This window comes from Taudactylus pleione, unplaced genomic scaffold (genome assembly GCF_031769625.1).
Source record: "Taudactylus pleione unplaced genomic scaffold, aTauple2 ptg000229l, whole genome shotgun sequence".
In the NCBI taxonomy this organism is placed as follows: Eukaryota; Metazoa; Chordata; class Amphibia; order Anura; family Myobatrachidae; genus Taudactylus; species Taudactylus pleione.
The window spans coordinates 4,675,484-4,747,572 of record NW_028284631.1 but is presented as its reverse complement, the minus strand read 5'-3'; the positions used below and the strand labels follow the sequence as shown (position 1 = coordinate 4,747,572).

The 72,089-nt window shown below is 45.6% G+C and overlaps 1 protein-coding gene across 1 annotated transcript; it reads right to left on the bottom strand.

Annotated features, from left to right (window-relative positions):
- Positions 1–36,754: 36,754 nt before the first annotated feature.
- Positions 36,755–56,349, bottom strand: EFHD1 (EF-hand domain family member D1). The gene is made up of 4 exons (XM_088479249.1): positions 55,824–56,349; positions 49,354–49,501; positions 40,289–40,423; positions 36,755–38,340 (listed from the first exon to the last, which is right to left on the bottom strand). Exons 1-4 carry the CDS (start codon positions 56,108–56,110, stop codon positions 38,209–38,211), a joined length of 702 nt encoding a protein of 233 aa, XP_088335375.1. The 5' UTR covers positions 56,111–56,349; the 3' UTR covers positions 36,755–38,208.
- Between the last annotated feature and the right edge of the window lie 15,740 nt (positions 56,350–72,089).

Here is a 72,089-nt window from a genome sequence, read left to right as displayed (position 1 = left end):
ACAGAAGTTTCGAGGTATTTGTGTTGTACACATGAAACATTTTCTGTGTGCATGTGCTGCATATGAGAATTTTCTGTGTGGAGTTTGTATGTGCTCGTCTGTGTAGAGTTTGTACGTACTTATGTAAAAACCTTGCAATACAGCAGTTTATAGATTTTATTTCAGTTTAAGAAATTCAGTTCTGAGAAAATTATGACATGTGGTGTGTTATACTGTATTATCTGTGTAGTGGATCGCATGTAAACCACATATAACCTTGAAGTTATAACTGAGTATGAAGATGATGCATTTAGAGACATGGTAAGAACTTTGAGCAGAAGCACGCACTAAGAACCAGAAGGGCATAAATTAGCTATTCTCGCTGGGGGATCTCAGATCTGTAGGATAAATTCTCCAATCTTGTAAGGATTGAGGACTTAACTTCCACCAAAACAGACAGGAAAAAGTAATACACCAGCAGTGTCAGACTGGAACAGTCTCTATGGCCCAGTCTGACCCTGTATAGTAGTCATAACTCGGATAGATATGGATTTCTGTAAATAGATTAAGGAACTCGCAAAGGGAGGCATTTGTGTTTAACCCATTTATTCAATTCTGTAACAGTTATATGGGTAACACCGGTGTGAAGCTTAGAATCAGGTGATGTATTGCTAAGCAGGGTATGATTAATTGGATCATATGGCAGGTTTGCAATGAGTCCTGTAATAATTGTTCTATATATATATATTGGTAAGCAGAATGGAATCGAAAGAGACTGAATAGCAGGTCGACAAATTCTGTAATAAAGGTAAACAGGTCATATGGTAAGTATATATATGACTGCAGTAAACAAGGAGACATCCTTAGGGTACTGAATACAGGTGATAATGGGTTTAACTTTTATGCTTATAACAATGTTTATGGTATATGCAATTGTTCTTAAGACTGTATATGGTATAGTATGGGTTTAAAACAGATGGGTGGTATAAAATCCTGCTCATTTTAAAATCCCAGGTGTATACAGGTAAAGTATAATAGTATATAAATATGTATATAGGAGTAAAGGATTCTAAAATCCTCTAGTGGTAATAAGTATGTATTGCAACCCCTGACCAAATTCATAGGAATTGTAAGATGGGTGTACAAGGTTTTTTAAAAATTTTTTTAAGGATCTTGGAAATATATTAATAGCTGAAAATACTATATACAGTCAGGTCCATAAATATTGGGACATTGACAGAATTTTCAGATTTTGGCCTCTATTCACCACCACAATGGTTTTGAAATGAAACAAACAAGATGTGCTTTAACTGCAGACTTTCAGATTTAATTTGAGGGTAATTACATCCAAATCGGGTGAACGGTGTAGGAATTACAACAGTTTCAATATGTGCCTCCCACTTTTTAAGGGGCCAAAAGTAATGGGACTATCAACTCAAAAGCTATTTCATGGACAGGTGTGGGCTATTCCCTCATTATTTCATTATCAATTAAGCAGGTAAAAGGTCTGGAGTTGATTGTAGGTGTAACATTTGCATTTGGAATCAGTTGCTGTCAACTCTCAATATGAGATCCAACGAGCTGTCACTATCAGTGAAGCAAGCCATCATTAGGCTGAAAAATGAAAACAAACCCATCAGAGAGATTGCAAAAACATTAGGTGTGGCCAAATCAACTGTTTGGAACATTCTTAAAAAGAAAGGAGAGCTCAGCAACACCAAAAGACCCGGAAGACCACGGAAAACAACTGTGGTGGATGACAAAATAATTATTTCCCTGGTGAAGAAAAACCCCTTCACAACAGTTGGCCAAATCGAGAACACTCTCCATAAGGTAGATGTATATGTGCCAAAGTCAACAATCAAGAGAAGACTTCACAAGAGTGAATATAGAGGGTTCACCACAAGATGCAAACCATTGGTGAGCCACAAAAACAGGAAGACCAGATTAGAGTTTGCCAAAAAACATCTAAAAAAGCCATTATAGTTCTGGAACAACATCCTATTGACAGATGAGACAAAGATCAACTTGTACCAGAGTGATGGGAAGAGAAGGAAAGGAACTGCTCATGATCCAAAACATACCACCTCATAAGTGAAGCATGGTGGTGGTAGTGTCATGGCGTGGGCATGTATGGCTGCCAATGGAACTGGTTCCCTTGTATTTATTGATGATGTGACTGCTGACAAAAGCAGCAGAATGAATTCTGAAGTGTTTCGGGCAATATTATATGCTCATATTCAGTCAAATGCTTCAGAACTCATTGGACAGCGCTTCACAGTGCAGATGGACAATGACCCGAAGCGTACTGCAAAAGCAACCAAAGAGTATTTTAAGGCTAAAAAGTGGAATGTAATGCAATGGCCAAGTCAATCCCCTGACCTGAATCCGATTGAGCATGCATTTCACTTGATGAAGACAAAACTGAAGGGAAAATGCCCCAAGAACAAGCAGGAACTGAAGACAGTTGCAGTAGAGGCCTGGCAGAGCATCACCAGGGATGAAACCCAGCTTCTGGTGATGTCTATGCGTTCCAGACTTCAGGCTGTAATTGCCTGCAAAGGATTTGCAGCAAAGGATTAAAAAGTGAAAGTTAGATTTAGGATTGTTTAGTTTGTCCCATTACTTTTGGCCCCTTAAAAAGTGGGAGGCACATATAGAAACCGTTGTAATTCCTACACCGTTCACCTGATTTGAATGTAATTACCCTCAAATTAAATCTGAAAGTCTGCAGTTAAATCACATCTTGTTTGTTTCATTTCAAAGCCATTGTGGTGGTGAATAGAGGACAAAATATGAAAATTCTGTCAATGTCCCAAAATTTTTGGACCTGACTGTATATATATTCCATTCACTGCAGAAAAGTCAACCACCCGAAGAATGTACAAGACGAAGCCGAGACAGACAACGTAGACCTGTCAATTGTGAACCTGATCCGGGAGAACTAGAGACTGCAGCGAAAACACCTTAGCCAAAGATGTGTACAGACTACTATCCCAGCAATGGAGTGGTGATTTGTTTTTCTTTCTTGTTCCAGGATTCTTCTCATTTTTATTTGTTTCAGGATTCCCTATTTCTGTGATGGAGGACAGATGACTGAGAGGGAGGCCGATAGTGATGTCGATAGAGTGAAGTCGAAGGGGAGAGAGCGATAGAACGATCAGGGCAGCACATGGTCAAACTCAGTTCAGGAATAATTAAGAGATCTGCTAGCTATGGAACTCGGAGACAGTGTGAGGGGCTATTGTCTGAGGAATATTGTATCTGTGAGTACTGTGGGTCCCTAGTTGACGAGAAATGCATCCAACAATGCCAGTCCAAGAGTAATCTGTATTTGGGCGGACATCCTTTAGAGGATTACCATTCCTTAGTGGGTAAGGCCTTAAACCAGACTGATTGTTGGGTGTGCTCTCACGTACCTCAGGAACAACATAAGGTAGGATTAATACCATTCCCATTAAATTTCTCTGAGGTCCTTGAATTACGGGGAGGGAGATCCATAGATGGGAAGTATAACATCACTAGGTCCACTAGCTTAAAGCTCCGCCAATACTCCATGGATCGGTCTTTGCTGTGTCTAAATATCTCCTATGCAGAAAGACTGGAAATTTGGGAAGCAGACTTATTGGATCAGACAATGGCTTGCCACACCAGAGACGAGGACGTATAAACAAACCAAGTGTGGTATCTATTGGGAAAGTTCCTATGGGTTATTGTCGAAATGTTAGTCAGGCTGAAACGTGCTCTGAGCAGATGGAGACAATAGGCATATGCAGTTTTGTTAAAACTTTGTGATATTATTGAAGAATGTAATATACCTTATGTCCTCCAAGATAATGTGTATTATGTTTGTGGAAGAAGGGCTTATTCCTGGTTATCTCTGAGTTCCAAGGGTTTATGTTTTATAGGCAAATTGGTCCCAGAAGTAATGACCCTTACACATGATGAAATGATTGGTATCCATAGAAATACACCACCCCCATACATACACACACAGTATGAACATTGTGACAAAATAAATATGATCCCTGGTGAAGAACATATAGCCACACAGTTGATTAGTGAAACCACTGTTTTCCAAATTATAGTAGCATTAGATCCCACCAGGATCGCTCAGGGAACTTTAAATTTTAGATACATCCAAGACCTGACTAAATTAATAGACAACATCACCGAGATGTATGATGACACTTTCAGGTATACGGGTTAGGAGCTACAGGCTTTTGGTACTACATAAGCTAGTGTTAAACTACCTGACAGGTATTACTGGTGGATATTGTGTGACTTTGGCCACCCAATTTGGTGTCAAGTGTTGCACGTACATCACCAATAATACTAATGACCCCAAAGAGAGAATTGATGAAGTCCTACAACTGAAATGGGAATTTCAGATGGACCATAATACTTCCTTGTATGAGACCGAGGTAAAGGTAGAGAAATGGTTCTCATGATTAAACCCTGTAAAATGGTTCTCCGACCTAGGAGAGTGGGTACAGGGGATGATTGCTAGTATAGGTAAGCTCCTTATTCTTATACTTGTTGTCATTTTAGTAATTGGTTTATGTGTCAGATGTGTTTCTATTGTGTTAAAGTATGGAAAATGTACCACCAAGGTAAACAGTGAAAATGAGACCATAATGGTGGTGAGTAGTACTGGTACCAAGATTGATAAAGAACTGCATTATAATCCCGAAATTGAATGTATCATCAAATAATAAATGTGAATAGGCTTAGGGCCTGATTCAGAGCCGCTTGTAAGCGGCCGCTCGTTCACTCCGAGCGATGTTTGCCCAACTGCGCATGCGTACGGATCGTTATACGCATGCGCAAACCAGTCAGTGTGGTCAAAATTCATGTGCTCGCAAAATAGCGAATGCCTGATAATTTGAGTGACAGAAAGAGGTGCATGTGGGTGGTAACAGGGGAAGGTGCTTGAAAACGGGGAGTGGAGATCCGATCGCAGGCGTGCTTAAAGGTCAAAATGGGCGTTTTATGGGTGTGCATAATTAAAACAGCAGCGTCATTGACCACGTCACTGGGTTATTTTATAGCCAGAACTGCTCGCAAAATTGTGCTAGCAAAAACCAACCACAAGAATAGCGAGCAGCTCATACCCTGGTCGATGTACTCGATTAATCTAATAAATAGCGGACATGACGTAGGATGCGAGCGGCCAGGGGGCATAGTTTCCCAAAAAACGACTGCAAGTTTTGTTTGCTCGTTCAGACCTAGAGGTGTGAACAGACCGCAAAGAGCGAACGGTTCATTTGAATAGCCACCCCTATTTTCTGGATGAGCGAGCGCTAATTGCGTCCAGCTCTGAATCAGGCCCTTAGTCACGTATAATAATATGTATTGTAAATGTTACATCAAACATCATATGTAGTCTAAATTTCCCCAAAACTTCCTTTATAGGTTAGATGAGTTCCCACATCCTACCAACCGTATAGATCCACAGATGGCATATAAGGGTTGTTTTACCCTTTCCTGAGGCGTATTAGTGACAGTTCAATTACCGAGTTGTGTCATACCGTATAGAACATTAGATAATAATTAATTATGTCTGACTAAATAGGTTAAGAATAGAATATGATAGTGTTAGGTTTGCTATCAAAGGGTGGACTGTCAAAGTCAGATGATTGGATGGGATCGGTTTTACAATTATTATCTGTCGACACTATCATCCTTCATCTGATCGCATGTGACTGGCACGCTATTGCGTGCTGGTGCGAATTCAACACAATTAAATGCGAACGCACGCACACATATAAGAATGCACACATACATATACAAATAAAGATGGGTAGTAGAACTGCGCTCTCGTTGACCAGGGGGTGGTGTGTTGTGGTTTCGGGGTGCTGCACCTTTGTGTTGGAGTACCTTTCCTGCACTGAATACGTATGGGGGTAGGGGGGGTAAGGTGCGCTCTCCCTGCTAGTGGTGGTGATGGTGATGACTTGTGTGTGTTTGTGAGTGGTGTTAATTGGAATGTTTCTTCTGGTGGTAGTGGTGTTTTGGGAGTGAGAAGGAGGGTGTGATTGGGTATGGAGTGTGGTTTGGAGTAATGTGAAATGGGGGATAAGATAGGATTAAAATGAGGCCAGAGAGACACAGTAATTTGGGGCAAAATCTTTTATTGAGTAGTCACAATGCTGCTCAGTTGAGATCCCGGTCAGGTGGGGGAGGTTCAGTGATGAGTGGTGATGAGACTGGGGAGGTAGGTGGACCCTTTCAGGGGGCTCCTTCCAATGCGGATCAGTGACCTTGCACGTCACCCCTGCTGGACCTATGGTGGACAGTCTATAAAGTCTCAGGGGGTGGGGGATGTGCAGAGTGGGTTGGAACACCTGTGCGGCATCCCGCATGTTGGTGCGAGTCTTGGCAGTACTTGCCTACCGGTAGGTTTTTTGTTATGGTGATGTAGGTCGATGTTGCGGCCGTTGCAGATAGGTTGGAAGCTGCAGGTTTGTTGATGAGCTGGGTCAGTGTGTTGCTGGTGTGCTGCAGGTGCACGGCTGTTCTAATTGGTCTGCAGAGGTCAGCGACCGGAGTGTGCAGCTGAGGTTGGTTCTTGGTCGTGCCGCTGGTGGTGCAGAACCAGAGGTGTGGATGGGTGAGCCACTGGGAGGCTGGGTTGCGGCGTGTGTGTGCTAGGACCACCCCTGGGAAGGGGGTGTGGCCTGCCCGGGATACTGATATGAAAAGGCCAGGGGGAGGGGGGGATAAGGTGGGTGTGACCGGGATGGAGCTGGTCACTGGCAATGTTGGCTGTGCGGACTTGCGGCCGGATGTGCGGGGTGCTCTCTGCACTGACGGTCCCTCGTGGAAACGGGTATCGACGGTGGAGGTAACACCTACCTGCTAGAGACCGCGGCCGGCTGGCAGAGAGATGATTTGTGCCTGCAGCTGACCGGAGACGCAAATTATCACTGAGCGCCGTACAGGTGACCACACCAGGTGCCAGCAGAGGTCTCACGTACACCAGCCAGCGAAGTTTACTGACCCGCTTGTGTAGTGAGACTCACAGTGGCTGAAGCTGACGCTGCATGCCAACTATGGGTAAGTTGTTAAACAAGGACATTGATACGCACAGAGGCTCGTTACATCATGTGTGTTCCCAGCGTCTAAGTCCCGGGTCTCATACTTATATACTGTACTGAAGGCAATTCCACTGGTAACAAACTTATAACAAACCAAATAACTTTAAATAAGACTGTTCTCCTTTTTTACAATACAAGTGTGGTTTTTCATCTGCATAAATAAATATACAAGTATTGGTACACAAATTTGGACTTTGGACATTTAAAAATATATTCAAGCTTTTTTGCTAAATCACAGACATTTTCTTTTTTATTGTTTCAATTTAATGTTGCAAGGTTTGTGTGATATTAATTTGTGAATGCTATTAGTGATGCTGCTATTCTTTTACAAGTTGGTATTTACCTAATTTTATGGGACATGTATTAATGAATAAATAATCTTTTATGAATTATACCACTCATGCCAGCGCAGAATTATTTGTATGGTTCAGTGTTTGTGAGGTGGGCAATTACCTCTTAATTATTCTGCAGCAGATGTGGTGGTAATTTAGCTTAGGCATGGAGCAAGTGCTGAGAATAATTATTTTTGATGGGATGTACCAATGTCAGAAATGAGGTCAAACCCCCCAAAATGCCATTTTCGGGGGTTTGACAGCATTTCTCATATGCACCAAGCCCCGGAATACTATACGTATCAGGGCTTGGATGCAGTGGGTAACCCCATCTTTAGATGGCGTTGCCCAATAGAAGCTTATGGGCTGCTATTCGTGGCTCCTCCCTGGGAGGGATCCAATCAGATCCCTCTCAGCACCCCCCATGCACAGGACACCAGAGGAGCTTCTGGGACATAGACCTGGAAGTTCCTATCTCACAAAGGACAGCTCTTACCGAGAGAGCTGTCCTTTGCATTTTACTTCATGCATACCGGCGTAATTAACGCGGGCATGCATGCGATGAGTGGCGGGATTTGCATGTGATGTGTCATGCATCCTGTCCGGATGTGATAATATCACTTAAATTCATAATGCAATATCTGAATACATTTCAAGGATGTATCATATAGTGTATGCAGGGACTGAGCTTGCGTGAAAGTGAATCTTCCCGCACTTCTGAGAGTCTTTATCGCCAAAAATACATGAGAGTGTGAGTGCACATGTGCCCCCCCCCCCCTTCTCCTGCGATGAAGGGTCTGGAGTACTGGACACAGTGGGGTAATTATGCGGTCCCTGGAGCTAAGTGGAGGTCCTCCACCTTGTCGCTCAAACACAGGGACTAGATGGCACTGTGCATGTGCAGATACACTACTGGTGCCAATCTTGGTTAGGGAACGTAGCTTCCCAATAGGAGCAATTTTTTTGGAGACTGCGCAGTAGAACACTCCACTACTAACAATAACAGTAAATCTGACAGCTTCGCAATCCGCATAGATATGTGGGGGTTGTGGCTGCTGTCGGAAATGGCGGGACCACAAAAGATATCCCCGAAAACACCTGAACAAATACACGTATGCCACAAACATTTAAAGATAAATAGGCCCTTAAGATACTAATTATGATCTTGGCCACTTATTTTCTCCTGTGATAGCGTCAATAGAGCACCCTGACACACTATCAATATCAGATGTCTCTCTGTAAACGTGTAGACCAGGGGTTCCCAACCACGGTCCTCAAGGCACCTCAAGGCACACTAACAGTCCAGGTTTTAAGGATAGCCATACTTGAGCACAGGTGACTTCCGTACCTCCGTTACTTTGATGCAACCATCTGTGCTTAAGCATGGATATCACTAAAACCAGGACTGTTAGTGTGCCTTGAGGACCGAGGTTGGGAATCAGTGGTGTAGACCATGATAATAACAGTCCAGTCCTATACTGGATGGCACCACAGCTATAGGATGGCCATATCTATTGAGTGGGTGGCAAATGAAAAAGTTCAATGTTGCCCTAATTTTACTAGTAGGGTTCAAATGATTTCATTTTGTCCTGTGGCCAGAAACAGAATGGCAGGAGGCTATTTTTCTGTGTTTTATTCTTTATTACAGTCATTATCAAAATCTTTTGTCAGTTTTCTAGTCTAACAATAAACTGGATTACATTGGTATTGATGAGGGAGGCTCAGTAAACTGAATGTGTAAATTTATTTTCATTTAAATATTTAGGTGTCCATGTGTCAACCTCTATATGGGTTTACATTAGGATGGAATCTGTAATTAATAATAATTAATCCCGCTCTAGAGGACAAGAATTATTATAAATATTCAAAACTCAAGGACACAGGACAGAATTCAGTACATGCTTGGGCAGTGTTATTTTTAACAAAGTCTTTAGATCAGTTTAGCTTTTGGTTTGGCAGTTTAGCATAGGTACATATGTCTTAAGGCTCATACACACTAGACGATATGCTCCATGAGCGATATAATCAGAGTTTGCCCTTGAACTGCTGGCCAAACGACATAGTACATTCACACTAAATGATATCGCTAACGATATTGTTCAGTGACATCGTCCTGCCACATCACCGAACAGGCAGTTCCTGACGATATCCTCAGATTGACCTGCATGTTCAGACGACAGCAGACATCATTATCGTCCCGCGGGAATGTGTATCGTTGGTTGTTCGAACAATACACACTAGACGATATGAATATCGTTGAATGTTATCATTAATTTTTATCGTCTAGTGTGTACATGGCATTAGATTAGGTTAGCTTCAGTTTAGATTTAACACCTTGGATTGTTTTTGTTACCCCTCGCAAATAACCAACTATAGAAGTGGTGACCTGATCAGTAAAGCCACCCTGACTTGCGGTGGGCTCTGGTGAATACCTTCACTGGATTAGACTCTGTGTTCTATAGTAGGTAGTACCAATGGAGGTTACTCATTATTATAAACTTGTTTTATTCTAAAACACGGTGGTCATGACAATCCTTACTAGAAATGGATTTATATTTATCTATACAGAACTAATCCATGTAAATTATGGGGGATGCTGTGCTGCCTGCAAGGTACACAAGATAGGGTGGAGGGTTGGTTGGGACATTGGCTGGATTAGACTTCAGTAAAACTTCATAAAATCATTAGACAAACACCAGCTTTCGGTCCCAGCAAGATCATTGTAATATATTTCAGGAATTGCTATAAGCATCCTGGGCTGGGTCACTAAGCTGCTGTGGAATAACCATACTATCACAGCTGTGAGATAATGTGCTCCATGTAAGTGAGTAACTGCAGGCACGATCACTGGAAAGGAATGGATTACAGCAGTGTCTGAGCCAACTGGGAAAGCTAGTACATGAACATGAAAAGTGTCCTTAGACGTTCCATAATATTTGGGTCACATGGGAAGCAGCTCACTCACCACGGAGAGGGAGGGACAGTAATTGTATATAGCAAATTGCTAATGTTATGATGACTATTAACCAAACCCAGTGATACATTTCAGGAGCATTGGGAGGCTCTCTAGCATTCAAAAGTTACATTTAAAGGGACAGAATGCCTGATGGAGTATAAGGTGTGTCAACTATTAATGCAGAGACGCAAAAAAGAACAAATATAGTCTATCTGGTGCACTCTTAAGCAATGTAGAAAAATATAGAAAATGAAAAATGATATGTGATAAAGTATTAATATTTAACCTTTAATAATAATAAAGTAAAAAGGTATTATACACATATATTGATATGTACCCGGGGATCACAAACAAACATAAATAACAATTATACACATGAATAATAAATGCAGTTAAAGCATATGGCGAAAATATTCTTCACCCAGTTCCTTAGAATAATCTCAAAATAAAATACATAAATGTTAATACATCTAGGAACTGGAGTGGATACACCACTTGAAGTGCAAATTATTTTAGAATGATCTCATTCATATTTTGGAGACCAATCACTGCACAATTCAGAACAGCTGTGTGTTGACTCTGAGTCACAATGCTCCTCCTTCCTAATATCACACTATTAATTGGAGTAAATGTGAAAACACTTGGTATATAACCACCTAATATCTGGAATGAAAACAGATATATATTAGTTAATAAAGTTATGCAAATGATATCTCCAACCTGCTAGTAATCTTATAATACACAGATCTGCAAAAATAACTCCGATAAATCACAGAGGTATATGTATCACTGAAAATGATAGCTTGATAATGCAAAGATATCCACTGATAAAGTAAATATCACAGAGTAGGATCTGTGATGGGCAGATGTAAAGGAAATTACAGAAAAGCCTGGGGATAAGCTATAGATCTTCCCTTCTACTTTCCCTTGTCTAAATAAATAGCGAACAAGGGATGAGAGAGGAGTGGGCAAGATTCCCAAGGAAACAACAGTTAAAGTGCTTCTGCTGTCCCCGCTCCTGACCGTATCCCCCCTCTGTTGCTATAAAAGCATTGCAGAGGAAGAGTGTCGGCCCGGCTTGGATGAGAAAGCGCCGGAGTGAAAGGCAGAGAGATACCTGGTTATACCATTAGTGTGATATAGGCTGTGCTGGAGAGTTCATCTGGGCTGTTCAAAATAACGCTGCCCGTCGCGATCAGGTGACCAAGCCTGTAGAGGCGAAACGCGCGTCCTTCCGACGGGCTGTCCACTTTCCACAGCCCTTTTCAGATACACCACGCAGAGCTGCTCTCCCGCTGACACACGCGACGGGCAGCGTTATTTTGAACAGCCTATATCACACTAATGGTATAACCAGGTATCTCTCTGCCTTTCACTCCGGCGCTCTCTCATCCAAGCCGGGCCGACACTCTTCCTCTGCAATATACCTCTGTGATTTATCGGAGTTATTTTTGCAAATCTGTGTATTATGAGATTACTAGCAGGTTGGAGATATCATTTGCATAACTTTATTAACTAATATATATCTGTTTTCATTCCAGATATTAGGTGGTTATATACCAAGTGTTTTCACATTTACTCCAATTAATAGTGTGATATTAGGAAGGAGGAGCATTGTGACTCAGAGTCAACACACAGCTGTTCTGAATTGTGCAGTGATTGGTCTCCAAAATATGAATGAGATCATTCTAAAATAATTTGCACTTCAAGTGGTGTTTGTTTGTGATCCCCAGGTACATATCAATATATGGGTATAATATCTTTTTACTTTATTATTATTAAAGGTTAAATATTAATACTTTATCACATATCATTTTTCATTTTCTATATTTTTCTACATTGCTTAAGAGTGCACCAGATAGACTATATTTGTTCTTTTTTGCGCCTCTGCATTAATAGTTGATATTGTGTTCTCACAAATTATTCTGGTGCACCACCAACCAAAGATGAGTCTTACCTTACTAGAATCTTTGAGCTAAGACCAGAATGTTGGTTTTCAAACTAAACTATACTATATTATATTTCTCAACATTTATTCTGGATGACTAGTGCAGACTCTACCCAAATCTGTCTTTACTAGGAGTATAAGGTGTGCCCAGCAGTGTTCACATAGGGAGTGGGGAACAGCCCATAGAAACCCTCTCCTTGCTGTAATTTACCCTCCCTAAGCATAGTGTACACACCCCTCCTAGCCAGTATACCACTCTGCACCTCATGTTACTCCTCCACCTCTAACAAAAGGAATATTTTGCCAGGAGGCAACATGGAAGCTCCTTTTTTCCACATGCAGGGCAACCAACAAGTGCCACTGGGCACTTGCTCTTGGGAAGTATGTAAGATACACAAAGCAGTGGGTCCCACCGTGTTTCACCCTGATTGCTTGTAATCAGTAACTGTATATTAACCTGCAGTGTGCAGTTCCTGTTCTTGGGAGGTATGCGAGACACACAAAGGGGTGTGATATGTATTACCGCCGGCCGCATGGAGGAAATCCATTTTCCAGTTGCATAGACTGCATGTGTGTATTCCAATGAGCACACAATTCTGTGAATTAGCAGCTCCACCATTTTGTGAGTGATAGCAATCTCACTCTGTGAGAGTGCTGAATCTGCAGTTAACCACATGGTGTCATGGCATACCATATCTGTATTACGCAAGGAACAAGTCCATTAAGGTGTCAGCCTTAATGATCATAATTTCATTGCTTTTTGGAGTTTGAGTGGCAGAAATTCAATAGGTTTTGTGAATTTTTAGATCATGTCAAAGCAGCCTTAATGGGACATGTGAAACCGTAAGGATTTTTCTCTATGGAATTTCATAGCTTTTTTTAAAATGTATTAACTATCAAGGTTTGGATGAGCAAACCGGACCACCTACAGGGGAGAAGGGCAACAAAATGGTACTCTAACGCAGGTGGAAGAGGGGACAGCACACAGGAAGTGGTTTGGGAGGTGTATAGTTTGAGACAGATGTAGGCGGGCAGGGTAGCAGCAGCAGCAGTGGTGCAGTGCAAAGGGGGCAACAGCGGGCGACAGAGGGCTCACTGGTAGTGCGCATGCACCTGAGAAAATCAAATTAATAAGTCACAGATGCACGAACGCAGCATTGAGATCCATCTACGTATCTATGTTAAAAACTGATTGCATAAAATAAAAAAGTGCCCCCCTCCCCAGCCTTTAAGCTCTTTTACATGGCTGCCACTTCGCCCCGGAAGTTCTACGGCGTCTTCACCTGGAGGGCGGCGGCTTTTAAGCCCTTTTGTGTGTACATGTGTGAGTATGTGTGTGTGTGCATATGTTTTAATAAAATTTTACTGTTCTACGGTGTGTATTCTCTCTGGTTTTTAATATTGCTTTTGCTGTGAAACTACAGGTCCCCGCAGGACCATAATGCCCCGCATGCTGATACTTGTGGTTCTCCAAGTACCAGCATGTGTAGTTCCACAGCAAAAGCAAATATTTTAACTCTTTACTTGCACCATACCCGTCACCCACCGCTCCAGGAGTGCCAGGGATAGCCCCGGGCTTTCAGCCTGGGCCTGGAGAGGGGAACCCCTTTATTGGGGGGGTCCCCAGAGATCACCGGCCTGGACTGACTAGCAGTCAGGGGTGATGCTTCGGCTGGGGGCCCCGGTGAAAGAGCTCCCCTGGCTGTGGCATCAACCCCCCCTGCTAGAAAGAGTCCGATGCTGGTTTTGGTAAATACAGGGGGACCCTACGCATTTTTTCCCCCTGTATTTCCAGAACCAGGGCCAGCTCAGAGCCCAGTGCTGGTTGCGCTGAATACGGGGGACCCCTACGTCATTTGTCCCCCCATATTTTGGCAACCAGGATGGGTTCTGAAAAGCCTGAAACCCTGGTGCTGGTTGTGCTTAATACGGGGGAACCCTACGTCATTTGTCCCCTGTATTTAGTACAACCAGTACTGGGTCTCCAAAGCCCAGTGCTGGTTGTTTTTTGGGGGTGGGGGCCACACAATTTTAATTTTATTTTTTATAAACACAGAAGCAGGTATCATGGATCTTCCAGATCCGAGCCTGCATCTGTGTGCTGCTAATTCCCCCAAGTCCTAACACCTGCCCCACTGCCGCCCATAAGGGCCGCTACCGTCCCCAGGTCCTGCCCGCAGCTAACGCCCGCTACCCTCCGTGCCTTTCCCCCGGGTCCCGCAGCAACCAATGCCAGCTTCCTTCCCCTGAGCCCACCACTGCTAAAGCCTGCAAATGACGGTCATCTTTGTACACCCAAGTGAAACCACAGCGAATACACCTGCCGGAGGCTCCTACTGAGGCTGTGCAAGAAGTTTACATTTACTATCTACTCAATGTCACATTCTTGAGGTAATAGTTTAAAAGCTAACTTTCTAATTTACCTGAACCCCAAAAGCACGCATCCTGGCACAATAGCTACATAATAAAACAAACCCCAAGTCTAAATTCACCCCCTACCCTGAGTTTTGCCTTCCCCAAAAAAACCCATAGGCTACAGCAGAAAAGTGGTCCTAATTGAGAAGAGTGTGCCAGTTGGAAACTTAGATTACTTCCAAATCCTCATTTTTTATGTTTATGCCCTGAAATTTGGCATGCAGCACCGAGTGTCAGTTCTACCCACCCGTGGCAAATTTCAACTCAGTACTGCCAATAGCTTTTGAGGTGGAGCCCCTTAAACATCATGCCCCCTCCTCTGGAATTCTCTAAGGGAGAATGGCAGGTTTTTAGAGGCAGCCTTAATAGAAGGGCACGGCAGTGTGTATAGTATGTGCGGGAGGTGCACTGGTACATAACGGCACAGCAGTGTGTATAGTATGTGCGGGAGGTGCACTGGTACATAACGGCACGGCAGTGTGTATAATATGTGCAGAAGGTGCACTGGTACATAACGGCACGGCAGTGTGTATAATATGTGCGGGATGTGCACTGGTACATAATGGCACGGCAGTGTGTATATTATGCGCGAGAGGTACACTGGTACATAATGGCACGGCAGTGTGTATAGTATGTGCGGGAGGTGCACTGGTACATAATGGCACGGCAGTGTGTATAGTATGTGCGGGAGGGGCACTGGTACATAACGGCACGGCAGTGTGTATAGTATGTGTGGGAGGTGTACTGGTACATAATGGCACAGCAGTGTGTATAGTATGTGTGGGAGGTGTACTGGTACATAATGGCACGGCAGTGTGTATAGTATGTGTGGAAGGTGCACTCGGGAGGTGCACTGGTGCATGATGGCACAGCAGTGTGTATAGTATGTGCGGGAGGTGCACTGGTACATAATGGCACGGCAGTGTGTATAGTATGTGCGGGAGGTGCACTGGTACATAACGGCACAGCAGTGTGTACAGTATGTGCGGGAGGTGCACTGGTACATAATGGCACGGGAGTGTGTATAGTATGTGCGGGAGGTGCACTGGTACATAACGGCACAGCAGTGTGTACAGTATGTGCGGGAGGTGCACTGGTACATAATGGCACGGGAGTGTGTATAGTATGTGCGCCAGGTGCACTGGTACATAATGGCACGGCAGTGTATATAGTATGTGCGGGAGGTGCACTGGTACATAACGGCACAGCAGTGTGTATAGTATGTGCGGGAGGTGCACTGGTACATAACGGCACGGCAGTGTGTATAATATGTGCGGAAGGTGCACTGGTACATAACGGCACGGCAGTGTGTATAGTATGTGCGGGAGGTGCACTGGTACATAATGGCACGGCAGTGTGTATATTATGCGCGAGAGGTACACTGGTACATAATGGCACGGCAGTGTGTATAGTATGTGCGGGAGGGGCACTGGTACATAACGGCACGGCAGTTTGTATAGTATGTGTGGGAGGTGTACTGGTACATAATGGCACAGCAGTGTGTATAGTATGTGTGGGAGGTGTACTGGTACATAATGGCACGGCAGTGTGTACAGTATGTGCGGGAGGTGCACTGGTACATAATGGCACGGGAGTGTGTATAGTATGTGCGCCAGGTGCACTGGTACATAATGGCACGGCAGTGTATATAGTATGTGCGGGAGGTGCACTGGTACATAATGGCACGGCAGTGTGTATAGTATGTGCGGGAGGTGCACTGGTACATAATGGCACGGCAGTGTGTATAGTATGTGCGGGAGGTGCACTGGTACATAACGGCACAGCAGTGTGTACAGTATGTGCGGGAGGTGCACTGGTACATAATGGCACGGCAGTGTGTATATTATGCGCGAGAGGTACACTGGTACATAATGGCACGGCAGTGTGTATAGTATGTGCGGGAGGGGCACTGGTACATAACGGCACGGCAGTGTGTATAGTATGTGTGGGAGGTGTACTGGTACATAATGGCACAGCAGTGTGTATAGTATGTGTGGGAGGTGTACTGGTACATAATGGCACGGCAGTGTGTACAGTATGTGCGGGAGGTGCACTGGTACATAATGGCACGGGAGTGTGTATAGTATGTGCGCCAGGTGCACTGGTACATAATGGCACGGCAGTGTATATAGTATGTGCGGGAGGTGCACTGGTACATAATGGCACGGCAGTGTATATAGTATGTGCGGGAGGTGCACTGGTACATAATGGCACGGCAGTGTGTATAGTATGTGCGGGAGGTGCACTGGTACATAACGGCACAGCAGTGTGTACAGTATGTGCGGGAGGTGCACTGGTACATAATGGCACGGGAGTGTGTATAGTATGTGCGGGAGGTGCACTGGTACATAATGGCACGGGAGTGTGTATAGTATGTGCGCCAGGTGCACTGGTACATAATGGCACGGCAGTGTATATAGTATGTGCGGGAGGTACACTGGTACATAATGGCACGGCAGTGTATATAGTATGTGCGGGAGGTGCACTGGTACATAATGGCACGTCAGTGTGTATAGTATGTGCGGGAGGTTCACAGGTACATAATGGCACGGCAGTGTGTATAGTATGTGCGGGAGGTGCACTGGTACATAATGGCACGGCAGTGTATATAGTATGTGCGGGAGGTGCACTGGTACATAACGGCATGGCCGTGTGTATAGTATAAGCGGGAGGTGCACTGGTACATAATGGCACAGCAGTGTGTACAGTATGTGCGGGAGGTGTACTGGTACATAATGGCACGGCAGTGTGTATAGTATGTGCGGGAGGTGCACTGGTACATAATGGAACGGCAGTGTGTATAGTATGTGTGGGAGGTGCACTCGGGAGGTGCACTGGTACATAACGGCACAGCAGTGTGTATAGTATGTGCGGGAGGTGCACTGGTACATAATGGCACAGGAGTGTGTATAGTATGTGCGGAAGGTGCACTGGTACATAATGGCACAGTAGTGTGTATAGTTTGTGCGGGAGGTGCACTGGTACATGACGGCACAGCAGTGTGTATAGTATGTGCGGGAGGTGCACTGGTACATAATGGCACGGCAGTGTGTATAGTTTGTGCGGGAGGTGCACTGGTACATAACGGCACAGCAGTGTGTACAGTATGTGCGGGAGGTGCACTGGTACATAATGGCACGGGAGTGTGTATAGTATGTGCGCCAGGTGCACTGGTACATAATGGCACGGCAGTGTATATAGTATGTGCGAGAGGTGCACTGGTACATAATGGCACGGCAGTGTATATAGTATGTGCGGGAGGTGCACTGGTACATAACGGCATGGCCGTGTGTATAGTATAAGCGGGAGGTGCACTGGTACATAATGGCACAGCAGTGTGTACAGTATGTGCGGGAGGTGTACTGGTACATAATGGCACGGCAGTGTGTATAGTATGTGCGGGAGGTGCACTGGTACATAATGGAACGGCAGTGTGTATAGTATGTGTGGGAGGTGCACTCGGGAGGTGCACTGGTACATAACGGCACAGCAGTGTGTATAGTATGTGCGGGAGGTGCACTGGTACATAATGGCACAGCAGTGTGTACAGTATGTGCGGGAGGTGCACTGGTACATAATGGCACGGCAGTGTGTATAATATGTGCGGGATGTGCACTGGTACATAATGGCACGGCAGTGTGTATATTATGCGCGAGAGGTACACTGGTACATAATGGCACGGCAGTGTGTATAGTATGTGCGGGAGGTGCACTGGTACATAACGGCACAGTAGTGTGTATAATATGTGCGGGAGGTGCACTGGTACATAATGGCACGGCCGTGTGTATAGTATGTGCAGGAGGTGCACTGGTACATAATGGCACGGCCGTGTGTATAGTATGTGTGGGAGGTGCACTGGTACATAACGGCACGGCCGTGTGTATAATATGTGTGGGAGGTGCACTGGTACATAACGGCACGGCCGTGTGTATAGTATGTGCGGGAGGTGCACTGGTACATAATGGCACGGCAGTGTGTATAGTATGCGCGAGAGGTGCACTGGTACATAATGGCACAGTAGTGTGTATAATATGTGCGGGAGGTGCACTGGTACATAATGGCACGGCAGTGTGTATAGTATGTGCGGGAGGTGCACTGGTACATAACGGCACGGCAGTGTGTATAGTATGTGCGGGAGGTGCACTGGTACATAACGGCACAGCAGTGTGTACAGTATGTGCGGGAGGTGCACTGGTACATAACGGCACGGCCGTGTGTATAGTATGTGCGGGAGGTGCACTGGTACATAATGGCACGGCAGTGTGTATAGTATGCGCGAGAGGTACACTGGTACATAATGGCACAGTAGTGTGTATAATATGTGCGGGAGGTGCACTGGTACATAATGGCACGGCAGTGTGTATAGTATGTGCGGGAGGTGCACTGGTACATAACGGCACGGCAGTGTGTATAGTATGTGCGGGAGGTGCACTGGTACATAACGGCACAGCAGTGTGTACAGTATGTGCGGGAGGTGCACTGGTACATAATGGCACGGCAGTGTGTATAGTATGTGCGGGAGGTGCACTGGTACATAATGGCACGGCAGTGTGTATAGTATGCGCGAGAGGTACACTGGTACATAATGGCACGGCAGTGTGTATAGTATGTGCGGGAGGTGCACTGGTACATAACGGCACGGCCGTGTGTATAGTATGTGCGGGAGGTGCACTGGTACATAACGGCACAGCAGTGTGTATAGTATGTGCGGGCCGTACACTCATACATAACAGCACGGTAGTGTGTGAGTGAAGAAGGATTTTTGGAGAGATGTATTAGTGGGGAAAGAGCCCCAAACACATACAGTCAGGCCCATAAATATTGGGACATTGACAGAATTTTCATATTTCTACTTCAGGGTCCAAAGGGTTGACCTTGGGGTATAGCTGGATCTGGATCCACAGGCACCACGCAGTTAAAGCTTTAGCTGCTCCCAGGATGCATTTGGGTCCATCCTCCTCTATACCCCGCCCCCGAGCCACAGGCACCTCAGTTTGAGTTGGTGCCCTGCCGGAGTCGGGTCACCCTGCGCACAGGGGGGCTGCAGGAGCAGCCCCCAAAAGCTTTTTATTTAAAAAAAAAAAAAAAAGAAAGAAGAGCCTGTTAGGTGTTTTAATTTTTAACAAGAGGCTCTTCAGTGCGGCAGCGTGGGCTGTCTATACAGACGCCCACGCTGCCGCTTTTATTCCCCGCTGGCGCTGTAACGCCAGTATCGCACTGGGGATCGCGGCGGGAGGCCAGAATCCGTACTAGCCGGACTCTGGGGACCTCCCTGGACTGCTGCCGGAGACGCCGGGGACAAGGTAAGCCGCGAGTCATCGATTAGCGGCGGCTCGCGGGTATTGCCAATAATGCAGTCCTTTACCCCCGGTTCTAGGGGACAGACCGGGGGCTGCTAGCAGTGGCGGCGGGCTCCCCCTCTGCGGAGGAATACCCCGTGGGACCACTAGACCACCAAGGATTTCAACGGCAAGCTGGCAAACTCTGGGGTTATTTGCTAGCCAGGGGAGGAAGCCTCCCTGCAGCTCAGCGCGCCTTTCAGCACGTAGTCTGGCGTCACTGAGCTGCAGTTACTCGGCCACTCCTCCTATGAGGTCTCTGGGGACCATTTTCTTGTGACAGCGCAGATACTCTCAGGGAGCACGCAGACCGGTCCCCCTGTGTACCTCTCCCCCGACAAGGACAGTGTACACAGCGCTATAGCCCTCCCAGACACTGAATCTGGGAGGTTGATTGTAGTGGAAAGGTGCAGTGAGTATATCTTCTCTGCATGGTATGTGACTTTTGCTAGTGCTGCCTGTCTGTGCTTATTTCTACTTACTGTTAGCTTATACCTATCCCTTTACTTCTCCTACAAGCCGTACAGGTGTGTGGGGGAGGGGCGTTTCTACAGACCTCACCTATATAAATCACGTATTTGTGAGGTCCGTCACATACAGTTGTGTGCTACACAGTACCATATTGTGGGCTGTTGTTCTGCACACTGGTGAGTGCACTTGATTCGGCTCTGTTGTCAGATATATTTATTTAATATATTTTGTCATGTCGTACGAGGAGATTGAGCACTCTGTGGCTCCAGTGTTGGTCTCCTGCGGACGCTGTTCTGCAGGAGTGGATAGGGAGGATTTGTCACAGGATGGCCTGTGTAGATGGTGCCAGGTGGTTCCTGGCCCATCAAAGCCTCCTATACCGCAGGAACCACCATGGGCGATATTTTCTCAGGTGCTGGTGTCTATTGCGGACCGTCTGTCGGTCCCGACTGCGGTTCCTTCTAGGGCGTTGCCCCAGCCGGCCGTCCCCCATTCCCCGGGTGTTCCGCAGTTATTGCGCAGCCCCCCCCCCCCCCCCGGGTCTCAGTCTGTTGGTCCTTATGCGAGGTTGCCTATGTAAATACAGGCTTCCCCTGTGACGCAGCAGTCTGTGGTGCCCTTCCACGCCCCTATGGCGGCTCCTCCACCCTGGGTGGATGTGCTCTCCAACTCCGTACAAAATTTGGCGGCCGCGTCTTCGGCTTTTCAGTCAATGTTGCAGTCTGACGTGCCTTCTAGGGCGTCAAAACGCACACTTATGGCGCAGGCGGCACATGTATCGGACTCAGAGGGGTCCTCAGATGATGGTTAGGTTCCTGATGACACTGACTCGGACGCATCGGTCCAGGAAGTGGATACCAGGTCGTCCATTAATGTGCGAGCACTGGTTAGGGCGGTGCGAGCCATTCTCCTAATAGAGGATGAGGCACCAGCTCCTAAGTCGAAATATCCTAGTTTTAAAAAAACTAAAGGTGGCTTCTGCGGTGTTTCCCCTATCTGATCAGTTGACGGATCATATGGCGGTGGCTTGGCAGGGGCCCAGTAAGAGATTCCTAACTCAGAAGCGGTTGGCTTCTAATTACCCCTTTCCTGTGGCACATTGTAAAAAATGGGAAACTCCACCGGCGGTGGATTCTCACGTCATACTTTGCCATTACAGTCTATATCCTCGCTGAAGGATCCCACGGACAGGGAAGTTGAGACTTGCTTAAAGTCCATTTACTCCCTCTCAGGGGCAGTGGCCCGACCGTCCATGGCCATCTCCTGGGTAGCCAAGGCCATTGAGGGATGGGCCAACACATTGGAGGATACCTTTCCGGACGACGCTCCGGATGTCCAGAGGGCGTTGTTGGGACAGATGAGGGACGCTGCTTCCTACATTGGTGAAGCCTCTTTGGATGCTAGTCTGCTGACTTCTCGGGTATCTGCTGCAGCAGTGTCTGCCCGCCGATCCTTATGGCTGAGGTCCTGTAGAGCGGACTGCGATTCAAAGAAGGGCCTGGAGGCCTTGCCTTTCAATGGAGAATTACTATTTGGTCCGGACTTGGATTTAGCCAGATTATCCACCATTTTGTCCAAGTCAGCTTTCCTCCATTCAGCGGCGCCTGCTAAGGTCCGGAGCTCTGCCTTTCGTTCCTTTCGGGTTCAGGGTAAGGCAAAAGGTCAGTCCTTCCCGATACAGTCGGCGGCTAAGACCGCCTCTAAACCCAAGAAGCAAGCCTGGAGTGCTCGGCGCCCCTTCTTTAAAGCAGGAAGATAAACCCGCGGCCTGATGGGACGGGCCTCCCTCTGGGGGACCTCAGAGTGGGAGGCCGACTTCTCCAATTCGCCCAGTGTTGGCACAATACCACCACAGATGCCTTGGTTCGAGAAGTAGTCTCTCAGTAGTACGCCCTGTCTTTTCGGGCCAGGCCGCCCGGCCAATTTTTTTGCACGAGTCCTTCTCTGGACAAGACCAAAGCTTCCCAGATTCAGGTGGCTATACAATCCTTGCTACAAGCAGGGGTCATTTGTTCCCGTTCCGCAATCTCAACGCGGGACGGGGTACTATTCCACTCTGTTTCTGGTACAGAAGCCCAATGTTTCTCATCGCCCTATCCTGAATTTGAAGTCTCTGAACAAATACCTCAGGGTTCCCAGGTTCAGGATGGAAACGTTATGTTCCATCATTCTGGCGATGGAACCTGGGGATTACATGGTCTCTCTGGATATCCAGGACGCCTATCTTCATGTGCCCATAGTACCGACACACCAGAGGTATATGAGGTTTGCTATACTGCAACATCACAACCAGTTTTGGGCATTGCCTTTTGGCCTTTCCACGGCTCCGAGGGTGTTCACCAAGGTGATGGCAATTATGGCCGCCCACCTTCGGGGCCAGGGCATACGGCTGCTGCCGTATCTGGATGATCTTCTTCTGCTGGCGGGCTCCCCGGAGGTACTTCTTCGACATCTCCACCTGACCATTGCTTGTCTTCCAAGCACACGGGTGGTTGATAAATTGGAAGAAGTCATCTCTGATCCCATCACAACGGATGGTTCATTTGGGAACCCTTCTGGATTCTCGTCAGCAAAGGATTTTCCTGACTCCGGAAAAGGTGTCTTCCCTACAACTGCGGATACACAGTTGCCTGAGCAGTGCCAGGGTGTCGGTACACTCGGCCATGAGAGTCCTAGGGTCCATGGTGTCGGCATTCGACATGGTGGAATTTGCCCAGTTCCATTCCAGGCCCCTGCAGGGGTAGATTCTATCGGAGTGGAACGGGTTGCCTCACCGGATCCGATCCCAGACACTGGTCTTGTCCTCGGAAGTGCGCCAGTCTCGAGCTTGGTGGCTTCAGCCAGCTCATCTCGTCGAGGGTCGCCCCTTTTGGATCCCGGATTGGGTTCTGCTCACAACAGATGCCAGTCTCCGGGGTTGGGGAGCAGGGACCGGCTCGTTGTCTCTTCAGGGCCGCTGGTCTGCGGAGGAAGCAGTTCTTCCCATAATCGTGCTGGAGCTGCGGGCCGTGTACAGGGCTCTGCTGTCGTCAGGCACCGCTCTTCACGGAAGGGCAGTGCAGGTGCAATCCGACAACACCACCACGGTGCCGTATATCAATCACCAGGGAGGAACTCACAGCCAAGCTGCGATGTCAGAGGTGTCTCAGATCCTGGCTTGGGCGGAGCACCACCTTCCAGCGATCTTCTTCCCGGGAGTCCTCAATTGGGAGGCAGACTTCCTCAGCAGTCACGACGTGCATCCCGGGGAATGGTCGCTTCACCCAGAGGTGTTTCAACTTCTCGTGGACAGATGGGGACTGCCGGAGTTGGACCTGATGGCCTCCCGTCACAATTACAAGTTACCCGTGTACGGCTCAAGGACAAGGGACGCAGGCGCAAGCCTGGTGGACGCGCTGTCGGTGAAATGGACATTTCACCCAGCGTACCTGTTCCCTCTGATCTCCCTGCTCCCTCGGGTACTAAGAAAAATCAAACAGGACGGGGGCACGTTTCTGCTGGTGGTTCCAGCGTGGCCCAGACGTCCTTGGTACTCCGATCTCAGGAGCTTGTCCGTAGATGCCCCGTTCCTTCTGCCTCAGCGTCGGGACCTGCTGTCTCAGGGGCCTTGCCTTTACCCAGATCTGGGTCGGCTGTCTTTGACGGCGTGGTTCTTGAGACAGCTCTGTCATTGGTACCAGGCTGAGGGCGTGTAAACCGGCCTCTGCACAGATTTACCACATAGTGTGGCACACTTATTTTCAGTGGTGTGAGTCCAGAACCTTTGATCCTCAGGTGTTCAGGGTTTCTAGGATTTTGGCATTTCTGCAGTCAGGTCTTGACCTGGGCTTATGTCTTGCTTCCCTGAAGGTTCATGTATCGGCTCTGTCGGTGTGGTTTCAACGTAGAATCGCTACACTGCCAGACGATCATACCTTTTTCCAGGGTGTTCTTAGAATTCAGCCTCCCTTTGTGCCTCCAGTGGCTCCGTGGGACTTGGCGGTGGTTCTTTGGGTCCTGCAGGGACCTCCTTTTGAACCTCTTGAGTCGGTTGACTCAAGTGGTTAACACTTAAGACTGTTTCTCCTGGCAATTGCTTCGGCCAGGAGAGTATACGAGTTGGGGGCACTTTCTTGTAGTCCCCCGTTCTTAATTTTTCACCAGGACAGAGCAGTGCTTCGCACTCGTCCTGAGTTTTTGCCTAAAGTTGTCTCTAAGTTCCACATCAATCAGGAACTGGTGGTGCCAGCTTTTCAGTCACCTGATCTTTCATCTGGTGAGGCTTCGTTGGACGTTGTCCGTGCTCTAAGAATTTATGTTGATCGGACTGCTTCTGTTAGAAGGTCCGATTCGTTGTGTGTCCTCTTTGGTTTTCATAGGAGGGGTTGGCCTGCCAACAAACAAACCTTAGCCCGTTGGCTTTGTTCTGTTATTAGGGAGGCTTATGTACAGGAAGGTTTACCTGTTCCACCCTCTGTTAAGGCTCATTCCACTCGGTCTGTGGGTCCTTCTTGGGCTGCTAGACGCGGTGCGCCTCCGCTGTTCAGCTGTGCAAGGCAGCCACTTGGTCTTCCATTCAGACATTTTTGAGGTTTTATGCGTTTGACACCTTTGCCTCTCAGGATGCATCCTTTGGGCGCAGGATTCTCCTTTCTGCACAGGAGCGTCCCCGCCCTTAGTTGAACTGCTTTGGGACATCCCCAAGGTCAACCCTGTGGACCCTATGGACTTCGTAGAAACAGAGATAACAAAGGTATGTTCTTACCATATCTCTTGTTTTTGTCCTTTATTCACCATCACAATGGCTTTGAAATGAAACAAACAAGATGTGATTTAACTGCAGACTTTCAGATTTAATTTGAGGGTAATTACATCCAAATCAGGTGAACGGTGTAGGAATTACAACGGTTTCTATATGTGCCTCCCACTTTTTAAGGGGCCAAAAGTAATGGGACAAACTAAACAATCCTAAATCTAACTTTCACTTTAATATAAATTGTATCAATAACGGAATGTAGCCATAGCAACTTTGTTGGAAAGACTGTGACTTCTATCTGTGGGGCTATGGTGAACAGCATTTATAAGCACATGCTCTATAACGAATAAAAAGGAATTCCTTTGAGTAATATATAAATTCAAAAGCCGATAAAAGGAGTCTATGAACTTCAGATATATCTATGTGAGCGGGCAAGACAAATACCGGTGAAAGAAATAAATGCTATAAAGAAAGCCTTATTAACTTGAGTGATATACAAGGATATATACAAACAATCCAAATATCCACTGCTATAACAATTAAGGCAGTAGAGGGGAGACAAGTGAAAATATTGGGACAATTCACATTTGCAACATATAAGACTGCTATAATTATCCTTGGATCAATACGGAAGCTGATGTTTCAATAATTGCGGATATTTTTTTAGATATGCATATGTTGTTATAAGATATTGGGCTTTTTTAATTTGAATGTTTTAAATAATTTTGAAGTTATCCATATCTATTGGCTGAAAAATTATATGTGCATATGGATTAAATACTGTGCATAATCCATCAAATATAAGTTTGGAATAGCCATATATTTGCAGTGGAAACTATTGAAGCTTTTGCTTCCTTATATTAATAAAACAACTATAGTTATTAGTGCAGATATTTATATATGCATGATATTTGACTTTATATGGTGTATAGGTCTGAATAGTAATTTTTGTGTTTTAATGTTCTTGTATTTTATACACACAATTCTGTCATTACGCTAGACAATTGGTTATAAATTGTCGATCATATCTGGTATATGAATGAATTATCGAAGTTTGAGGATTTATAATAAATTCTATTTTAATATTACTAGCTGTCTCAGCGCTCTCTTCTATATATATTTTCTATGTTTCAGATTAGGAGATCGTGAGTAGATTTCCCATAGAGAGCTGCAGTCTCAGCTTAGAAGTAAATTGTCTAGAACAGCGCCAGGTTTTTCTCTTTTTTTGGTTTTATATTCACTTTTCAATACTTTGTTGCAAATGCTTTGCAGGCAATTACAGCCTGAAGTCTGGAACGCATAGACATCACCAGACGCTGGGTTTCATCCCTGGTGATGCTCTGCTTGGACTCTACTGCAAATGTCTTCAGTTCCTGCTTGTTCTTGGGGCATTTTCCCTTCAGTTTTCTCTTCATCAAGTGAAATGCATGCTCAATCGGATTCAGGTTAGGGGGATCGACTTGGCCATTGCATAACATTCCACTTTTTAGCCTTAAAAAACTCTTTGGTTGCTTTTGCAGTATGCTTCGGGTCATTGTCCATCTGTACTGTGAAACGCCGTCCAATGAGTTCTGAAGCATTTGACTGAATATGAGCATATAATATTGCCTGAAACACTTCAGAATTCATTCTGCTGCTTTTGTCAGCAGTCACATCATCAATAAATACAAGGGAAACAGGTTCCATTGGCAGCCATACATGCCCACACCATGACACTACCACCACCATGCTTCACTGATGAGGTGGTATGTTTTGGATCATGAGCAGTTCCTTTCCTTCTCTTCCCATCACTCTGGTACAAGTTGATCTTTGTCTCATCTGTCAATAGGATGTTGTTCCAGAACTGTAATGGCTTTTTTTGATGTTGTTTGGCAAACTGTAATCTGGTCTTCCTGTTTTTGTGGCTCACCAATGGTTTGCATCTTGTGGTAAACCCTCTATATTCACTCTTGTGAAGTCTTCTCTTGATTGTTGACTTTGACACATATACATCTACCTCCTGGGGAGTGTTCTTGATTTGGCCAACTATTGTGAAGGGGTTTTTCTTCACCAGGGAAATAATTCTTCTGTCATCCACCACTGTTGTTTTCCGTGGTCTTCTGGGTCTTTTGGTGTTGCTGAGTTCTCCGGTGCGTTCTTTCTTTTTAAGAATGTTCCAAAGAGTTGATTTGGCCACACCTAATGTTTTTGCTATCTCTCTGATGGGTTTGTTTTGATTTTTCAGCCTAATGATGGCTTGCTTCACTGATAGTGACAGCTCTTTGGATCTCATATTGAGAGTTGACAGCAACTGATTCCAAATGCAAATGTCACACCTAGAATCAACTCCAGACCTTTTACCTGCTTAATTGATAATGAAATGAGGGAATAGCCCACACTTGTCCATGAAATAGCTTTTGAGTTGATAGTCCCATTACTTTTGGCCCCTAAAAAAGTGGGAGGCACATATAGAAACTGTTGTAATTCCTACACCGTTCACCCGATTTGGATGTAATTACCCTCAAATTAAATCTGAAACTCTGCAGTTAAAGCACATCTTGTTTGTTTCATTTCAAAACCATTGTGGTGGTGAATAGAGGCCAAAATCTGAAAATTCTATCAATGTCCCAATATTTATGGACCTGACTATCTATCCTAGGGCCCAATAGGGTCTTAATTATCCTCTGTGCATGAGTGATTTTGAATCAGGCAGATTTGCTACAGGTTGTGCACCTTTTTATTTATTCATTTACACCTTAGTTGGGTAACACTTGTGTAACCAAATTTTTAAATAGTGACAGATTCACAATGGGAATCTGTATCACCTTCTTGCCCTTGAGCCATTCTGTTAGTTTGGACTTGTACTTGTGATCATTATTTTTCATAACGCTCCATCAAACTTCAGTTATTTTGCTGCTTCAAACAGGTTCTCGTGCAGAATATCCCTGTATTTTGCTGCATTCATTCTTTATAGTTTAACAAGGTGCTCTGCTTATGAAAATCAGCCCCAGAGCATAATGCTAAAACCACCATTACTCCCATTAGGCATAGCTTTTTTTTTTTCCAAGTGTGGGCAGAGAAAGATTTGCACCACACACCTGACTTGGATCTCTGGTGAAAAGCTTCATCCTGGTCTTGGCTCCACAAAACTTTTCCAACATTGCACCTGGCTCACTCGTGCATTTCTACCAAATTGCATGGGGTATATTTATGGAGCGGCAGGGGCAAACACAGGATTTGTTGCGGGGGGGGGGGGGCGTTGGGGGTTATAAATATATTTTTTATAAAAATCACATATATTACATATATCTCACAGACATATTATGTAAAACACAAACATTTTATATTTGACACACATCACATATACATACATTATACTTACTGTTGCTGATGGTACAGCGCCAGGCACTCTGCATTATTAGGTCCCACTCCTTGTGATGTAATGCTGCTATAAATTGGTCTGTGAGAGAGGGCAGTGCCAAATGGTACGTGTGAAAGAAAACTGGCTTGTCAATAGAAGGGGGAGGGGGTAGGGTGTTCTGGGTACACAGAACCCCCACCCCTCCCCCTCCTTTCATACACCAGTGACTGCTGCTACTTGGAAGATTTGAGCTCAAAATTGAAAACACCATGACGGGTGCTAAATATTAGTGACGATTTCAATTTCGTGCTGAAATTTGTCGAAAAAGCATTAGCTTCAAAAATATATCCCCAGATGTTTTTGTACATGGTTCATTTTGAGCAATGGCTTGTTTTGTGCTACATTGCCATTCTGCTCAGTGTTATACAGAGCTCCCAACATGGTTGACTACTTTACCTTTACGCCGTCTCAGCTGTTAACCACTCCAAGACTTCCCTCACAAGTCTCTTTCTATTACAGGTCCACCAACGTCCTTGGGGTACTCTTTAGTCTTCACAGCTGATCTTCATATATATTCTTATACATTTTTCTATTTAAGTGGAGTTATCCCACAAAACACATCACAATTTACACTGGTCATCCATTCACTCAGTCTTGTTACAATCCTCATTTTATTACTATTATTATCCTTTATTTGTATGGTGCCACAAGTGTTCTGCAGCGCCTTACAAAGTACATAATACAAGAGATAAGGTAAGAACTTACCTTTGTTATCTCTGTTTCTACGAAGTCCATAGGGTCCACAGGGTTGACCTTGGGGTATAGGTTGGGAACCAAATCCGAGCACCACGCAGTTAAAGCTTTTAGCTCCCAGGATGCACTTGGGTCCACTGTCCCTATAACCCCACCCCCAGCCCCAGCCCGAGGCACCTCAGTTTGTAAGTAGCCAAAGGCCGGAGGAGGAGAGAAAAAGAGAGAGAAAACTGGAACACTCAATAACCATACTCACAGAAATGGGAGACGGAAAACCGGTGACCAGCCACACAGCCCATATGAAGCCAGGTGTGTCAGGGCGGGCGCCCTGTGGACCCTATGGACTTCGTAGAGATAACAAAGGTAAGTTCTTACCATATCTCTTGTTTTCTACTTCAGGGTCCATAGGGGGTCCACAGGGTTGACCTTGGGGGATGTCACAAAGCAGTTCAACCAAGGGTGGGGACGCTCCTGTGCTGAGAGGAGAATCAGTCGCCAAAAAGGAAGCATCCTGAGAGGCAAAGGAAACCAATGCCTAGAACCTTAAAAAAGGTGTGGACAGAAGACCACGTGGCCACCTAGTAAGGCAACACAGCCAAGGCGGCACAGCGAGCCGCCCACGAGGGTTACATGGCCCGAGAAAAAACAATCAACAACAGAAAGGCCTACCCAAGGGAGGCCCCTGAAGAAGACATACGAGGCCATCCAGCCAACATCTGGCTATAGGCCGGCCATCCTTTCCTGTTAAAACCAGAAATCCCAGACCACCAATAAGGAGTCCGATTTCCGTAAGGAACCTGAACGGATCACATAAATCCACAGAGGCCGGACCACAGTCAATGAGGCCACACCAGCCGAGAGGACTGGGGACTGAATGGCCGTACCATAAGTTCCAGAATAATATGGAACCTAAAAATCACTAAGAAGAAACACAGGGTGAGAGCAACTCACACCCTGACATGATGCCCTCCAGAAGAGGGAGCCACATGAGAACGCTCCCAATTCCGACACTCACCTGGTTGATATAAGCACCCTGAGAGAAAGAGAGAGCCTAAGCAATAGACCATGTAATGGCTATCACAACCAGCGGTTCCATAGACCGTCCCCGGAGGGAACGAAGAACCACTACTAACTCCCAAGGAGTCCCTAGGGAGGACAAATGGAGGAATAATCCAGAAAACACTCCAAAGGATGAACTGGATACCAGAGCGGAGCAATTCCATATCTTAATCATACTGACAGTGTAGAGATCCGCACTGACAGGAAGGCCAGGCCGAGGGTGCAACCCAAGCCAGCCGGAAGGAATGCCAGAATATCAAGAAATCCTGGACACCGGAGGATTGTATCGACAGGTACAATACCATAAAAATTATGGCTGCCACAGTTTGTGGTAGGTCCCAGCAAAAGCTGATCCATGTGCTCTAATCATTCCAACGATTACAAAGCCAGGGAAGCCATAAGACCACTGTAGGGGACGCAGTCAAAGACAAGCGACCCAGGTCCAAGGCAAAACCAAGGACCCTAAGATAACAGGTCCGGGCAGTGAAGCAGCAGGAATGGAGTATCGATGGAGAGACTCCGAAAATCCAAGTACCCCTGACATCTGGGGCAATCAGGAGCCACCAGCAGGAAAGCATCTCCGTCTCGATTGAAACACTTCCCACGAGGAAGAAGGGAGACCAGAGAACACAGGTACTCAAATTGGAAGGACCACTTCACCGACAAAGAGTCACTGAAGGTTGCTTCAGAATCCCCAGAGTTGGACTGTAACACCATAGTGTGATAAAGTCAGAAGGCCAGGAGGGTCACCTCAGGGGGGCCCCCCTGCTCACCAAGAGATGAAACGTCTCTTGGGGAAGAGACTAGTCCCCGTGATGCACTTCGTGACGGCTGAGGACTTGATATGAACGCTGCCGAGATTGTCGGGAGGAGACCCTCGGACTATGTCCGAATGTGTGACATACCTGTCATTGCCACCCAATGAACAGTGTTGCTAAAAAGGAAGCCACTGCCCTGACCCTGTTGGACTGAACTTTTTCAGGTTCACCGGGAAACAAGAGTTATGCCAGAGTGAAGGCCCAAGACAGGTGAAAGTTCCAACAAGTTAATTGACAGGGTGGAATCGACAGATGTCCAACTGCACTGAAATGGATGCGAACCAGACACTGTCCGTAGCCAAGAATACCCTGGACGAGATGACCATAGCCACCCGGAAAGGGACCGACTTACCTCCGGAGACAGCATCATCGTTTGAACAGTGATCCGACAGGAAAAACTCGTTCCATCTGGAGATAAGCCAATTATGGAAAGGCCTGGAATGGAACTGAGCCCATTCCACCCTTCCAAAGGCAGACACTGAATAGTGGACCATGCATCCCAGAGTGTAAAGACATTTGTCGACTGCGTAGACATCCATGTACTCCTAATGTAAGAGTGGAGATGCCGTCTTACGCCAGAAGAATTCTCAGATTCTGAGAATCCAGCAGGGCTCCTAGGTGAAGAATACCCAGAGAGGGATGCAGGGAGGACCCCGAGAAAACAAACCGCCCAAGGGGGTCGTGAAAGGGGCCGGCACCAGATGACGCCACACACAGAACCCTTTATGAAACAAATCCTCCGCACTAACACCTGCAGCACATGACTTGCAGGATAGTAAAAATGGGTGCCGTATAACGCTCTATCTCCTTATCAAGCAGCGCTATACTGGTCCTGACTGATGCCAAAATTAGCCGCAGGGACCCATTTTCAGCGTATGCAACACACAGTTCCAACTAAAATGTGGCAACGTGCAGCACGCAACAGTATGTGACAAACCTCACAAATATTAACGAGTATATAAATGTGAGGTCTCAGAACCACCCTAAGTACAGCTGTATTAGGGCAGATAAAGAAAAGGGATAGATATACACTGACAGGTGAGAGAATTAAGTACAGACAGTCAGCACTAGCATAAGTCACATACCATGCAGATATATACATATATACATAAACATGTCATATAATATACTGCACTATTACACTGCATTCAACTTACCCAGATTCAGTGTCTGGGAAGGCTACAGCGCTGTGTACACTGACCTGATGGTGAGGTACGCAGGGGGACTGGACTCACTGCCATCTCCAGAGATTTCTGCTGCACCACAAGAAAATGGCCGCTGGAGACCTCAGAAGAAGCGTGGCCCGCGGAGGAAGCAGCTCAGCGACGCCAGACTATACATACTGAAGGGCGCGCTGAGCTGAGGGGAGGAGCCGCTGTAACAGGGAAGGCTGCCTCCCCTGGCCGGCTATTAACCCCCAGGACGCCGGCTCCCTGCACCGATCAGTAAGTCCCTGGTGGTCTAGTGGACACACGGGGTATGGGAGGGCCCGCCGCCACCGTCTCCGGTCTGTCCCCAGAGACCGGAGGCACAGGACTGCATATTAAATGCGCGGATCACCGCAAGCAGTGACCCGCGCCTTACCTGCTCCCCGTGGATCCGGCAGCAGTCCTGGGCGCCCGCAGAGTCCGGCTAGTACAGACTCTGGGGTCCCGCTGATATCCCCAGATCTGTACTGGCGTCTCAGCGCCGGTGGGGTGACGGAGCGGCAGCTAGACAGTCTGACACTGCCGCTCTAAAAGTCCAAAGTAAAAAATAAAAAACTCTGTTCTTTGAAAAAATATATAGCTTAGGGGCTGTTAATCAGCTTCCCACTGCACTAAACGGTGACCCGACTCCGGCCGGGCACCAACTTAAACTGAGGTGCCTCTGGCTGGGGGTGGGGTTATAGGGAGAGTGGACCCAAGTGCATCCTGGGAGCTAAAAGCTTTAACTGCGTGGTGCCCGGATTTGGTTCCCAACCTATACCCCAAGGTCAACCCTGTGGACCCCCTATGGACCCTGAAGTAGAAAGAAATAATTGACAACAGTACAAAATAGGACAAGGACATGGATAAAATACATTGCTACATTAGTGACCATAACACCTAGATATGCAACAGAGCGTAAGCAACGAAGTGTTAGGTGCCCTGGTGGGGGGAAAGAAGGTGAAAGTAAAGAGAATGCACAAGAGGGTAGAGGACCTGCTCGTAAGAGCTTACATTCTAAGGGGGAGGGGGAGACAAACAGGAGTGACACAGATGGGGTAAACGGAGGAAGGAGCATTTTACAGCGCTTAAGCTCAATAGACATATTTCCTGACCACCAAGACATATAAAACAAATGAGTAGTAGACAGGATTCTGTGACATAATAAAAACAGAACTGATGGAGGGAGCTGCTGTAACAATGCGTTTTTACAGGAAGTACTTGGCTGAGTTCCCGCTTCCTGTACTTTCCATTTAAAAGTAAAAACTTTGTAATGTACACAGAACAGCTGACTACTTCCTTTGATCATGGTTACATTTCCCTCTGTTAAGTTCTTGAATAAATCTTTACAACAGAAAAATAAGTCTTTATTCAGTTCTTTTCCAGCAGTTTCTGGCTGTCAATAGAGTCCAAGTTTGCTTCATGTACTTAAAAAGTATAAAGGGACAATGCTGGATAGGACCAAAGTGGACATCGAAATTCAAGTAAAACAACGGTTTTGGTTTAACCAAAACAGATGTCCACCTTCACATGAGTAAATAATTACCATGAATGTCTCATACAGATTTCTGTTAATACATTACATTCTATCCATGCAGGTTATCCATGTATGATCAGGTTGGGTAAGGGTTGCCAGAGCTCAGGATTCCAGCAGGCATAATCCCGATGCCGGCATCCCAACTAGTCAGAATGCTGAGAGATAAAGGCAAGTATATTACCCTTTACCCTACCCATCCATCCCTCCCTCCCTCCTTCCTTTCTTCCTCATAGCCTAAACCTAACCCTCCCTCTAGTGCCTAACCATTCCCCTGACCCCAATACTTACTGTTGGGATTGCCGTGCCAGGATTCTGACTGGTGTTGGTAATGCCAGCACCGGTATTGTGAGCCTTAGCTTTCTCGACAGCCGGTATAATAACTACATCCCATTTAGATCATGTGGCAGCGTTGCTTATTTTTGTTGCCCAGAGAGATGACCCAAAATTGTTCTCCATATCCATTGCACATATCACAGCAGCGTTATAATGTATCCATGACACTACAGGAAAAAGCCATGTATTCATACCACCAATCAAGCACAGAAGGAAGACACAATGTAAAGGGTATTTAAGGGTATTTAGAGAGAATATTACAAGCACAAAAAAAAACAAATCTGCAGATGAACAAATAAAACCTACCAAACAAGGTAGGCAGATATCAGCTTACCAGTAATTTACACTTTTACGCCCAGCAAGTGGGGTGTAATAAACTCCTGCTTTGATAACATTATTCAGCTTTTAAAACCTGCCATACTTGTTCCTGGATGACGGTGCAAATTCTTTTTGGAAGTAACACCTGTTATGTATAGTTAGTCACAGTACTCCCCGAGACCTCTAATAGCTTTGTGCATTGCAATAAAATGACCTGCTAGAGAAAGCAGAAATATCTATATGCACCTCTCTGCCAGCCTAGTCAGACTGCTGTTCCCTATGGTAAAAGCAATTGTTTTTGCTCATAGACTATGTATTGCAGTAAGCTGTTGCATATTCACTTCTATGCTCTCAGCAATGGTTCCCGCAGGACCAAATTTACTGAGCAGTAGTTTTGCACCCAGCGACTTAGGTCAAAAGAACCAAAATTTTTTAAACTGCTGCAAAACTGACACAAAATTGCTCCCAAAAATGATTTGTGTAAAGAGCTGCAGGGATTCCTAAATTGATACTACAGTGGTGCTTGGAAGTTTGTGAACACTTCAGAATTTTCTTTATTTCTGCTGAAATTTGGCATAAACATTTCCGGTAATTATTGATTAGTCCTGAACATTGGCTTGGTGGAATTTTACCCCATTCCCCCATACAAAACACCTTCAACTCTGTTATGTTGGTGGGTTTCCTCCCATGAAGTACTCGCTTCAGGTCCTTCCACAACATTTCGTTTGGATCAAGGTCAGGACTTTGACTTGGCCATTTCAAAACTAAATGTATTATTCCTTAACCATTCGTTGGTCGAATGACTTGTGTGCTTTGGGTCGTTGTCTTGCTGCATGACCCATGTTCTCTAGAGATGCAGCTTATGGACAGATGTCCTGACATTTTCCTGTAGAATATTCTGCTATATATTTATATTTACTAAAGTGAGAGTTTTTAGAAGTGGAGATGTTGCCCATAGCAACCAATCATATTCTAGCTATTGCCTTTTAGAATGTGCTAGTTAAATGTTACATAGAATCTTATTGGTTGCTATAGACAAAATCTCCACTTCTAAAAACGCTCACTTTAGTAAATATACCCCCTAGGGTCCATCAAGCCCCAAGGTTCCACACCATAGCCTTAAGATGTACACAGCTTACCACTCCCCTTAGGTAAGTAAGCAGCAATACTATTATATTTTGACTGCTATAATACAATATTAATTGTCTTTCATTGTCCTCTGTCTTTTATTACCAAACAAGTACAACATTCCTCCACCCATAAAACACACAGCTTACCTCAAAACACAACACACAGAAACATAATGAAACACTATAAATAAAGTACAGACAAGGATGGGCACTATGAGGAGAGCACAGACAAGGATGGGCACTATGAGGAGAGTACCGATAAGGATGGGCACTTTGAAGAGAGCACAGATACGTGATGGCACAATGAGAAGGGTACAGACAAATGGGGGCACTATGAGGAGAGTACAGACAAGAGGAGGGCAGCGTATGACAATGCATGTTTGAGTACCAAAAGACTGAGAAACCAGCCAGAAATTTAAATTACAATTTAAGGGGTGCCATTTTGTTTATTTGCCCTGCATGCCATTGACCTTAGTTACGCCTCTGGGTGTGATGATAATTTCACAAAGAGGTGCGACTGTACTATCTTCCCACAGCAGTATGATAAGTCCTTGTCATCACTATACAGTGGTGTTGGAGAAACTGTTTCTTCCATTATATATCTCTGAGTGTGTGGCTTCCTGCATATCTACTCACTTCATGACACTGCCCCTGTCACATGTAACAGTGGGCAGGTAACTGCCTCCCACAAGATCACCACTCATCTCCTGGCATACACCACAGATATACCCACTTTGCATTTACAATGCATATACCATACAATTTAAAGTTGCATATTTGAGATGCATTATACTCCTATAATAATAGGGGGCATGACATAGTTTGAAAATATCACACTATATAATAAACTCTGCTACTGTTTCACACAAGCTAAGAGCCAAATGCTTAAGGGTCTTGTCTGGCCAACGGGCCAGTTGTTGTATAACTTTGCTGAAGAATGCCATTGGCTCAAACTCCTGAGCCACATTGCAGTTACCTGAATAACGGTGTCAGAGACAGTAAGCTTGATTAGTAAAACATTTATTTTATTTTTATATTAATATAAAATGTGCATATAACAGTTAGCCAGCAGCTGAAAATTTAGAAGCTTTCTCCAAGTATGCCATATGCCGCCCCAAAACAGGAGTCAGGCATAAAACACACCTGACAACACAGCGCCAGGGTACGATAAACAATTATTAACAGCTAAAGTACCCAGCGTGCCAAAATCATGGATAAGTCCATTGCCGGAATAGGGAAGGACAGCTGTAGACTTTTGAATCAACAAAAAGCAACACTTCACATTCAATCCATCCTCTCCTGTAAAAAAATGCAATCAGTACGCAATACCAACCAGTGCAGAGTAGAGTAGGTGTGCTGATGGTCTCACTAGTATACGGTCATTCCGGAAGATGCTATAAAAGCAGTCTAGAAAATGAAGCTCATAATCCTTCAGCAGCCAGCACTGCAAGGAGACCATCATCTATACAGTGTAGCATGTCAACTTCAAAGCAAAGCACACAGTCCCCTGCTCCGAGCGAAACCTTTCCCTTTACATATGGTCTTCAACAATTTAAAGTTTCGCCCTCTTCCTCCTTAACCCTGCAGTTCAGAGGGCTGAGTCTACTGAGCAGGCTACAGCCACAAGTCATCTTGTGGAGCCTGTCCAAGCATATTGCTTAGATAAGACCGATAGCTGATGTAGGATACACTACATTCCAATCGTGGTTTAACAGTTTAAATGATGATTAAATTTCCCTTCTCCAAAATAATAAAATGGATATATTCCTGCACACACTCAACCTCACCAAGTTCCGTTCTGCTACAAGAGCTGCATTTGTGTTGGATGCGCGGTGAACAAGCAGTTAATCAGACAGGGTCATTGTAGATCCCTATCACAAGGAATGCATATGGGGGCGCAGCCCTCATAAAGGGGTCAGTGTTGTGCATGTCTGAGCTTATAGCAGCGTCTCACCAGACAAGTTCTGCCTCTGATGCGGTAAGTGCTGCACATGAAGGAGGTGCAAGGAATGATTACGGGTTTAAGTACCTCTGACCCATTTATTTGGCCATTATAAAGGGGAATGGTAGCATGTGAGATTCAGACATAGATTTTGGAAGCAGTTAAATTAAAAAGATAATTAGAAAGGCAGCGTTTGAGCAGCTAAGAAGCGCAGTTGTAGCAGCACCAATAACAGGTTAGAAATGGGCAAGTTACAGTTTGCATGACAAATATACCGGTACTTTAAATTAGCCATCTATGTTCAAGTTTGAGACCTACTCAGGCTTCTTGTAGTAAATAGGAGTTGAGACCATCTTTTAGCAAACTATCATGAGTAACAAAGCCTTGTGCTTTAGGAGATCCTGCATTCACAAGAATGGGACCTGCAGTCAAGATTACCCAATAGGCCTTAGTTGAAGATTTGTTTGGGGCGACTGAAGTCACGGCTGGACGTTAGTGTCAGGGAAAGCAGAGTAACTAATTAAATGCAGACTTCAGCTCCTTGAAGGCAGCTCTACGGTTTTTCTTCTCCTCTTCCTGACGCTTCCTCTCATCCTGCTCTGCACGAATCTCTGTTTCAAACTTACTGGCTGATGACAGAGCCTGAACCTGTGAGCAGAGGACAAGACACACTGTAAATTTTAAGTAGAATCTAACTGGTTCCTATGGGCAACATCTCCACTTCTAAAAACCCGCACTTTAATTAATATACCCTAGGCCTTTTCTGGGATGGAACATGATCTGCAACACACACACACACACACACACACCCCCCCCCCCCCCCCCCCCCCTCCGCAATGGGGCTAGCCATGCATCGCTCTGCCTGTGGGTATGAGGCTGAAGTGCACTGTGTATAAAATATAACCAGCCTATAGTGTTAAAACACAAAACTTCTCTTCACTAAAACAAATGGTAAAAATTGCAAATGGTGCTGAAATGTAATATTCACTGGTATGTAGAGTTGTACGCAGGGTGCACCGCACTGAAAACAGGCGTACCTTCATTTACGTGCAACAAAATGCTGCCTACAGACCATCACTAAACTTAGCCTATCTGTGAGCACCTTGTTATCACCCAGTTACCCCTTCAGCTGTCAGTGCAGATGGACTGAGCTATGTACAGATCTGAATGGACCATAGATGCATATGTGCTCAGCAAGACCTGGGTATAAAACGGACTTGCAGTCACCTCTGCATCAGCCCTTTCTGTGATGCCCATATTTACATATAATAAATAGAGGCCCCCTCTTACAATCATATTATATTAGTTTAGCTATGTGCTGTGGTGAAAATTTCTAAAGTTGCTGTAATTAATCAATATTTCCTATATCTATATCACAGCGAATGTTAGTTTAGTATAGGGACTCCCTCCTGAGAGATCAGGTGAAGGGGCAACCTCTACACATCATTAATGATTACTATGGCACGGGTAGAAGTGGTAACACATGACTTTTCAGTGGCATGCCGGCTGTAGCTACTTTCAGCAGAGTCACTAGTGACCAAGCTGAATGGGCAGAAATCTTAATGAATAGCCAACTACACATTTCTGATATTCTATTAGCTTTTCCGATTTGTAGCCACATACTCTGCAACATCTATTATGTGAAGGGAAAAAATTATTTGAACTATTTGGAAAAGTGCTGCTGTTATATTTACGATCATTTTGGCCGAATTAGTTTTAATAATATTAAATCTGTATAAAACATACCAGGAGCAGCTAGTTTCAGAAACATGGAAATAACAGACAAGCTTTAAATAGCGCTCTAAGCTTGTGCCATGCTCCGTATGCATTATGCACAGTGGTGGATCTAGAGTAAATATTTACTATAGTCCAACACAATCAGAGTGGCTGGTCAGTGTCCTCTGTCTGCCTCTCGGCTTCTGTGTTGTGTCCAGTCCAAGGCAACCCACTCCTGATAGGGATTGCCCGTTTGGATCCTAAACTGCTTATGCCGACATCTGTCTTGCATCAAATAAAAGTTACCGTTGTGTATCCAGTCACCACATTGCAAGTCATAAAGAAGATCCTATGTTCCAACACTAAGAAATACATTTGCACTGCCATCCCTTAATAAATGGTATTACTGAAGGTCTCATCCACAAACGAGGAATATTTGTATTTCAAACAGCCTCATATGATGGAGTATAACACTGGAGGGCAGCAAGGGATCTTTTAATCCCCATACCAGAGTTGGCCAAACTCTGTACTCAAGGTCCACTAACAGTTCATGTATTCTAGAACACCTGTGGATTTTTTAAAATGTGTCCATTAGCAATGAATACACCTGTGCACCAGCTAGGAGATCTGGAAAACATGAATCGTTAGGGATCCTTGAGGAACGCATTTGGTCACCCCCTGCCCAACGCAATGCATGGACAGCAATAAAATACATGAGATGGAAACCGCCATGAGAAATTGGTGCATGCAACATTTTCTTGCCACACATTTCACTGCTGCCTACATGGGCGCATCACAAGATCTCTTACCAGCTGCATTTCTTGTGACAGAGCTTGTAGCTTTGGCTCTTGTCACAACTCCTTTCATCTTAAGAGCTTACCTTGGCCTCAAAAAAGTTCTTGGCGCCCTTTACTCCCTCAGTTGACACATCAATTTCAGAGAGTTTCGCCAGCGACATCAGCCCACTGTCCTCCTCCAGCTCTCCTGCTGCTGCCTTGCGGAAAATCAGTAGAAACTGAGGATGAAAAAAAAAAGGGTGAGGGGTGGGAGAAATCAGTATGATATTACTGTAAAAATAAGCATGATTTAAAGATGTTATAATGCATTGTCATCATATGCATGAATATTTAACACCACTATATTAAAACAAACATTAGTGGAATAAGGTGCCCCCACTTGTCTGATAATATTGCTTCCACAAGGCGGCCCTAATCCCCAGCATCTGGAAGCGCCTGCATTTCCCAGCAGTGTTCAGAGGTACACACTGTTGTCAACCATTAATATGTAAGATCACTGTGTTGAAATCTTTCCTGTTTGCATGAAGAGAGGACTGTGCTAATGACTAACCGGGGGGAGGAATGAACTGCAATGCCCATTGATTCAGTGGAATCTAGTCAGGAATGTTTGGCATAGTGCAATGCACCCCCTCTCCCAAACTGGCTACCCTGCTACAATCACCCAACATGGACTGACATAGGATTTCAAATGCTTCGTTGAATTTATGACAGGGGCAGGAACAGCTTTTGGCCCTATATAAAAAGAACACGTTGTATATATGTTATTATCATTAACTTTTACTGGTATGTAAAAACTCTTGTAAGAGCTATTAACAAAATGAACACTACTAGCTCCAGCTCTACTTCTGCAAGATACCTATGCCTGATTTTCTGTGACTTGCAGAACGGAAACTACTCTCAGATTCATTCTCTGGCTGTCACCACTCTACGGTCCTGATCCAAGGTAAGCAGTCAGGAGGATCCAGCCAGAGTCATCATAAACAAGGGTGCACAGCAGCTCCACAGACCGTAAGCTGTTCCAGGTGCTGGCAAAGGAGATTGTTAGCGGCAATGGCTGCACTCCCACAGCTGGGGGAACTAAGGTGGCCTGCAGGGTCTGGCAGTGGCGAATCCCAGGGACAAATCTGTAAAAGCCCCTCCCCCCATGAGAAAGCACAGCCTATCACAGATGGGGTTTCAAAGGTTTACAGCAATTTCCCTATAACTGTAAGCGCCTATATAGATATTGCTCACCTTTGGAATAATTCCCCATATAACCTATGCTGACACAGACACCCTGCTGTTTGTGACCCGTAACCGTAAATAAAAGAATGTGATTGTCAAAGTAACACCATCCCCTTCCTTGGTCTTACACCAGATACTTCATTACGAAGCCTCATCCTCTATAACAGAACACCTAAAATGTTTAGAAAGCTGCGGCCATCACACATCAGAAATAGATCTGTGCTTTCCACATTTATATACACAAGGCAATCTTCCAGCAGTATAAATAAATAAAACACTTCCCATACTATGTGGGGGACCCAGCCACAACAGTGATGTAATATTATTTACCCCTCCGTCCACCCTCCTTCAACAGTACAGCTAAATGCTGAGCTAGGGCTCACGTCAGCTGTCCCAGTGCTAGACTGCTGCTTAATGTTAACTTGTAATCTTAGTAACAGCGATTACACTCAGTACGTTTCCATGTAGAAGTCATTACGTTAGTCATCAATGCTATTCAGCATCTTATTCACTAGATCAGGTTCCTCTCCCCAATGCCATTTCATTACACTCACGGCACCTAGGATGCAGGGTGGACCACTAACCACTCCCTTCCCATGCTGATACTGAGCGCAGTCTGCATCCATTATCAATAATTACAAAGTCCTGTGTATCCAACACTGAGGGCCCATTGTGTGCACAGATCTTCCCACACGTCTCACCTTGCCGCGTTACCCACCCATCTGCCTCATTACCAGGACACTGCCAAGGCTGAGGAACAGTTACCTTTTCTCCCCAATGAGGGGAGAATACTCTATGTCCGTCGTGTGAGAACAGTCAGACTCAGCCCTACCTTACTGTTGTCTGATGTCAACATTTAAAACCATCTTCCAGTGATATTTTGCTGATGCGCAGGTGTATATAAAGAACATCACATGTTATATTGCGGAAATGGGCCTTACTACAATCCCCACTGTGAAAGTGTTTGCTGAACATGATTATATGATTCGCATTTTAAAAATAGTCCATTGTAATGAAAAGGACATTCAGTATCGAGAAAAATTATTAGTACTGTGCACTTGGAAAAGACTGAAAAATAATTTCATTCTCAGTGGAAAATCTTGAAAACCTGCTACTGTCCATGGCAATTAGGGAGATTTAGAAATGTCATAAAGTGGCTGTGTTAAACACTTTGAGAAATCACACAATTCCGTTTAGGTGTGCACTTACACTGGACAGGAACTTAGTGCTCTCTCTAGTGGGCTCCATGAGTATTCCAGCAGGAGTACTTCATGTGGAGACCATCAATTGCAAACACATATAGAATTGGTACTTGTATTATAGGAAGATAAAACAACTTTGAGGTTGTAGACACTGGTATTACCCTTTTCTATACTGTTTTCAGTCAGGGCACTACTACATATACAGAAGGCAACCATTTTGTTGGTGTGACCAACAGAATAGCAGAAAACTCTGTTCTGTTCTCCGGCTGTTCTGGATTGAGCCCAGTGTCTCCTAGCTAAAGCCCTCTGCCAGCTACCCTGCAGAGACTGGTCCATAGTAAGGGACCAGTGGAAATTAACAGACACTAACCAGAAATTGTCGCAGCTGCACATACCCGGAAGTAGGCGGTTACAGGTGTCGTGCTAGGAGTGTGGGTGGCAGGGGTGGCCTGACACGGTTCTCGTCCAGAGCACCTGTAGCATGGGAGTGCAGAGGCAGTCACCTCGCAGGCATATGAGTGCTACTGCTATGGAGCCTGACAGAACCTGGGGCTCGGACTCACTTCACCTGCACCCAGGTCACTCAACTGGCCGAATACTGTGCTGGTAGCAGCCGGCAATTTCCCATGGGGCCTCTAGATCAGTGTCGGGCTGACCCGGTGGAGATAGAGCCAGGAATATCCTCGTTTTGTCACAATGCCTCAAGGCCCTGCCCATTGACTTAGGGAGCGCCAAAGGAAATTTTTCGTCCTGGGCTCCACTTAGTCTAGAACCGCCTCTGGTGGGTGGAAGTAAGCTATTCCAAGTGCCGATGGTAGGAGCTTGGTGGTGGCAGTGAGTCACCTGCCCACTGCGCAGTGGTGGAGTCAGTAAGTGGCGGTTACCACTCCACTCCAATAAAACCGATCGCCTGGCGGGGCAAGGTCATCCGGTCACAGTTGGCTGAACCAATATTCAGCCAATCAATGTAGTAGTGATACCCAATATATTTAATGTCTTACTGTTGTTATTTGTACCTAGTAAATTAAATTATAGTAGTGGTTGTATGCTGCACTACCAACTTTTTAGCTACAGAAATATAATTAAAAAAGTTGAAAATGTGCAGTGACAGGGATGTAACAAGTGCACACAAGTAGTCATGAGGTTATCCTGCAGACTAAGCTGCCAAGGGCCTTTTCTTCAGGCTGACCGTTAAACAGCCAGCAGGATGAGAAAATGCAGCCTATATTCTTCAAAGCTGTATTTCTTGCAAACAGTTGTCTTATTTAATCACCTCATAGCCAAGTGCAAGTGGGACTCCTCCTAAGACCGAAATACAAATAACCAAACAAGACGGCGCTAATTAGTTTAAAAACTGTTGGACTGTGAGATGGCAGAAATATACACAACAGTCAGGGCTCCATATAGTCAAAGTCAATTGTTAATTTAATCGCATTAGAAAGGTTAAAACATGCATCACATTTGTTTAAATTAATATATAATAACAGTATTACTAATGTTATCCGCGGTCCCTAGATATCGCAACAACAACAACTTGTATAGAATTAAGTTTATACTTTTGAACAATGGCCCTCATTCAGAGCCGTACGCTCTGAGCAGAGCGCACGCTCTGAATGAGGGCCGGTCTCCATGAAAATGGAGCGTCCTCCTGGACGCTCGTATAGCTGTGGGTCACCACCCACAGGCTATACGAGCGTGCATTTTGATGGCCGCGATGGTCGTGACCATCGCGACCATCGAAACTGCGAGCCGGAGCCTGCGGTTGAGGTTTTCAACCGCAAGCTCCGGAGTGATTTTGGCTCTATCAGAGCCAAAATCACTCCCACTGACATCACTAGTGATGTCAGTGGGCCGACTTTTGACGGGAGGCGTTCCCGTGGGAACGCCCCCGTCAGGGAGGCACGCCCCCGGCACGCCTACCAAAGGGGGCGTGCTGTCAATCAACATCGACAGCACGCCCCCTTTGATCAGACACAACGAGCGAAGGACTTTCCTTCGCTCGTCGCGTCTGGCGCATGCGCACGACGGAGCTCCCTCCGTCGTGCGCATGCTCAGTCCAGGACATCGACCCACTCGCGAGTGGACAGCCGCTCGCGAGTGGGTCTGAATCAGGCCCAATGTCCCAAAATAAACATACTGATATAGACACTTTGTAAATGTCTTCTAATATAATTTGAAAACAAAGACGGTAAGTCCTTTAGCGCACCAACCATATAAGCAGCTGATAGTCACTATCTTGGGTATCCCTTTACCCAAATAATAATTTAAATATGTAGAGGATGTAGTGATCCCAGTGCTAATGGTGTGTTATAAATAAGATTTAATAACTTCACATAAAAATTTCACATAAAAAAGTACAATGTGATATCACACAAAGGTACATGTATAGTGCAAAAAGCATTAATTACTTACAAGATAGTAAGCATAATCCATACATACACATAATAGGCTCCAATTGGAGCAATAAATTGAAATAATGAAAATAATCAGCAAGTAGTTCCTACCATAATGTAGCTGTGAGCAGAGGCGGATTTAGACCTCATGGGGCCCTAAGCAAGATATCAGTTTGGGGCCCTATTCCCTCAACAGCATGCAATTTTATACACACACACACACACTGCCCTCATAGCCGCAAACACACACACACACACTGCCCTCATAGCCGCACACACACACACTGCCCTCATAGCCGCACACACACACACACGCACTGCCCACATAGCCGCACACACACGCACTGCCCTCATAGCCGCAAACACACGCACTGCCCTCATAGCCGCGCACACACACACACACACACACACTTGCACTGCCCTCATAGCCGCACACACACACGCACTGCCCTCATAGCCGCGCACACACGCACTGCCCTCATAGCCGCGCACACACGCACTGCCCTCATAGCCCCGCACACACGCACTGCCCTCATAGCCCCGCACACACACACTGCCCTCATAGCCCCGCACACACACACACACTGCCCTCATAGCCCCGCACACACACACACACTGCCCTCATAGCCCCGCACACACACACACACTGCCCTCATAGCCCCGCACACACACACACTGCCCTCATAGCCGCAAACACACACACACTGCCCTCGTAGCCGCACACACACACACTGCCCTCATAGCCGCACACACACACACGCACTGCCCTCATAGCCGTGCGCACACACACGCACTGCCCCATAGCCGCGCGCACACACACACACACACACACTGCCCCATAGCCCTACACACACACACTGCCCCATAGCCGCACACACACACACACACACACACACTGCCCTCATAGCCGCACACACACACACACACACTGCCCTCATACATACACACACACTGCCCCCATACATACACACACACACACACACTGCCCCCATAGCCGCATATATACACATACATGTACTGACACACACTTATTGACACCACGTACTGACACAGACATTCATTTATTATACATTCACACAGCACAAGACAGTCTTTATTTGCTTGCAGCAAACACCCCTCATCCTGCAGAGATTATAGCAGGAGGGTGATAGAAACATCAAACACCCCCTATCCCCTGCAGCATATGGCAGGTGCAGGTGGACAATTCCCTCCCCCCCCCAAATGGCACTCACCTTCTATTATACTCTCTCCAAATGTCAGCATGGAGGGCACCTCAGCCTCTTCTAGGCTCTGCTCCTCTCTCTGCGTGTGATGTTACTGGTTACATGCAGCACAGCAGAGCAGGGGAGACTAGAGGCATGCAGAGACACAGAGCAGCACCCGGCAGCTGTCCAATCAATGTGCTGACAGTCTGCCGAGCAAAACAATAATATAACAAGCCTCCGTTCTACAGCCCTGTCTGCGGGCCCCCAGGGACCCGCCAGGCCCTAAGCACCCGCTTGGGTTGCCTATCGGTAAATCCGCTACTGGCTGTGAGTGTCACTTCAGGTCTTAAAAAAACAGAGGCTCCGGATAATAGCCTGTTTTGGACACTCACATGCTATATTTATGTGAAGTTATTAAACCGGGTTAATAAATTATATATATATTATATATATATACATACATACATACATACATACATACATACATACACACACTCTACGTCTTCTAATATAAGACAAGACTCTTGTGACACCCCAGTGTAGTGGTATTGGTCATAAGGAGTTGAATCCAAAAAAAAGCTTTGAAAAAGTCCTCATGCGAAGGAGCGAAACGCGTCAAATAACCCCCTGATTGTCAGCACCCCTAAATGTGACAAGCGTATTAGAGTACTATTTGGATACATATATTTGTATGGAGGTACACGGCAAGTTTTTACATCAATCCCGCTTGGTTTTCAGTCTACTCCGGATAAACACATGCGGCTTAATCAGCTGGTACACACGTGAGACAGAGAGACTGCTGGTGCAGCGTATCCCGGCTCAGGCTGCCGCCCAAGTAACCTCGGAGACCAGATACTTCCAGCGTGGTAAATATTCGGGACATTGTATGAGACTGTCTGTTTCTTGTGTACAAACCATTGTGCACAGATTTCCTTTTTTTTGGATTCAATTCCTTTAACAGCAAAGCACCCTGAGACCATCCATGTGTGGGGTTGCTTCTCAGCCAAGGGAGTGGGATCACTCACAATTTTGCCTAAGAACACAGCCATGAATAAAGAATGGTACCAAAACATCCCCCAAGAGCAACTTCTCCCAACCATTCAAGAACAGTTTGGTAACGAACAATGCCTTTTCCAGCATGATGGAGCACCTTGCCATAAGGCAAAAGTGATAACTAAGTGGCTCAGGGAACAAAACATCGAAATTTTGGGTCCATGGCCAGGAAACTCCCCAGACCTTAATCCCATTGAGAACTTGGGTCAATCCTCAAGAGGCGGGTGGACAAACAAAAACCCACAAATTCTGACAAACTCCAAGCATTGATTAGGCAAAAATGGGCGGCCATCAGTCAGTATTGGCCCAGAACTTGATTGACAACATTCCAGGGCGAATTGCAGAGGTCTTGAAAAAGAAGGGTCAACACTGCAAATATTGACTCTCTGCATTAACTCAATGTAATTGTCAATAAAAGCCTTTGACACTTATGAAATGCTTGTAATATTACTTCAGTATACCATTGTAACATCTGACAAAAAGGTCTAAAAACACTGAAGCTGCAAACTTTGTGAAAACCAATACTTGTGTCATTCTCAAAACTTTTGGCCATGGCTGTACGTTGTGTTCTGGCACAAGCTCAGTGCCAGTTAAAATAAATAGGAACCTGAGAGAGTTTACACTGTACAAAAACTATAAGAATCACGAAATTAGGTAAACGTTCTGTATAATAGGGCGTGGCTGTGCTTGTATATGACAAATAAAAGCTTTGCTCTCAGTCTACTTATGGGTGTATTTGTATCAGCTTGATGTGTTTATATATTCAAGTTTGTATTACTAGTGAATAGAGAGTTTATTTATTGATCCAAGACAGTGACTTGAGATGTGGGACAGACAGTCAAAGAAATGTAGCAGCTTGCAATGAAAATAAATAGGTACAGAATTTCAAGGGAATTTAACTCTATTCTACTAAAACACACCAAAATACTCACACGGTGGACACTTCATTAGGTACACCTGCACTATTCAGCCAATCATGTGGCAGCAACTCAAATCCTTAAAACAGGGTCAAGAAGTTCAGTTGTTGTTCAGACGAAACACCAGAATGAGGAAAAAATATATTAGTATAAGTCCTACATTGCTATCTACAGATTAGGGGTCCTTGATAAAATTATATATAGTGTCAGTTTGTACCCAATAAGTGGCGGGATGTACCACACTCAAAGTACATCCAGCCCAGTATTAACTAGGGGCTACTGCTCCTGTTGGACAGTTAATTAACTGAGGTTATGTAGAAGGACTGCATCAACCATATTCTCGTCCTTCATACCAAGGGCGGGATGCACTATGCAGAAAAATGTGGTCAAAGCAAACCTTTTTTCGTACTTGGTCCCAATAGGGAACGTTATCATTAGAAGGCTTTGCCTAACAGAAGCCTATGGGCTTCTTTTCTGAGTTTTCCCTGAGAGAGATCCAATAGGATCCCTCCCAAGGTACACCATGGCTCACGCTGGCCAACGGCTGCTCTTATTGGAAGAGCTGTCCTTTGCCAAAATCATCACGTATACGGAGTTACTAACCGCCGGTATGCATGCGGTAATTGGCCGGATGCATCGCATAATAAAATGCCATGCTTGATGCATCTCGTCCCCAATCTTTTTCGGTCATTTGGGTGGTGTGTGCCTACTGAAAGCAGGGAGTCAGGAGTGAGAATGAGGAAAGCAAGAGAAAGTACCTAAGCAGGATTCCCCAGGGTTTCCAGTGTTCGTTTTTTTCTTTGTGTTGAATTGCAGTGTTACTTTTGGTGAACATTTGTTTAATAAATGACTTCTCTCTTTATTTGGATATTTGTTTTGGTGTGACAATGGCGCATGTGATACGCGAGAGCTGTCGTCTCCGGGTACATTCTCTGATAGCTGGTGAGGGTAGTTCGCCTATATGTGCTTTGGTATTGTGGCAAATGTATTTATTCATTGGGCTGCCCCTCTACGAAAAGATAATGCACCGATGACACAAAAGCACCATTGTTGGTCTGGACTTACTGAGCAGACTAGAGTTGTGTTGAGTAACTATGTTTTTGGTCCAGTCATCCCTTTTGTGTTCTAGATCTACAAATTTAGGGATCATTTACCTCTCGGAAGTTTAGCCTCCCATCAATATCCTCATCTACTTCTAGCATCATGTTTTTCAACCCAAGGTGAGTCTGCGGGGCGCCCAACTTCTCCATCATAAGCTTCAACTCCATCATGTCTATGAAATTGTCTCGTCCAGTATCATACCTGCACAGCGAAGAGATATTATTTGTTCAGTCACTTTTGATAAGACAATGCTTGTATGTGCATGCTCTTATTGCAAGAGCTTACGCCAATACTCCATATAACAAAGAGAAATACTGTATAATTGGCAAAAAAAACCTACCAAGATATACAAAGTTGTGATTTATCACATGCATTGCCACAGCATAGCACGCTATTGTGATATGTGGGTGCACTAAACACAGCACTATGTACCAAGATCCGGAATGCATTACATTCCAGAGCTTGGACCCAGTGGGCAACGCCATCTATAGATGGTGTTGCCCAATAGAAGCCTAAGGGCTTCTTTTCACATTGTGCCCTGGGAGGGATCCAAAAATAAATAGAAAGCAAACATACCAGACAAACCAGTGTGTGTTTGTATTTCACTGAATTGACCAGCCACCCTAAAATACATGTATTCCTACACAGCCCTGGACTGACAAGTTTGAGACTGGTCAACAGTGTGGTAGGGGGATCCCACGCTGTGTGTCACCCTGATGTAGCGTTATGCCCCTGACTGGTTCAGCCTGGTGCTGGTTTTTGGAAAATAGGGGAAACCCCACACAGTTTTTCACCCTATTCTCAATGCCAGCCCAGGCTGAGTGGTCCTGAGCTAGTTATTGATTTGAGGAGGGAGGGGGACCCACACATTTTTTTCCCCTTGTATTTTATTTCTATTTGCAGTTAGTTTTGGTTTAGAACCAAAACCAACAGTTAGTAAAGTTAAGAAACAATAATGCTAATGATGGCGCTCTCAGTGTAACCTGAAAAAAGAAGAAAGTGTATAATTCTTCAAGAAAATGTGAAAAACTACAGCTAATGGCTGAGCGATCCAAATCAGAGAGAAAAAACGGGATGTATTGGATATAATTATATTTTACTCTTCATAACGGCATAACATATAATCTACACAAAAGCATAAAAACATATAAATGTTACACACACACACAAATACACATATAAATGTCACTATAAAAGCAACTGTAGATTGCATACTTGTGAATAGAAAAACAGAAACCTCTGTTACATTGTTGGTATTCCACACTACAGGTGGTAAGGCTGGAAGAATAGTCACTTTTCCCACCTGCACTCGTGTGGAACTCTCGGTTTGCTGAATGTGCTGTCAGTCCAAACGGAATATGTGGCTTGTAACTATTTGTATCAAGTGCCCTATATGTAAGTGCTATTGCAGGCTACTGTCCCGTTAAATAATATAGCTGTAGCTTAAATACCTTATGTTGTGACCACAAGTCCAGGAGGTAAAAGCTGATGGCATCTGCCCGGCAATGTGTCAGTCGACAGCACACAGTGACAGAAAAACTATTCATTATGCTCTTGAGCACGGAAACACGGTGAGTCATATGTCCACTACTACTGCTGGGCCACTTTATTCTAACACTGCACTTCTATCCTTGATCACTGGATCTCATTCAATCCGCGGAGACAGCAGAATTCCAACAAGCTGGCCGGCATTGCTATTATCAGTAAACAGCAGTGGAGCACTTTTGGTTCTTGATTGCCAGAGGTAACATACTGCTTAGATAACCGCAACGCCAATTACCTTCAAGCAGTGACAGCAGCACCGCATACAGTCAGCATACGGCGCACAGCGTGCTGGAGACTGACACGTTCCCAGGCAGATATCACCGGCTTCACCTCCAGCATCTCTCCCCACTGCGGCCAGACACCATCAGCTTTTACCTCCTGGACTTGTGGTCACAACATAAGGTATTTAAGATACAGCTATATTATTCAACGGGACAGTAGCCTGCAATAGCACTTACATATAGGGCACTTGATACAAGTAGTTACTGGCCGCATATTCCGTTTGGACTGACAGCACATTCAGCAAACCGAGATCCACACAAGTGCAGTTCCTATCTGCACACCATAGCCGGTGGGAAAAGTGACTTACTTCCAGCCTTATCACCTGTAGTGTGGAATAGCAACAATGTAACAGAGGTTTCTGTTTTTCTATTCACAAGTATGTAATCTACAGTTACTTTTATAGTGACATTTATATCTGCTTTTATGTGTGTGTAACATTTATATCTTTTTGTGTAGATTATATGTTATTGTGCTGTTAAAAAGAGTAAAATTTAATTATATCCAATACATTGGTTAGCAAATTTATCCCATAGAGTTGCCCAAGTAAAGGAATATGAATAGAATAGCTTCCATTCCACAGTGGCTTCAATAGAAAACAGTGCCAAGTAAAACACGCCACAGCTGAAAATAATTTAGAAACCGCCAGGATCGACGACAGATTCAATTTAGACACCAAACCCGCTACTTAATAAATACTCCCGTCAATCCACTACGGTTTCTAACTGAGTCAGAATCCGCCGCTTAGTGAATTTAGCCCAGAGAGTTCTCCCCTCAGCACAACTTGAAAAGATGATCCCAGTTTCTGAGTAACACTCGCATTCTGAGATACCATTGATTGGAGCCAAACTGGGCCCTCAAGTTGCTGTAGCCCATCGCTGCCCTAGTATTTATTATACTAATAATTAATTTGACACATTATATGACTGCAGAAAAGCACAACTCCATGGGTGGCCCCTAAATGCTTATTATTTAGAGCATGTGGCGTTTTAGATTGATGTGATCACTAAACCCTTCCCCGGAAAAAAACAATTGCAATTTAAAGAGTATATTATGTGTAGTATATTATCAGACTTCCATTTTCATAAGATGAAAATTTTAGAAACGTACGCTCTATTAAAGGGGATAGAAAGCAAGAAACTGTGGGCCTGATTCAGAGCCACTCGTAAGCGGCCGCTCGCTCGCTCCGAGCGATGTTCGCACATCTGCGCATGCGTATGGGTCGTAATGCGCATGCGCCAACCAGTCATTGCGGTTGGAAATCGTGCGCTCGCAAAACAGCGAGGGGCTGCTAATTTGAGTGACAGAATGAGGCGTTTGTGGGTGGTAACAGGGGAAGGTGCTTGAAAATGGGGAGTGGAGATCCGAACGCAGGCGTGCGAAACGGTCAAAACGGGCTTTTAATGGGTGTGCATAATTTGCAAAGCAGCGTCATCGACCACGTCACTTGGTTGTCTTTTAGCCTGAACTGCTCGCACTGATTGCGGGAAGTAAAACCTACCACAAGCACTGCGAGCAGTTCAGACGCCTTTCGATGTACTCGATTAATCTAATAAATAGCGGAGATGACGTATGATGCGAACGGCCAGGGGGCGCCTTTACAAAATAGGGAGCGCATGTTTCGTTCGCTCGCTCAGACATAGAGGCGTCAACAGACCGCAAAGAGCGAACACTCAATTTAAATAGCCGGCCCCTTTTTCTGAACGACCGTTCGCAAATAGCGTCCGGCTCTGAATCAGGCCCTGTGTTGTATAACCTATAAAAGCTGTAACATTGCATATACAAGCTAGTGAACTAAAGCAATCAGGAGGTGAAAAACACTTAAGTTCTACAGAGATTCAGCAGGAAAAATAAAAGATTGCCGACAAGCCTGATAGCATAAAAGAAATTGGATATGCATACAATGATACATTCCTTCTACAGAATCACAATTACACAGACAAGCCGGTATTCCTACAATGTCAGGCCTATGCTTCTAGACCTACCATGTGCAATATCAAATGTCAAATTCAGGGTGTTATACTCACAGACGATGTTAGAAAAAGATTATTGGGGAACATCATTTGAACAAATAGGGTATACCCTCAGCCCAGGGGTGTAACTAGTCAGGTTTGGGCCGCACAGCAACATATGCAAAGTCCCCATGTACTGCCCAATGGCAAAAAAATTGCAATTAAACATGGGACAGACAAATAAGACAGCCACCCCCCTCAGCAGAGGGCTCCACTGCACCTATGATAGTTATGCCTTTCCTCAGCCACTAGAAATATAAATGTGTGGGCTGTTGTTATCAATCCCATAGCTAGGACAAAGCAGAGCGGCTGAAGGCCAGAGAGGAATGTGTCACAGACACTGGCAGTATTAGGCCCTTCCCCCTGGTATGTGTGACTGTTGTAACTTGTCAAAAAAATTTCTATCAAGATAACGAGATTGCAGAGGAAGGACGCACCTTAAATATGCACGTATAAGAGAATGCAGAACATAGAAATGATAAAAGTAACGGTGGACATTAATGCTGGCCATACACCTACACGACCAGCATAAGATCCGATTCATCATACGATTTCCCTTAGATTCCCCGGAGCTCCCTGGCTGGCCCGGCAGCATGTTTGTTGTTTTTCTTAGCACAGGATCTGTCATAATATCGATCCTGTGTCTCACAGGCTCATAAAGGAAACAGTCATTGAAATGACTTCAATTTCCACACGATGGATCGCATGAACAAAATAAACGGTACGATCTGCACACGATACGATGGAACATATGGGCTGCACATCTGATCATAAGATCCGATTATAGGAGCTGCGGGATAAGATCATCGGATCTTATCTTACTAAAATAATACACGATTTTCACAAGATCCATCTTATGACTCATCGAAAATCGTGCAATCGGCCCGATATCGTGCAGGTGTATGGGCACCTGGAAATCATTAAATTTTTAGGGGCATATTTTTCACTTATCAGTTTGTAGACCAGATAATTGTAATATCTTATCGCCACTATTCGGGGCAATAAGAAATTATTTACTGCCCAAGTGTATCAAAAAAACACAAGCAGGTATCCCGGGTATCACCCAGAAAACAGGTGTTTTTGGCGGGATATGCCGCACATATTATTAGATAAATGGGCCCCTTAATCTGTCGTTTTAAAATCATTAAATGGCTGAGAACAGGCTTTTCTCCAGAGGCTCTGGACATCTCAGACTACCCCAGCAGATCACGTTATGAGAACGTCAGACCGTGATTTGCCAATGCAATTTGAATAATTGAATTTATAAGTTTATAGGAACTTCTTAAAACATCACCAACCGGGGGTACTTGAGAGGGTTAAGAAACAAGGCTGTACTCAGTTTAAGACCTTCCCTGCTTTTTTTTTTTTTAGTAACTGACAACATGAATCCTGGGAGGGGATGTAAGGAGGCAGACATTGGGGTAAGCAGCTGTTCCCAGGACCTCAGTGGCCGCACTTCAACTGCACAAAGCTGCAATTGTCAGTGACACCACCACAGCTGCACAACAAGCACAAGGAAGACAGGATGCTCCCTATGGACTATCCTCACCTGAGTCACCAGCACTACCGGGCGGAGGTCACATGCAGGAACATGAAAGAAACACACATATAAGCTGACCTGACATCCATTACAAACCTACTGAGTAGCTATGTAATGGTATGCAGTAGTACTCTAGAGAGACAGTCTGCAGTTTTAAAGAGACACACCCACTGCCCAAACACAGCAGTCACAGGATCTGCTCCAAAGTCACATACATGTGCAGAAACAGGGGTGTCTGAATCTTAGTGCACATATAAAAGCAAATGGCAGAAGTAAGCTCAGAACAGAAGATGAGGAGGACATTTAAGGTTACTTAGGTGAAGGTAGATGTGATATAAGTGTGTGTACACATCCTGCCAGGTTACCAGCTATCCATGTCTCCTGCTACACACATTGGGGATACAGTAATTAGCAGGCACAGCAAACACTGATTTATAAGAAGAAGTTATAAAGATGGGGTGGGTGGGAGCTATGAATAAGCCGAAGGGGTATATGGTGTAACACTATTGCAGCTTACTTACCCCATATAAGGGAAGAGGGGAAACCAGAATAAGGACTCTCAAAAGAGACACAGAAGTCAGTGTGGAAGTAAAAGAAGGAACAAACATTCTCAAAGAAATACAGTCAGCTAGATAAAATAGGGAAGAGCCAAATGGGTAACCTCCTGTTCCACCCTCCTGATGGCAGAGGGTCCTGACATTTGCACCCAGGCTATCAATAATTGAAGGGGGTCAGAGCATATATACACATGTAGGTGTACAGGTCAGGAAAGGAATGCAGACATGTGCTGGCCTGTAGCTGTCATTATGTGAACCATAAATAACATGGCACACTGCATGCCAGCCCTGCAAAGGCCGATGTCTGTGGAACTATAGATGTGTCATTACAACAACCCTGCAGTACATGACAGTGTCAGACACACAGCTCTAGTGCCTGCACACACAGCAGATCATATACACACACAGCAGATCGTATACAAATCCCATGCACACACACAGCAGATCGTATACAAATCCCATGCACACACACAGCAGATCGTATACAAATCCCATGCACACATACAGCAGATCGTACGATATACGCAGCGTGCACACAGATTGTACGATAACTAGTATGTACACAGATTGTACGATAAGCCCTCACTCACTGGCGGAACATGGCCTCCATCGATTTGATCTGCTTTCGGGAGAACTCGTGGAACTCGGTGTAGGGGCTGAAGCCGTGGGCACGGCTGGGTGGCACCGCGTTCCCAGCGTTGATGTCGTTCCTCCGGTTTAACTTAGCACTCAGCTCGGAGTCAGCGCTGGCAGAGACCGTCTTCTCCTCCTCCCCGTCCTCCGGCGCCAAGTCTGGCAGTGGGCTCTCCTCGGGCGGCTCGGCATCCTCCAGCACCAAGCGTCGCTGCAGCTTCTGGGCCAGCTCGTTCTCTGCCATGGGGAGCAGCAGCGATGAGAGGGCAGGAGGGCGCACACACCACTAGTGATCGCTAACTTCCAGGAGAGCCGGGGATAGGGGAGCTGGGAGGAGCCGCCGGGAGGGAGGGGGAGAGCTGCTCCAAACTCCGCGTAACTTCTCCACCAGACCTCCGCCCCATCTCCGGCAGCAGCAGGTGCACCCTCACCCCACGGCCACAGGGCATAGCTGCGATGGCATGCAAGCAGCACTACTACCTCTTTACTACACACGTGGCACTCTCCGCCTACTGTAGAACTACAAGTCCCAGTGGGCGCGCCTATGTAACGTATAGCATAGCTCCCGGGTACAAAATGATCCCAGCTCTGGCCCTATGGGGGAAGGTGTGCAGCAGGTCTGTTACCCGACACAGCCCGGCAACATAAAAATCACAGTACAGTGAGTACTTTAGGAACTTGCAGCGATTACCTTGCCTGCTGTGAGTCTATTCTCATTTCTTTATCTATTGCAGGGGTTCCCAAACTTTTTAGAGTCACGTCGCACTAGAGTATCAGCATTTTTTCCATCACAGCACTGGGGCAAAAGTTTCTTACTGAGAACTTCAGCAAAACTTAAATGAAGTAAATTATGATTATATATCACCCTTAGGTTCAACTACTTGGTGGGTGACAGGGCTGCTTCTGTTTTTGTCCACATCATTTTTGATTGGCAGCAGCCATCAATGGTTTTGCCTATCACACTGACTAAAAATCATTTTATTTGTACTAGACCACCAACCCGAGGCACCCCTGGGCAAGCAGGAACGGATTATCAATGAGGCGGGTGGAGCTACAGCTCCAGGCCTCCTATTGAAAATAGGCCCACAAGATAGGGGAAAAAAATGTTTTTTTTTTCCTGTCACCACCAACAGCCCGGCTCAATCACCTCCCTGCCGCCCAAAGTTTAGCCCATTGTTACTAGAGATGGCTAGTGAGTGAGTGCCTCAACACACTGACTCGAATCATTCAGATGAGTGAATGATTCGAGTCACTCAGTGTTTGGTGAGTCGAGACACCCAGCTCCCCAGCCTCTCTGTCAGTGGGAGCTAGTGAGTGGCAGCTCCGCCCCCTACACTGCTGATCCAACCTGATCATACTTCTCCACTGTGTCAGATCGGCAGTGTAGGGGGCGGAGCTGTCAGCGACTCACTCTGAGTCGTGCAGCTATTGCCAAGGGCTCAGGGCAGTGCACTAACTCTCCTGAGTCAGTGCAGAGGCTTGAGCTGGCCTGGGGGGCGGAGCTGTCAGCGACTCACTGAGTCGCACAGCTACAGCCAGGGCTCAGGGGAGTTCACTGACTCAAGAGAGTCAGTGAGAACCCTGAGCTGTAGTGCTGGGCTGCGGGGGGGCGGAGCTGTCAGCGACTCACTCTGAGTCGTTGGCTCCCCTGCTAGCTCCAGCGCTTGATCTATCTAAAGAGCCGTGTCTCGAGATACTTCACTGAGTTGAGCCATGAGGCTCAACTCAGTACAGTGAATCGATCTGCCCAATGAAAACATAATTTACACCTCCACATACCTGTCCTGCATCATTTACACCTCCACGTACTTGTCCCACATCATGTACACCTCCACATACCTGTCCCGCATCATTTACACCTCCACATACCTGTCACACATCATTTACACCTCCACGTACCTGTCCCACATCCTTTAACCCATTATTGAGATTACTGAGTTTTTTAAAGAAATTCACTTGACAACTGACATGTCTTTATTAGCCACATTATTCTATTTAAACCACTTCAAGTGAGTGATTATTCATTGGGAGGTGTGGACCAGAGGTTCTGCATTGTGTAATTTTTACCTTAAAATAAAGATGTTATCCACCTTTTCGCCTGCTCAGGGTGGTGTGCACAAAAAAAGGCGAACATACTCTGAAAAATCAATGTGAGTTTGGATTTGAATTGCAAATGGAATTTGCGGTGCAAGTTTACCTTGAGAACAGTTCACAGGGCCCAACTCGCACCTAACTGAATTGACCACAATGGGTTTGTCAAAGGGATGGCTAATCTGCGGTCCAGTATCGATATGGGATCAGCATTTTTGTATGTAATACAAAGAATAATCATGAAGTTCTCCAGGAGCCATATTTTCACACATGGGAAAATTAAGTTTTCTGAGTTCTTTCCGCATTCCCATATGTACCAAGCTCTGGAATGTGATACATTTTGGAGCTTGGACCGGGGGGCTACGACATCTTTAGATGTCATTGCCCAGTAAAAGCCTATGGGCTTCTTTTCGCATTTGCTTCTGAGATCGATCCAATCGGATCCCTCCAAGTGTTCCCTGTGGTGCTCCCGTCATCCGCATATGCGCAGAAGGACTCCCGGGACATAAAAGTCCTTCTATCGCAAAGGGCAGCTCTTATTTGGAGAGCTGTCCTTAGCAATTTTAATCATATTTTTCAGTACATTCCAGCGATATTAACGCTGGTACGTACCAGACAAGTGTCGGGATGTATCGTATCCACAATGCGATGCTTAGTACATCCCGCCCATGGGAGTCTTTGGAGTTTTGCCCATATTCCCATATGTACCAAGCACTGGAATATGTTACTTTCCGGAACTTGGTGGACAACAGCATCTATAAATGGCATTGACCAATAGAAGCCTATGGGCTTCTCTTTGCATTTCACACCAAGAGGGATCCAATCAGATCCATCCTAGCATTCCCCACAGCGTGCGTGTCATACGCATGTGCAGAGGGACTTCTTGGTCATAAACCTGGACGTCCCCTCTTCGCAAAGGACAGCTCTTATTTGGAAAGTTGTCCTTAGCAATTTGAATCGTATTTCCACGTACATACTGTTGCGGTCTCCTTGGACTCACCATGTAAGACCTCTAGAATAACTCAGACGAGGTCTTCACCAATAACAGCCAACCGTTCCCTTAGATCTGGACACGCTCACCGGTACTTAAGTGGCCACCTGGACTTAACTCGAGATAGTAGATGGTACACGGTTATCCCAGGGCCACTAGATGTTATGCGACAGTTTGAGGACTGGAAAGGTGAGGCAATCTTGATGAAGGTAGAGCTTGCGTAGTTGAGCAGCTGCTAGGATAGCCGAGATGCAGCCTTGAGGCCCGAGGTGCAGCTATAACTGCTGGGATGTGACTTTGAGAGCCGATATGGATCCAGGATGACAGGTGGCTTTAAGAGCCGAGGTGCGGCTAATGAGCCGGTAGTACACAGATTGAGATGCAGCCTAGAGGGCCGAGGTGCGTCTTTGACAGCCGGGATGCAGCTTTGAGAGCCGAGGTGGTAACCGGTTGAGGTGTGGGCTGAGGTACGACTAAACAGCCGGAATGAACCTTTGAGAGCCGAGGTGGTAACAGGCTGAGGTGCGGCCTTGTGGGCCAAGGTGCTGCTAGACAGCCAGGATGCGGCTTTGAGAGTCGAGGTGATAACAGGCTGAGGTGCGGTTAGACATCCGGGATGTGGCTTTGAGAGCCAAGGTGGTAACAGGCTGTGGTGTGGCTAGACAGCCGAGATGCGGCTTTTAGAGCCGAGGTGATGACAGCCTGAGTGATGGTAATAGATGACTACAATGAGCCGCAAGGCCGCAGGCACAGCACAACCCAGGAATACCAGATGACTTAGTGAGAGTGTAGGTCTAGAATTCTTAGAAATACAGCAGACCAGGGACAGACGAGCAGAACCATGACTGGCAGGAACAGGAAGTACACGTACAGACACACTATAAACGGCAAGCCGGGGCATTGAACCAATAGGCTTAAAAAAGATAAGGAATGAATGAGCAAGCAGGTGATCGAGGATAATCCACAGGTGAGAGGACAACATCAGCCAGAATTCCCAGTATCGCGTGCCACAGTTCGGCGTCACGATATGACAACAGTTAGCGTCCCAGTGTGGCGAGTATGTTGTACCGTGGGAATAGTATGGACATGAGGCTGCAGGACAGGAGAACCTGGAAGAGAAGAGATGGCCAGAACCTGAGTATGTAAGAAGGCGTGCTGGCGATTATTAATGCCGGTATGTACCTGACCAGTGGCGGTATGTATCACATCCACGATACGATGCTTAGTACATCCCGCCCATGGGAGTCTTTGGAGTTTTGGCCGCATTCCCATTTGTACCAAGCACTAGAATGTGTTACTCTCGGGAACTTGGACCTAGTGGGCAACGGCATCTATAGATGGAGTTGCCCAAAAGAAACCTATGTGCTTCTCTCTGCATTTCTCACCGAGAGGGATCCAATCAGATCCGGCTTGGCATTCCCCGCAGCGTGCGTCATAGGACGCATGTGCAGGGGGACCTATGGGTCATAATCCTTGAAGCCCCCTCTTCGTAAAGGACAGCTCTATTCAGAAGAGCTGTCCTTTGTGATTTTAATCACAATTTTGGGTTCATACAGGTGTTATTAATGCCAGTATATACCCGATACGTGGTGGGATGTACCGCATCCAATATGCGATGCATAGCACATCTTGCCCATGCACAGTTGGGGAGTTAGAGAAAGACACAGTTTGGGGTTAGGGAAAGGTCACACATACACAGTTGGGGAGTTAGGGAAAGGTCACACAAACAGTTGGGGAGTTAGGGAAAGGTCACACATACACAGTTGGGGAGTTAGGGAAAGGTCACACACAAACAGTTGGGGAGTTAGGGAAAGGTCACACATACACAGTTGGGGAGTTAGGGAAAGGTCACACACAAACAGTTGGGGAGTTAGGGAAAGGTCACACATACACAGTTGGGGAGTTAGGGAAAGGTCACACACAAACAGTTGGGGAGTTAGGGAAAGGTCACACACACACAGTTGGGGAGTTAGGGAAAGGTCACACACACACAGTTGGGGAGTTAGGGAAAGGTCACACATACACAGTTGGGGAGTTAGGGAAAGGTCACACATACACAGTTGGGGAGATAGGGAAAGGTCACACACAGTTGGGGAGTTAGGGAAAGGTCACACACACACAGTTGGGGAGTTAGGGAAAGGTCACACACACACAGTTGGGGAGTTAGGGAAAGGTCACACACACACAGCTGGGGAGTTAGGGAAAGGTCACACACACACAGTTGGGGAGTTAGGGAAAGGTCACACAAACAGTTGGGGAGTTAGGGAAAGGTCACACATAAACAGTTGGGGAGTTAGGGAAAGGTCACACAAACAGTTGGGGAGTTAGGGAAAGGTCACACACACACAGCTGGGGAGTTAGGGAAAGGTCACACACACACAGCTGGGAAGTTAGGGAAAGGTCACACACAGTTGGGGAGTTAGGGAAAGGTCACACATACACAGTTGGGGAGTTAGGGAAAGGTCACACATACACAGTTGGGGAGTTAGGGAAAGGTCACACACACACAGTTGGGGAGTTAGGGAAAGGTCACACACACACAGCTGGGAAGTTAGGGAAAGGTCACACACACACAGTTGGGGAGTTAGGGAAAGGTCAAACACACACAGTTGGGGAGTTAGGGAAAGGTCACACAAACAGTTGGGGAGTTAGGGAAAGGTCACACAAACAGTTGGGGAGCTAGGGAAAGGTCACACAAACAGTTGGGGAGCTAGGGAAAGGTCACACACAGCTGGGAAGTTAGGGAAAGGTCACACACACACAGTTGGGGAGTTAGGGAAAGGTCACACACACACAGTTGGGGAGTTAGGGAAAGGTCACACATAAACAGTTGGGGAGTTAGGGAAAGGTCACACACAAACAGTTGGGGAGTTAGGGAAAGGTCACACACACACAGTTGGGGAGTTAGGGAAAGGTGACACACACACAGTTGGGGAGTTAGGGAAAGGTCACACACACACAGTAGTGGAGTTAGGGAAAGGTCACACACACACAGCTGGGGAGTTAGGGAAAGGTCACACACACACAGTTGGGGAGTTAGGGAAAGGTCACACACACACAGTTGGGGAGTTAGGGAAAGGTTACACACACACAGTTGGGGAGTTAGGGAAAGGTCACACACAGTTGGGGAGTTAGGGAATGGTCACACATACACAGTTGGGGAGTTAGGGAAAGGTCACACATACACAGTTGGGGAGTTAGGGAAAGGTCACACACACACAGCTGGGGAGTTAGGGAAAGGTCACACACACAGTTGGGGAGTTAGGGAAAGGTCACACATACACAGTTGGGGAGTTAGGGAAAGGTCATACATACACAGTTTTATGCGTATATGAGTCCTGATGGGTCTCATGCACGGAGTCAGCCAGCAGTAAAGTTATTGCTACAATTTTATGGTAGACATCTTCTACAGGACAGACACCTACAAGAGTCGCTGCCTTGGCAAGAGTGATTTTTTATAAAAACCTACAAAAAGTCATTTGTTAACGCTGCAATAAGCAATTATAGTTTTCGAGAATCCAAATAAGGCACTTGCTTAAAAGACCACTTAGGGGTTGATTAATTTAGCAGTGAAGGAAATGAGTTGCCATTGCAGTGGCGTAGAAACCTCAGCCCTATCGGCTGCGTACAACAATCAGTGTGTCTGGAGCTACCATAAGTGCGGCATATAGCTGCACTTACTTGCATGGTATCACAGAGCGAGTCTTATTGATTCTAACCCTATTACTGTAAATTTCAATTACAATTGTTGTTAGCAGGGAACAGTGACGTGTTTTGTACAGCAACCGGTCTACGGTTACTGGACGAAACGCGTAACTTTTCCCTGCTAATAGTAATTGTATACATACAGGGGGGGCTCCATTTTAAAATGTGCCCTGGGCTCCAAATACCCTAGTTACGCCATTGCAGACAGGTAATCTAACACCTGACATAACTGCATGTGAAGGATTAAATTAAGAATAAGGGGTAAATTTACTAAAGTGAGAGTTTTTAGAAGTGAGCTTTAGAAGTGATGTTGCCCATAGCACCCAGATTCTACTTAACATTTAACTAGCACCTTCTAGAAGATAATAGCTAGAATCTGATTGGTTGCTATGGGCAACTAAAACTCATTTCTAAAACTCTCACTTTAGTAAATTTACGCTTAAATGTTGATTAGTTTGCAAGACATCAGCTGACATCTAAAGGTGTTTGTCTCATCATACTGTGACATTTTAGAGTGGACCTTTCACCCTATATTCACAGGAGATAAACAGCATTGTAACACCCCCAATATATTTTAACAACATATGTGGTCAATGTTATTTTAACGTTATATCCCCTTTGCCCTCCCCACCCAATAAGAGGCACTGAGAGGTCTAGTGTGGGTAGTCTTGGCTCTGCCAGCTCAACAGAATGCCACTAAGGCAGTGGATCCCAAGCTTTTTTAAATCATGGCACCCTAGTGCATCAGCATTGTCTTCACGGCACCCCTAAGCCAAAAGTTTGTTATTGAAAAATTCAGAAAAAAATGTAGTGAAGTAAATTGTGTTTACCTGTCCTCCTTAGCTTCAATTATGTGGTGGTGGACAGGTTTGCGCTTCTGTTTGTCCATATATTTACACTACATTGACCATAAATAATTTGATTTGGTGCTGGACCACCAACCTGAGGCTCCGGCACACAGTTTGGGAACCACTGCACTAAAGCTGGATACACACCTAAAGATTATCTGTCCAACCAGCCAACTAGTTGATTGGTTGGAATGAAAATCTGGTAACGTATGGGAGTAAATGATGATCAGCAATTTGCTCCTAAATGCCAGAAAACTAGTTGGATGTAAGTTGGTCTAGTGTGTGGCCAGCTTTAGGCTAAAGCTGGCCACACACTAGACCAACTTACATCCAACCAGCCAACTAGTTGATTGGTTGGAATGAAAATCTGGTAAGGTATGAAAGCAAATGACAATCAGCAATTTTCTCCCAAACGCTGGAAAATGGACAAAAACTGTTGTTTGAATAAATTGTTTAGATCAAACATTTAACAAACTTGTCTGACGACCATTTTCATCTGTTTTCTGGCATTTAGGAGCAAATTGCTGATCATCAGTTACTCCCATACGTTACCAGAATTTCACTCCAACCAATCAACTAGTTGGATGAAAGTTGGTCTAGTGTGTGGCCAGCTTAACATGCAGAGCTGCAGTTCTCCAGTGCCAATGTCCCTTCTCTGTGTGTTCTTCCTTGGACTTGTTATTTTGATGGTAGATTCAACAAAGAGATGGTGGGTAGACAGCAGTGAACACGTATGTTACTGTATGTATCATCTTGGGCTTTGTACAATATAGGCATTCTGCTGGATTATAGGGTGGGAGAGATCATTTTAAACACTTAGGGCCTGATTCAGACTTGATCATCTTGGTGAAACCATGCTGCATTGCAGGTGGGGCAGATTTAAAATGTGCAGGGAGATTTAGATTTGGGAGGAGTGTTTCCAATCTGACATCTAAATTGTGGAGCAGTGGTTCTCAAACTCGGTCCTCAGGATCCCACACAGGTCACGTTTTCCAAGTCACCCGGCAGGTGTACTGGTGTAGTAATTACTCACTGACATTTTGAAAGATCCACAGGTGAAGCTAATTATTTCACTTGTGATTGTGAGGAGACCTGGAACATATGCACCGTGTGGGGTCCTGAGTACCGAGTTTGAGAACCTGTGTTGTAGAGTAATAATAAAGCTGTGCAGTATTTGTGGGCTACATGCAAAAGCAGCCAGTACTTACTCTACATGTAAAAAAAAATATGTATTTACACCCCTTGCATTGCAATATAGTTTGTTCAGGTTCACAGTTGAGAGAGATATCTCACTCTATTCCCAACTCTGAATCAGGTCCTTATAGTAGGCTAATTTGTGTAGCTTATTACGTGAATTCCAATTAATGTGCTCCAAGTATGGTGAGGGTGTATTTGCCCAAATGAGAACAGATGCAGATAGGGAAAAGATGCATTTACGCCTCAGAAACCTTATTATTTGCAGGTGGTCAGGTACAAATGTACTAAAAATTCTGATGATGGCCACCAGCACTAGCAAATCGCTTGTCATTGGCTGACTGTGAATGCACTTCTGGCGCTGATAAGTTCTTTTTTAGTTGTTCGGACATATATTGTGTGCATATTTCTGCTGTATTAAAGAGGACTCAAGTTTTGGTGCCCAATAGCATGGAAAACAAATTGTTAAAAATATGTGACTTATACCTGGGGTACACTAGACACATATGCTGGTAATGTGCAGCCTATGGGTGTAATATGCTATTTTGTAGACCAAGCCTGTATCAGCCCCTTAAGCTCCTAATACAATTTGCTAAAAAAAATAAAATAATAATATTTGTGATGTCAGCACAATTAGAGTAACATAAGATGGGTTGATTGCATGGTAGGGGGTCTACCATACAATCAAGCAACACTTTGTAGCTTTAAACAAAGAGCAGTTTCAGGAGCTGTGACTCCCAGCCTATGCTGCTCCCCCCGTATATCTCTATTGCAAAGCATTCTGGGATGTTTAGCCTTATTATCTCGTTGTGTTAAATGGATTAAACATCAGGCTTGTGTTGAGCTTTCCAGATGGCGAAGGTGGTTTTAAAATTATCGTATGATCATTTTTAACCTCATTACACAGGCAGGACATGCAAACATCTTTATTTATTTATTTTTAACTAAATGTCTATCTACTGCAGTTCAGCCAGAATTACATCCATATATAATGATGATTCATTATTTTATATTAAAACTTAGAATGTAAGAGACATTCTAAGTACTGTAGTTATTAGAAACACAAATGAATAGTTTGTGTATTATGTATGTTAGGGTTTTGTCTTAAGAAACACAATTCTTATTTTCCTTTACCCTCAGTTATAGAGGCTGTGAGTTTAGAAAACCAAAATAGATATTCTTATCAGCTGGGAACCACATTTTCAAAGGTTCATTCACAGCTAAACAAGTTTCATATATCTTTTCGTTATAAGGATATAATTAATTTTTTGGGGGAGGCTATTGCAAAGCACTGTTCTCATAAACAGCCAAGACTTAGCTGCTCTCAATTCATTTTCCTTCCTACTTGGCACTGCCAGAGAGATGTTTAAATTACAATATCATTTTATCTTGAGTTTCAGTGGTAAGGGATATACTTAAGCTGTGTACACATGTGTGTACCCAGCGATGCGACGGCCAACGGACTTACATCTTTGGCGGCCGGTACACATTAAACAATCCGGCGCCCCACCTCCCGATATGTCGGGCACCAGCACCGTTTGCCTGCCTGGCGTCGTTTATCACATTGACAGATTATGAACGACTTAGCGGGAGCATGCAAGGGCTCACATAGTGGTTATACACTTGCCGATGTAGACGATATTTCAGTCTGATCTGCCGGATCAGGCGACATATTGTCTAATGTGTACCCAGCTTTACTGACTTTTGATCATGGCCCCTGGGAGATGCCAGTGGGGGAGGTATGGGAGGCATGACGCCATGTATCATGTCATCAGCATAAAACATGGTGAATGGAGCCATGATAATGTGAGTTGTCACAAATCATGTCATCAAGCTCATGGACCATCCATTCTTTGGGAACACGGGCAAATTCAGGGGGCTAGTCCCGATGAGGACAACTCTTATCGGGAGAGCTGTCCTTTGCGATATTCTAAATACATACGGCGGTAATCAACAGCGGTATGTACCCGATGAGAGACGGGATGTAGCGCATCATGGATACGATGTTTAGTTCATCCCGCCCTGGGAGAGCTTTCTCTATATTAGCAGCTGCCCAGTAAAAGCTGTCAAGAGGCCACACACCCCTCCCACACTCACACATCTATCACTGGCTGATAGAAAAGGGGAGGGATACTCAGCGCATAAACTCCTAAATATATCAAGTATAAAAATGCAGTTTTAGCAATTGATCACCACATATTTATGATAAATGTCTATTAATTCATACATACATACATTCAGACATAGATTAGCGCTTCCCTCCCCTCTCTCATATTACATAACCTATCACTGGCTGCCTGGTAGACACGCCCTCTCTTCTCTCTAAGGGCAGGATGTACTAAAGGAAAAATGCAGTAAAAACACAGTTTTCGTGGTTTTTACTGCATTTCCATATGTACTAAGCCCCGGCCCCCTATTATCGGTGTTGAGTGTAACGCCAGAAAAACCTGGCGTTACGCTATAGAAGCCTATGGGCTTCTTACCGCACCCGATGCTTCTTTGCCGCCCAGCAACGGCCCCCACTCACCTGAACAGACAAATCTCAGGTGCACAACTCCAAATCATTAATAATATATATAAATGCAATAAAATTTTGCAATCAATAGAGGTTTTTAGCATAATCATATCCAAGGTTATGGGCCTACCCACCATACCCAGGTAACCTCTTTTGGGTAGGTCCCTAACATACTAGGGTTCAAAATCCAGAGCGCAGGACCCCCCAAAACTGGGCCAGCCAAGCTGCCCCAGGGCACCGCCATAGTAAGAAAAGTGCAGTGTAAAGAGATAGTTAGGAGCAGCTGCATATAAAGAATGAAAATAAAAAAGTGAAGGACATATATATTAAACACACACAGTAAAGGTTAAAATGTTTTATAAAGGAAAATGTGTTATAATGCGGTGCCTTGAGACAGATTAACCAACGCAATCCAGGGGGACCCACACCCCAAAAATAAACCAAAGTTGCACTACAGTATATAACTTGTAGGACTTACCTAGAATTGTGCCTAATACAGTGTGCATATACATTACCATACTCCATGCTTTTAAACCAATAAGGAAGGGTGCTAATCTAGAATGAGGGCGTCTCCTTTCCCTCAGAAGTGCAATAAAGCACTTTAAATGGAGTATATGGGAAAGATTTCTGGACTGCACAACCTGGACCTACCCGAAAGAGGTTACCTGGATATGGTGGGTAGGCCCATAACCTTGGCCATGATTATGCTAAAAACCTCTATTGATTGCAAAATGTTATTGCATTATATATATATATATATATATATATATTATTAATTTGGAGTTGTGCACCTGAGATTTGTCTGTTTCTGTACCTGCAATTAGTCCCATCAGGTAGCACCTCCCATCATATATATAGTCATGTTGTGCAGTCCAGAAATCTTTCCCATATATCCCAGTCACCTGACTCTCCATGATCTTCTGCCGTGCTCCTCCTGGGTCCTCCGCCTCCTGATCTTTGTCCGGGTGCAGGGAGGAGGAGCCCTGGACTTACTGCACAGGTCACCAGCAGGAAGTTTCCGGGGCTCGGAGGGGGCAGGGTCCCACGGATACCCCCTCACCCGGCGTCGGCTGCTTCGCAAAGGGCAGCTCAACGCAAGAGCTGTCCTTTGCGATACTAATCGCATATGTTAGTACATATGTGATTAGTAAGGTTGTGGTGACTGGCGGAATGGTACCGCAACCTTAGTACATCCCGTCCTTAGGGGATCCCGCCCCCTCCGAACCCCGGGAACTTCCTGCTGGTGACCTGTGCAGGAAGTCCCAGGCTCCTCCTTCCTGCACGTGGAAGATTAGGAGGAGATGGAGGAGCACATCTGGTGACCATGGAGAGTCAGGTAAATGGGGGCCATGGGCGTCGGCGGGGCGGTGAAGCGTCGGGTGCGGGATGTGGTAAGAAGCCCATAGGCTTCTATAGGGTAACGCCAGGTTTTTCTGGCGTTACCCTCCGCACCGATAATAGGGTGGGGTTTAGTACATATGGAAATGCGGTAAAACCCCCGAAAACTGTTTTTTCAGCATTTTTCCTTCAGTACATCCCGCCCTAATACTGTTTAGATGCACATGACTGTCCCTTAAGAACTGTCAGCGCCTGGAGCCGGTGAGCCCATGAGAAGGGATGGGGGGTGAAAGAGAGGGAGATAGTCACTTGGGGGAGGGAGGCAGGACAGAGATAAAAGACAGATTGGGGAAAGACATCGGTCAGCTCATGGAATAGGCAAACCCACCTGGACTAAACAGATATGGATCAGAGAAAAGGGCATGGGGGCTGCAGAAATAAGAGGGGGAGGGGTGAGAGGGGGGAGTGGTGACAGGAGTGAGAGAGATAAAGGGGACAGAGATGAGAGAGCGTTACAAGTCCAGTCCAGGACTTGTCTCCTGGCAGTATTCCTCCTGCTCCTGACCATGCTTCTAGGTTCCAGGTTGCTAGGAGATACATGTTTCCTCCTAGTGTTGCCTGATTGGCAGCTGATCCTATTTAAACTTCCAGGACTGTCGCCGCCCTGTCGGCTATAGAGTTTTCATGTGGAACTTTTGGTTATGCAACCTGCTTTCTGTGCATCCAGACTTCCAGTTATAATCTGCACATGCTGCGTGTACTCTGCTCACGGCTTCTAGGTGACCCAAGTACCCCGAGTTCAAGCATTGCTATCTACAGGGCCCTCCAGGCCATACAGCTATCCTGCTTCTATACCACGTCCAAGCATCGCTATCTACAAGGCCCTCCGGACCATACAGCACTCCTGCTTCTACACCACGTTTAAAGCATCGCTGTCTACTAGGCCATACAGCAATCCTGCTTCAACACCACGTTTCAAGCATCGCTGTCTACTAGGCCATCCAGCAATCCTACTATATCACATTTCAAGCATCGCAGTCTACTAGGCCATCCAGCAATCCTGCTTCTACACCACGTTTCAAGCATCGCTGTCTACTAGGCCCCCCAGGTCATCCAGTAATTCTGTTTCTATACCACCTTTCAAGCATCGCTGTCAACTAGGCCTCCTGGCCATTCAACAACTATTGTATCAGCTCCTTACTGCGTCATTGACATGTTGTGTTTGTACTGGCACTCCAGGTCCACCATATAATTTATAAAGTAAACTGCCATGATTTTAATATTCTGCTTGTGACTGTTCACAGGCACTTCTCCTGCATTCTGCCCACTTACTAGTGAAGTGAAGTGCCTATCCTTCCGGGGGGGTGTGAGGGTTTACCTGAAATATTGGGAGCCTCCCATGTATGCGTTAGGTTCTCTCACTCTAAGGGGTATATTTACTAAAGTGAGAGTTTATAGAAGTGGAGATGTTGCCCATAGCAACCAATCAGATTCTACTTAACATTTAACTAGCACCTTCTAGAAGATAATAGCTTGAATCTGATTGGCTGCTATGGGCAACATCTCCACTTTGAAAAACTCTCACTTTAGTAAATATACCCCTGAGAGGGAATCATTTTGTCTAGTTAGAGCCATAAAGGCCAGGACTTTACTGTTTTTGTTTATTTTCATACTGTTAATAAAATTAGCTGCGGATCAAAGTCCCTGGACTGGTGTACTACTTCTTGACTGCAGTTTACTCCAGGAGAAGACGGCACCTTTACCCCGATCTTGCCACTATTGTGATAGGATCACTGGTAAAGTGGTCTGTGGCAGGTACATTTGTCCCAGATTCCTGTCTTTTGTGTTTTAAACCCCCAGGAGAAAGTCTGCAGTGTAGCAGGCTTGAGTTTCGGCTTTTTGAAAAGCCGGTTTGGGACCTGGGGGTTGTGGGTGAGAGGAGAGGGAGGGCTCCACCCACGGCCACTCCAGGTTTTGGTTCTCGCAGCCTGGTAACAGGCTTGTTAGTTTTCCACCTGAGAGTGGCCAATATAAGCCTAGTGTGTTTAGGGCCGATTGTCTCACCTGGGAGAGCAGGCAGGGAGTTTGCTCAGAGACACTTGAAAAACCTATTTGTGAGTACTGTGCTGTGCTTTGTTGCTGGCGAGGGCATTAGGCCCTGCCAGGTTCTGGTAGTGAGGGAACTACCTGTGAAGTTAGTGCCCCGACAGGGCTAGGAGTTATATTTATGTTTTCTTTATATTTCTGTCATTGAACAATAAAGACTGGCGCCGACCAGCTTGTACTTGCATCCAGACTGGTGTGCTGCTTCCCTGCTGCTGTGTGTGTGTGTAAGGAAGGAGTCCTCTACCCAGGAGAGGGACCCCCTAACCTAACTGTGTCACAATATGGTGGAGAATGCGGGCACCCACACACACTGAAGTTGCAGCAAGAGGAAAACTTTCCGTTTAAAAATTAAAGGGACAGACACCCAATTTGTGAGTGTGGAAATAACGCTGTGTCCTTGGAGTCCCATAGAGGAGGCGTCAGCCAATGCTCAGAGAGGCAAGGTTCAGCTTCCAACCTACACCCCAGGACAAAATGGAGGACATTATTAAGGCCTTGCTCCAAGCTACAGCAGCTCAGCAGGAATCTACCAGAGCTCAGCAGGAGACGAACAAACTTCAGCAGGAATCTACCTGGGCTCAGCAGGAATCCACCAGGGTGCAACTGTTGGCCTTGGAGACAGCCCAGAGGCAACAACAGGTCGCCATCGAGGAAACCCGCCAGGCCTTAGCGGAAAACAGCCAGGCCTTAGCGGAAAACAGCCAGGCCATAAAAGAGGTGGTACAGCACCTGGTCGCCCGGCCCAGAGATGTTAATATGGGTCCTCCCACCACCACTCACTCCGTACGAGCCAGTCACTTCCTCCAAAACATGACTTTGGGCGATGATTTTTGAGGCCTATCTCACCGCATTTGAAAGAACGGCCGAAAGGGAGAGTTGGCCCAAGGAGCAGTGGGCAAGTCTGGTGGCACCTTTTTTGTCTGGGGAGCCACAAAAGGCCTATTTCTACTTATGCCTGGCTGATGCCAAGGACTATAAAAAACTAAAACAGGAGATCCTAACTCGCTTGGGAGTCACCACCTTTGTTCGTGCCCAACGGGTCCACCGCTGGGGGTTCCATAAGGACAAGCCTCCACGTTCACAGATGCATGACCTCGTCCATCTGTCCTCAAAATGGCTACAGCCCGAGACGCTGACGGGACCACAGATCGTGGAAAGGGTCGTGATGGACCGGTACCTGCGATCATTACCTGTGACTCTGCGCAAGGGGGTGAGCCATGCAGACCCTAAGTCCGTGGACCAGTTGGTCGAGCTGGTGGAGAGGTACGTGGCGGCTGAGGAGCTGATGAGTATGCCCCACCGAGCCCCGATGGCGCACCAGCGAACTCCCAGAGACACTGGTAAGACTGTTCCAGGAGAGAAGGGTGCTGGGCGGTGGAATGTACCTAAGACTGAGGGTGTAGAACCTGGAGACAGGCCTGCCAGGCCGGGAAGG

Excerpts from the sequence above, each read along its gene's own strand:
- EFHD1 (XM_088479249.1), bottom strand. The coding sequence starts at position 56,110 with ATGGCAGAGAACGAGCTGGCCCAGAAGCTGCAGCGACGCTTGGTGCTG. Across the intron at positions 40,424-49,353 it reads GGAGGCTAAACTTCCGAGAG|TTTCTACTGATTTTCCGCAA; the intron begins GTAAATGATCCC and ends TTTCATCCTCAG. Across the intron at positions 38,341-40,288 it reads AGAACTTTTTTGAGGCCAAG|GTTCAGGCTCTGTCATCAGC; the intron begins GTAAGCTCTTAA and ends CTCTGCTCACAG.